Source organism: Juglans microcarpa x Juglans regia, chromosome 1D (assembly GCF_004785595.1).
Source record: "Juglans microcarpa x Juglans regia isolate MS1-56 chromosome 1D, Jm3101_v1.0, whole genome shotgun sequence".
In the NCBI taxonomy this organism is placed as follows: domain Eukaryota; kingdom Viridiplantae; phylum Streptophyta; class Magnoliopsida; order Fagales; family Juglandaceae; genus Juglans; species Juglans microcarpa x Juglans regia.
Window position 1 is genome coordinate 13736686 of NC_054594.1, and position 71066 is coordinate 13807751.

Consider the following 71066-nt stretch of genomic DNA (forward strand, 5'->3'; position numbering starts at 1 on the left):
AGAGCTCATATGATAATGATCACTCGATGCAAATCTTGTGAAATGTTCTGATAAGACAAGTTCTGATTAAGATCAACATGAAAAAGAAAGTCAAAGAAGTTTTTAGAAAATGTTAAAGTCTCTGTTATAAGTCTTTTGAAAATGGTCAAGTGCATAAGTCAAGTACATGTCCATGCACGCATTTCATGATATACCTTTCATATGCTTGTGTTAACTATTGTATGTTGTGTGATTACTTGTTGAGATTTATCGAAATCTCATTGTGGTAGTTTCCACTACTATTTTCCAACTGATATGGTAGAAGTGGTTACAGGTACCTCAGATTCCCAAGAATCATGAATCTAGATGGTTCCGTGGCAGAGGACGAGTATTTTGTACAGGCTCGTTCTGAATTTTTGAAGTTCGATTGGTACATGGATCAGTTGTCCGCTTGTCTTAAGCAAACCTTGAAGCCCTTATTTGACACAAGGGCAGCAGCCAAGGAATTAGAGTTGTCACCACCAGGACCTCAGAAATCCCATAGAGTCTTTTGGTGTCTGACTCATGATGGGACTTTAGCAATGAAGGGAGAGGGAACATAGTTATTTTGTGAAGAAGAAAAGAAAAGAAAAAGAGAACTTATGGTTTAGATCTCAACTTTTTCTAGGAACAATATTTTGAGGAGGTCCCGTGTTTTGCGAGATTAAACTTTACTCTATGTTTTTGGGATGTCATATCTTATGATACATGTTTATGGTTATGGACAATGTGGGGATATTTTGTTAGTACGATACCATGGGCTTTGCAATTGCTTGTCGCGTTGCTTAGAATATTCCAACTTTTACTATTTTTTCGCTGCTTTATTATTGCATATTGCTAGTGTACTTAGGTGCATAGCATATTACCTGTCATGTATGAGGAGTGTGTAGCTTTGTGTTACATGTCCCGACGTTTCAGTCACCTTCCAATCCCAAGCGGATGCTGAGAGCGCCACAGAGCATGGTATCAGAGCAATTACTTCTCTGGGTAAAACCACACTTTTTCCTAGGGATGCATGGTACCATTAACTAGGTTTGAGATCTGTAGTGGTAGACTTGGATCTTATAGCTATAGGCTTGAATCTAGAGGAAGGAGAAGATACGCCTGTAAGATTGCTAGTTCAAGAGAAGAAAGGGTATCCTTCTCTAAGGAAGGGAATGACCCACGCTAGTTTTGTGCATTTTCAGGAGAAGGAAATAATGGTTCGAAATTGACGTGAGAATACATCTCTGAGAGGTGGGGATCAAGAGACTGGAAATCCTCCACTGGAGGGGGGACATGCTATAGCAGAAGCTATTTGCCAGATGATTGAAGTAGTGCGTAATCAGATGGAACAATGATAGAAAGTTAGACAAGTACTGCCCAGAGTAGAACCCGGATGTACTTACAAGAAGTTCATGGTGCATAGATATCCAAATTTCGTTAGAACGGAAGGACCCATGAGGGCTAACAAATGGCTTATGGACCTAGAAAGGACTTTTAAGGTTAGGGGATGCACCGAAGAGCAAAAGGTCCAGTACGCGGGTCACATGCTACAAGAAGAAGCTGGAATCTGGTGGGATACTAAACGACAACTTTTGGCTCGCGAATTGGGAAATTTGGTAGCACTCACCTGGGATCGGTTTAAGATCGAGTTCGATAATCGTTTCTTTCCAGAAAAGGCTAAGAAGCAAAAAGTTTTGGAATTTGCAAGTTTGACGCAAGGGAATATGATGGTCGATCAGTATGCTGCTCGTTTTATGGAAATGGGGAGGTTTGCACCTCATTTGATTAGTACCGAGAGAATGCAAGCTAGAAAGTTCCAGGACGGCTTGCAACCTCGTATCCGAAACCAAGTGGCATGTCTACGAATAGAAGATTTCTAATAATTAGTCAATGTAGCTTCGATAGCAGAGACAGAACAATGAAGACTAATTACACAAACACAAGCGGATAGGAAAAGAGGATTTCCTTACTCGCCAGGAGGTAGTACAGGGAAACGAAAGGCCCCAATAACTCTGAGCAAAGGAAAGGGCGTGGTAGCTGGGAATGCAGCACCTGTCAAGCCACCACCTTGTCGCCGATGCGGAAAAAGGCACAATGGAGAGTGTCGTAAGGCTTCAGGAGCATGTTTCAGATGTGGTCAAACCGGCTATATGATCCAGGATTGTCCATAGATTACCCCTGGAGGAGCGTCAACGCCAAGCGCTAAACCCAAGACTGTGGCAAAAACCAAGGTTTATGCCATTACACTAGGAGAGGTAGACCTAGAAGCTGACGAAATGGCAGATGCGGGAGTAATTATTGGTAATATTTCCAATCCTTGCCTTAAGTCATAGATAGCTTGTAATTGGGAATCTTGAATAACTATAGTTACCTCTTTAGGTAAAGTTAGATTGAAACAGTACGTGGTGTGTGCTTTGTTCAGTTCTGGAGCATCAAGGTCTTTTATTTATGGTAGATGTGTGTGACAGTGTGAGCTCAAGGCTGAGCCGATATCTCGTAAGGTTTTAGTAGCTATTCCAGATGGGAAAGCAATTAGTTGCACAAGTATAGTTAAGAATTGCCCGTTGGAGATCGCGGACTTAGTTTTGACCGCAGATTTGATTGTCTTTCATTCGATGGAATTCAACCTAACCTAGGAATGGACTGGTTGTCGAGGCATTATGCCAAGATAGACTATTGAAGGCAGGAAGTGGTATTCGATCTACCTGCTCAAGAAAGGATCTGCTATATGGGTGAGATTGTTCGGTTTGATCCATCTGTGGTAATAGCTGAACAAATCAAGAAGAGTCTGATGAATGGGGACATCGTTTATCTAGTAATGATGACAGATGTAATGGAAGAACCTAAGCAAATGCAAGGAATTCTTGTGATTGAGGATTTTCCTAGGGTGTTTGTCGATAAACTATCTGGATTACCCCCGAATCGAGAGACAGAATTTGCAATTGAGCTTGAACCGGCCACAGCCCTAGTGCATAAGGCACCCTATCAAATGGCCCCAGTAGAGTTGAAAGAGCTTAAGGTGGAAATCGAAGACCTTCTAGCGAAGGATTTTATTTGACCTAGCTTATCGCCGTGGGGAGCATCAGTCTTGTTTGTCAAAAAGAAGGATGAGACTCTTAGGATGTGCATCGATTATAGGGATTTGAATAAGGTGTTTGTCAAGAATAAATACCCCTTGCCAAGGATAGACGATCTATTAGATCAATTGCAAGGAGTTGCAGTTTTCTCAAAGATTGATCTACGATCCGGATATCACCAACTAAGAATAAGGGAGCAAGACGTATCTAAGACTGCTTTTCGAACACGCTATGGACACTTCGAGTTCCTAGTTAAGCCTTTCGGATTAACGAATGCCCCTGCAGTATTTATGGAACCGATAAATAGGATTTTCAAGCAATACTTATACAATTTTGTAGTAGTGTTCATAGATGACATATTGATCTATTCTCATGATGAGGAAGAGCATAAGAAGCACTTGAGGATTGTACTGGAAACGCTGCGAGAACATCAGCTTTATGCCAAACTTAGTAAGTGTGATTTTTGGCTCCAAGAAGTGAAATTTTTAAGACATGTCATTTCCAGTAAAGGAGTGGCAGTGGACCCTACGAGATCAACGTTGTAACAGAATGGCAAAGGCCAACTAACGCCCATGAAGTACGTAGTTTCCTCTGCTTAGCAGTTACTACCGAAGATTTGTGGAAGGGTTTTCTAGACTTTCTAGCCCTTTGACAGCATTAACAAGGAAGAATGCTAAAAATGTCTGGACGGAGCAATGTGAGAAGAGTTTTCTGGAGTTGAAGAAGAGGTTAACTTCAGCCCCAGTATTGGCATTACCAAAACCTCACAAGCCCTACGTAGTCTACAGTGACACCTCTAAGATGGGTTTAGGATGCGTTCTAATGCAAGAAGGAAGAGTCGTCGCTTATACTTCACGACAGCTTAAGGATCATGAGTAGAAATATCCCACCCACGACCTGGAGTTGGTAGAGGTAGTTCTTGCACTAAAGATTTGGAGGCACTACTTGTATGGGGAGAAATGTGAAGTGTACATAGACCACAAAAGTCTCAAGTACTTGTTTAGTAAAAAAAAAAAAAAATTGAATATGAGGCAACGAAGATGGTTGGAAACCATTAGTGATTATCAGTGTGAGATCAAATATCATCCCAGCAAGGCTAACGTTGTAGTTGATGCACTTAGCCGCAAAGCTCAAGTAGACTAGCCATTTGTCTTAGCAAGATTAAGGAAATTGATGATTGGAGATCCACCGAGGGATGCTATCCACCGAGGGGAAAAGATAATCTCAAAGTCATTCGAGTCGGGGACAGGAGACCAACAAGCCCTAATAGGGAATTCCCGAGTGGAAGCTTCATCGGCAAGAACTTCCCAACCCAAGCCAGAAAGAAAGAAAAATTTGTTCCCCCACTCTTTGGCATGAGAATACTTACGCTCCAATTTGACCAAGTAGAATCTAAAACTACAAACGTTCCCCGCCAAACACCTAGACCCATGTAAAGACAAAAACTCACGGGTTGTTAGGTCAGGGTACTCATTGCCCACGTTCTCCAGTACCCTTCCCAGCAAAATGCAGCAGGCCATCAAAATCCTCTAGGCGTTAGGCACCAATTGAGCGGAGGTGAGCCCCAAGACGTCTAACACGTTGCGAACCGGTCGCACAAAGGGCAATCGAAGCCCCATAGTAAACATTGCAAAGTTAAGGGCGACAGAAACGACCATACCTTTTGCATTGACATCTCTTTGATTCGAAGTGGGCACCGTCAACACCACATAATCAGGAATGTTGAAGGTGTCTCAAGCATTTTCCAGGTCACGAGAAGAGATAGTCGATGACCAACGAGAGCCCACGAATATAGACGTCGGAGTAGCAACAGTGATTCGAGGAGGAGAGTCGCGGGGTGGTGAAGAGCCACGAGCCGAAACCATAGCCTTGGCTTTGGAAGAAGAGGAAGCCATGGAGGAATGAAGAAAATCGTGAGAGAAAAATAGGGCAAGAACTCATAAAGATAGGCGAGAAACGTGAAGGAAGCATAAGTTCAAAAGAAGAGGGAAAACGAGCATTAAATAAGAGTTGAAGTGAAATGAAGGTTGACGTGTCCGAGGAATGGAAACAAAACGACGCACTGACATGCGTCAAAAAGTGAAACAACACTTAGATTCAAGTCCCATCACATCGTGCGTATTGAGACTTCACGAGGTAACTGGAGAGGACATCCCGACTGGTTAGCCCCGAAGGTGGGCCTAGGCCCTTACTTAATCCTAAAGCCTGCCTCATTACCTAAAAGCCCAGCTCAATACCAAGAGAATCCAACCCATAGCCAATACCGACTAGATAACTATCCAACGGTGGCAAGGGATAGAAAAGACTATCATTCAAATTTACTAAGAGATGAACCCTTATCTCCAAATTTGAATTCGAATAATGGATAACTATTATTAGATAAAAGAACAAAGATAACTCATGGAATTTTATATAAGGGGAGAACCCAGGTATATAAGAAGATTGAACTCATTGGTATTATTAAAATTATCTTCAGTCACTGACTTAGGCATCGGAGGTGTTCCCTCGAACCCCCAAGCCGTCTACTCTTTGGTTGCAGGTGATCGTGAAGTGGTGGTGGTGAAACACTACCTATGGTTTCATTTATCAAAACTGTAGACCTTGATGCAAATGTAGTTTGAGAGGAGTTTCCCGAGGAAGAATGACTGATCCCACCTGAGCCTTAAAGGCAAAGTCATGTCTTCATTGGTTATTGTTTGTATCTATTAAGCTGTACATTTTAGTCAGGTGACAAACTGTGTTCGGTTTATTGTACTTGGACGTAAGTAGGGGTGTAAGACTATCAGTCTGGATTAAAAAAAAAAAAATTGGCCATACCTAATGGTTTAGTCCAGACTAGATCGGACCGATAGTCTTATTGGTCGATCTCGGGGTGTAGTTTTTTTGGATTTTAAAAAATTATATACAATGAAATGAAATTATTTAATATTCCTTAATCGTGTATAAAATGTTAAAGAGATCACTTAATTTTAATTTTAATTTTACTAATTTAATTATTTTTTTGTGTTAATTTTTTGTCCAAAAAAAAAAAGAGAAAAAAATGGAAAAATGGTCATGGACCAACCGGACCAATAGCTAGCAGTCTGGTTTAGCAAAAATGATGGATAAATAGCTGGTGGTCGAGTTGTTGCCAAGTAGCTGGCATCCCTGATACCACGAATCCTCGCCAGGCTCTTTACTATGGAATGAGCCACCATATTTACGGTATGGCTCTCTCACTCTCTTACAAGATTGGTTAGCATGCGGTAGGTTTAATAAGACAAGTGGACATTAAGGATTTTAAGTTCATGTGATTACATTTTAACGTTTACAATAGCAAGGCGTTCAAGACATGGGTCACGAATTGGGGTTGGTCGCACAGGTTTTATATAGTATGAGGTCAAGACATGGGTCACGAATTGGGGTTGGTCGCACAGGTTTTATATAGTATGAGGTCAACTGAGCATATCTCTTGGGTCCAAATAATTGTTACGGGTTTAAGTTATAGTTGAGTTAATTCATGAATATATATACGGTTTCGTTGCATATGATTTACGTTTTAATGGAGAGATAAATTAACTTGGAGGCAGATTATGAGTTTGTAAGTGCTATAAGATCAATTTGCGGAGTTAATGTGGTTTTACGGCATATGCGGTGGATTAGAGTGTTACAGGCATGTAGGTGTGATTCAGTTAGAAATATGATTTTAGAGTTTAATGAAATTAGGATGAACCGTTGAACAAAAAAAACTATGAGCATTTAACTTTTTGGTGAAATGATATTTTAAGAATATATATTATGATGAGGTTTTAATGATGAGTTTAAATACTTCATGAAATGATGACTAACACTACAAGAAATAAGTCTTATTCTAGTGATTTCATATTTAACGTAAGAGTCGGGCTACACTGCCGCCCAGAGTAGCCCGCTCGGTTTGACCGCATAGTATATTTTAAGTTTTTATTTTTTCTTCATTTTTCTTTTCACATTTTTTTAATATTTTTTAAAAATAAAAAAAATACACTAATACACTTAAAATCACTTCCATAATCACTAAGTAAAAAAAAATATATAAAAAAAATTCCGAGCGGTACACTTGAGCGGTAAGATGGAGGCGGCAGAGTAGGCTTTTTCTTAACGTAATAGAAATCGTTACTAATAGTACTTTATTGCAGCACAAGCAAAACCACCGTAGCAAATTTGGTTTTTATTTCGTTGTGAACAATTTCTAGTCACAAAAAGTGATTTATACTGTAGCAGTGTTTTCTTTCCAGTGACAGAGGCAAAATGCCACAAATTTGAATTTTTGCGGTGACTTTCTATTACTACAACAGAACCCGCTGGTAAGGGAAGGAAAATAACAACGAATTTTGTGGTGATAGAATTGTCGTCGAAACTCATTATGGCAATTTTTAAGCTTTTACCGCAAAACTTGACGGTCACTACCATATTTCAAACTTCCGCCCTTCTATTTCTTTCTCCGTCATCCTGATAGTCAGTGTTTTTAGGGCTGTACAAGAAACCAAAGAACCGACTGGGACCGACTCAGACCGGCTGACCGAGCTCGGAACCGGCAGAGAACCGGTCGGCGAGCGGTGGAATTTTATCAAAATCGACATCGGCTGGTTAGGTATCAGTTTGAACCAGAAGAAAACTGCTGAACCAGCCGACGTCTTAAACCTATTTTTTTTTATATATATATATAATCCATTCTAAAATGACGCCGTTTCACTTAAATAAGTGAAATGGCGTCGTTTTTCTTATGCAGTTAATAAAAAAAAAAAAAAAAAATAGAGAGAGAGAGAACGACTCCCCCCCAGTGTTTGCAGCGGCGCAGCCCTCCTCTAAATCTCCACTCTCCAGCGGTAGTGGCATTAGCGACAGCGGCCTAGCTTCCACTCCAGTCTCCACTCTCCAGCGTTCGCAGCCCTTCTCCAGTCTCCACTCTCCAACGGCAGAGACAGCAGCATCGACATTGCAGCGGTAGCGGCCTAGCCTCCACGACGTCCACGTCCCTCTGGCAAACGGCGCATCCCACGCCCACAGAGTTCTATAATCCGAATTTTTTTTTTGTCTATTTTCAATCCGAAATTTTTTTTGTCTATTTTCTTGATTCTTTTTTTTTTGTCTATGCTGATCTAGTTCTGTAATTCTAGTAATTTAGCTCCTTGGATGTTGCTGGATTCTTAGATGATTATGCTTTTCTAATTTCAGAATTGCTGTATATTTTGAATTTGGTAGTGGGATTGAATTATTGAACTGCAAGACACGCCGTCAAGACCTGATTTCCAACAAACCGACAAACCAATCATGAACCAGCCGGCAACCGAGAAGGCCAGTTTTATCCCTTACATAGCCGATTTTCTTGCCAAAATAGCAGTTTTCGGTCGGTTTCGATTTTTGGACAAAACCGAACCGAGGGGTCAGTTTTTCACCCCTTTTGTCTCCCGTTCATGTCTCTCTCAGTCTCTGTCCCTCACGCTGTGCAGTACTACCACCCCTTCTGTTATGTTTTTTATACAATTACCCGTCAACTTCAGAAGTTTACAATCAACACCACTCCATTCTAGTCTTTGAATAGAACGTCATTGGCTATACTCATCAACGGTTCGTGCCTTCTTCCTCCCAGCACCCAGTGAAGTGCAGATTGTATAAAGGGAAATGAAAGGAACAAGAACAAGAAGAAAGAATAGAAAGAACAGAATGAACAGCAAGAACCAAGAATCTATTTCAATTCCTGGAAGAGATTTTCGAGCAATCTCCAAGCTCCTTACAATTCAGACTCAGTACATTCTTAGATGCCCCTCTGCATATGCAAACCTTCCTTCTATAGAACCAATTCATGATCTAACTAACTAATAGATTCAAACTTGACTAACTAACTTCTGTTACAACAAAGAAAGGAAATGATGTCGCCCTATTAACTAGAACGCACTGTTTAACCAAAGCCGTATTCTTTAACATGAATTCAAAACGCATCGTTCCATTAATTCCTTAAACGCCCCGTTTCGATCTGGTAGTTAATTTCGTTGCTCGCACACTTTGATCCTTATACATCTGCTTCTCATTTCTTCCACACTCATTTCTTCAACCAGAATCACACTTCACATTCTCCCCCTCTTAAAGGACTTGACCACAAGGCCTTCAACCAGAATCACACTTTACAGCACAGTTCCCACAAGGTGTGGGTAAAGTTGTCTCAACCTCCACAAGCTTTCCCAAGAAGAATCCTCCATTGCAGCCCTCACCCAACTCACAAGCACTTCTGTCACAGCATGAGTACCCTTCTTTGAAACTCGTTTGTCCAAAATCCTTTGAGGCTCAGGTTGTATCTGACCACTCAAATCAGTGGGAGGTAATGTTGGCAAATGTACAATAGTTTGGCCAATTTTCCTTTTTAAACAAGAAATATGGAAAACTGGATGTATTTTAGATGAACTAGGCAAGTTAAGCTTATAAGCAGCAGATCCCAACTTCTTCACAATCTGGAAGGGCCCATAAAATCTTGGAGCTAGCTTCATGTTATGCCTCATTGCCACTGACTTCTGTCTATAAGGCTGGAGTCTTAAGAAGACCCAATCACCCTCTTCAAAAGATCTTTCACTTCTATTTTTATCAGCATAGAATTTCATCCTATGTTGTGCCTTCTTCATATTATCTCTCAATAAACTCCACAATTCTTCCCTTGATTTAAGCTGCCTATCAACAACATCATTAGCAAAAGTACCTGATACATAAGCCATCAGTTTCGGGGGAGCATACCCATAAAGAGCTTCAAATGGGGACATTTTGATGGAAGAATGCATAGTAGTGTTGTAACACCATTCAACAAATGGTAACCATGAGGTCCATTCCTTTGGCTTTTGACTGCAATAACACCTTAAGTACCCTTCCAAGCATTTATTCAAGGCTTCTGTTGGACCATCTGACTGAGGATGGTAAGAAGAATTGAAATCCAAAGAAACTCCTTGCATATGAAATAATTGTTTCTAAAATGAATTAGTGAAAACTGCATCTCGATCAGAGACAATTGATCTTGGTAACCCATGCAATTTGAAGACCCCAGAAAAGAAAACTTGAGCAACTTTAACAACTGTATAAGGATGTGAAAGGGGAAAGAAATGGGCAGATTTGGTTAATCTATCCACCACAGAGAAAACCACAGAGAAGCCATTAGAATTGGGCAAGCCATCAATGAAGTCCATGGAAATATCCAACCATGGAAATTGAGGTATAGAAAGTGGTTGTAAAAGACCAGGATACTGCACAGTTTCATACTTGCTAACTTGACAAACCTCACACTCTTTCACCAATCTTTTTACATCATTCCTCATGCCTTCCCACCAAAAATCTCTCATTGCCCTTTGTAGAGTCTAATGATACCCCACATGACCTGCCTGTGGGTTATTATGGATGAACTGCAGAATCTTGGAATGGAATGAAGAAGAAGGAATGACCACCAACTTCCCTTTCCTCAGCAACAAACCTTGCTGAATAGAAAAATGTTTAGGTGCCTCCTCACCTTGCTGCAACTTAGTCACAATTTCAGAAAATTTAGAACATGAGGAATAACTTCCTTTCAACTCTTCAATCCACAAGGGAGTTGGGAAAGAAATCATTGCAAACACTGCTTGTTCTTCCTCATTTCTTCTAGAGAGAGCATCAGCCACCAAGTTCTCTTTGCGTTTCTTGTAATCAACTGAAAAGTCATAACCAATCAGTTTAGACACCCACTTGTGTTGTGATTCAGTGCCAATCTTTTGCTCCACCAAAAATTTCAATGCCTATTGATCAGTTTTGATTTTAAAGGAATGGCCCAATAAGTAAGGTCTCCATTTCTGTACAGCAGACACTAGAGCTAAAAGCTCTTTCTCATAGGTAGACAAAAGTAGTGCTTTTCCCTTTAAGGCTTTGCTATAAAAGGCAATGGGCTGCGAATTTGCATCAAAACTGCCCTAAGGCCCACACCAGAAGCATCACACTCAATGGTGAATACTTTGGTGAAATCTGGTAACCTCAACATAGGAGGATTGCTCACAGCTGTCTTCAACAACTCGAAGGCAGCAGCAGCTTTATCATTCCAACAAAAGGAATTTTTCTTCAATAAATCTGTTAAAGGTGCTGCTAAGGATCCATAACTTCGTCTGAATTTGCTATAATAACCTGTTAATCCTAAAAACCCTCTTAAAGACTTCAAGGTTTTAGGAACATGCCATTGAACCATGGCTGCTGTCTTGGCAGCATCAGTTTGTACCCCTTTCCCAGAAATAATGTGGCCCAAGTACTCTATTTCATGCACACCAAACTTATGTAGACATCTTTGCATAGAGTGTATGCTGCCTCAGAATGCCCAACACAGTTTTTACATGCAACAAATGATCAATAACATTTCTGCTATACACCAAAATGTCATCGAAAAAGACCAAAACAAACCTTCTCAAAAAAGATTTGAAAATGTGATTCATCAATCCTTGAAAGGTGGCAGGAGCATTGGTAAGCCCAAATGGTATTACCAAGAACTCATAATGGCCTTCATGAGTTCTAAATGCTGTCTTTTGAATATCCCCCTCCCTTACTCGAATATGATGATATCTAGCCCTTAAATCCAACTTGGAAAAAATCTAAGCTCCAAATAATCCATCAAGAAGTTCATCAATGACAGGTATGGGGAATTTATCTTTGATGGTTTCTTGGTTAAGGGCTCTATAGTCTATACACATACGCCAAGTCTCATCAGCTTTCTTAACCAATAATACTGGTGAAGAAAATGGACTTTGGCTTGGTCTTATTACACCAGTTTGCAACAATTTATGGACAATTTTCTCTATCTCAGATTTCTGATAATGAGGATACCTGTAAGGTCGAACTGAAATAGGAGAAACTCCATCCTTTAGGTTGATTGGGTGATCAAAATCTCTTCTTGGTGGCAATCCAACAGGTTTAGCAAAAACATCCTCAAATTCTTTAAGCAACTCAGCCATTGGTCCTTCAGAACAAACTTCAGTCTTCTGTTGCTCCCTAGGCACTAACTGCAACAACTATGCTTGCTGGCTTATAAAATCTGATTCAATAGACATAGTTCCTGACATCATGTGAACACTGGCAGAATTCAACCCTTGAAACTTAATCATCTTACCACCCCACTCAAAACTCATTGACATATCAATAAAGTTCCAAGTAATGGAGCCTAAGGTTTTCAACCACTGAACTCCAAGAACTATATCACATCTCCCCAAGGTTAACACATGAAAAGGGATAGAAAATTTTGAACCTTGAATCTTGATTAATTCTTCACCCCTTCCCTGGCTCAAAATTTTATCACCATTGGCCACCCTCACTTGCAAACTGTAGTCTTTCCTGACATTCAACTTAGCTTCTTTACTGCCTCATGTAGACTGCTTCTTCGAGGTCACCGTGTAAGAAGGCATTTTGAATGTTTAGTTGATGGAAAGGCCATTTAGAAATAACGGCTAGGGAGAGAAGAAGGCGGATCGTAACTGGTTTCACTACAAGATTGAAGGTGTCGAAGTAGTCCAAGCCCAGTTGCTGATGAAATCCCTTGGCAACAAGGCGGGCCTTCGACGCTCAAGAGACCCATCAGCTCGTCTCTTGGTTTTGAGAACCCATTTCGAGCCAAGAATGTTGAACTGAGGTGATGGTGGAACTAAATCCCAAGTGTGGTTAGCAAGAAGGGCTTGAAATTCATGTTGCATGGCAAGATGCCATGCTGGGTATTTGGAACCTTCAGAAACCGATGTGGGTTCTTCTGGGATGGTAAGTTCTTCTCGGGGTAGAGGAGAAGGTGAGGTATGAGAGTAAGATGCCGAGGGTTTCGGGCAAGGCCAGGACATGGTACCATCAGTACGAATCAAAGGACAGTGAATATGAGAATTACATCGGGTGACCATTTGATGAGTAGTAGTGGAAGGAGGCTGATCAGAGAGAGATATGGTGGAAGGCACATCAGAGTCCAGTATAGGAGAGGAAGAAGAGGACGAATGGAGAGATTGGGAATGCGATGAAGCCCTAGAAAAAGTTGGAGTTGAAGGGATGGGCTGGGTATTTGGGTTGGGTGGAGATTGTGTAGTGGGCTCAGAAGGTGACGCCGTAATATGCGGAAGAAAGAAAGACCCGTGAGTTGGAGATGTGGGAGGCAAAACAGGAGGAGTAGGACCCGACCCAGACACAAACGGAAAATTAGACTCATGAAACATGACATCACGTGAGGTGTATGTACGACCTATAGGAATGTGGAGGCAGAGATATCCTTTATGGTCTGGGCTGTAGCCCATGAAGACACAGGGAAGAGATCTGAGGGCCAATTTATTTTTGTTATAAGGCCGGAGATTGGGCAAGCAGGTGCACCCAAAGACTTTAAGAAATCCATAATCTGGAACATGACCCATGAGAATTTCATAAGGAGATTTATTTTTGAGTAGAGGTCTAGGCATGCGATTAATAAGGTAGACAGCCGTTTGAAAAGCCTTAGCCCAATAGTGATGAGGCATGGATGCATGAGCTAGAAGAGCAAGGCCCGTCTCGACAATATGTCGATGACGGCGCTCAACACTTCCATTTTGGGGATGAGAATATGGACAAGTGATACGATATTGGATACCATGAGTTTGAAAAATTGAACGTAAGGGGCGAAATTCTCCACCCCAATCAGATTGGATTGATTTTATTGTGGTGGAAAAGAAATTTTGAACAAAGCGTAAGAATGCAAGAACTAAGGCCGAAACATTAGATTTAGTTTGCATGGGAAAAAATCAAATATACTTGAAAAAATCATCTATAATAGAGAGATGGTAACGACATCCATTGGTGGAAAGTAAAGGGGCTGGACCCCATACATCAAGAAAAAGTAAACTAAAAGGCTTATTGGACTGGGTCATAGAGTTGGGATGTGGAAGCACATGGGCCTTAGCCAGAGGACATGCTGAACACGCAAAGAAACTAGTACCCAATGTAGGAAGACGAAAATGGTGCAGAGTGAATACAGTGGTGCGAGAGGAGGGATGACCCAATCGAAGATGCCAAAGAGAAGGTGTAGTCTGAGTACTAACACAAGCTTGAGGAGATGAGGAAGACGATGATGGATTGTTGGCTGGGTGAAGGACATAGAGGCTATTCTCAACGGTTCCCTGAAGTAGCACTACCCTGGAACGAGAATCCTTTACAAAAAAAGAATGGTAGTGAAATTCAAAGAAAACATCATTATCTTCACAGAATTGACGAACTAAAAGTAAATTGCGCGAAATTAAAGGAACATGAAGTAAATTATGTAAGAGAAATTTGCTAGAGTTGGAGTTGAGAATAGCGGAACCATGATGCTGAATCGGGAGCGAACTGCCATCTCCAATGCTTACTTGATCAAATCCCTGATAAGACGTGGAGTCGAGGTTGAGATTTGTATAATCAGGGGTGAAATGATGGGAGGCTCCGGTATCAGGAAACCAAGCTGTGTTTGGAGACATGGGTGGAGGAATGGATGTAAAATTAGCAGCAAATGATGGTGGTGGTGGGGTTTGATAAGAATGGTCATAGCGGTAGTAACAGGTGGCAGCTGTGTGACCAAATTTATGGTAGACTTGACAATGTGGTCGAGAATCTGAGTTTTGGAAAAAGTAGCTTTGTTGAGGAGAAGAACCTCAACCACCTCCTCGACGACCATAGCCACAGCCTCGACGACCTCCTCGGAAAGGAGAGTTATGCCCACGAGTAGCAGAACTAGAAGTGTTAGGAGGTCGAATTTGAGTGTTATTGGCAGTAATGGTCGTCCTAGAGAGCAGAGAGCTGGTCTGATGAGAAAGACGAGACTCATGATTTAGAAGGAAACTATATATTTGATGAGGGGTAAGAGGATCAGGTCTGGTAGTAAGGGAAGTAACGAGTGACTCATAATCGGACCCTAAACCCTCAAGTAAGTAAATGGTAAATTCCTAGTCAGTGAGAGTATGACCAGCGGCACCAAGAGTGGCAGCGAGAGATTTTGTTTTGTTGTAGTATTCAGAAATAGATTCAGAGCCCTTTTTTAGGGTAGCTAGTTGGAAATGAGTGTGCATTATATGGGCAGAGGATTGGGCAGTAAAGAGGTTCTGCAAGGTTTGCCATACCTGTTGGGCAGTTTTGCACTCAAGAACTTGGAGGAGACGTAGGTCTAGCAGGCTCTGATTACCATATTGAAGTATTGAAAAGGAAGACACACACAAGGTGTTTGTGAAAAGGCCATAGGCAGAACAAGAGAACAATAGCACGATGAAATGATTCCTTTTCTCATAGAATTGATTCAGACAACATTTCCTTATAAAGGCATCATTGTATAACAAACTAAGGATAGTGGCCATTTACAATGAGACACGTATTGGGTATTTTGTTACAAGAGTATTCTGGAAGAATCATTCAGTGCACTCCTCTGGAATATTTTCTACTGAGGTGGATTTCTTGCTATGCTCAGACTCTGATGTTGCTGAGTTGGATGATGAGTCAGCTTTAGCCTTAATAATATGTGATATAAATCAATTTTATGGGCTTAATGTTGCAAGAAAAAATGGCTAAGGTTATATTATGTTATGAGTTAACATTTAAAAATTTACAAGTATTACGGCCATAAGGTTGATTATAAAAGAAAACGACGATCAAGGATTTGACATTGTGTCACCAGTTGGATACTTGACTAATTCCAAGGTCAAGTGGGAATTATTTAAGTACCTATTATGGGTCTAAGGTCAAGGATAGCCTCATTAAGTAGAGTTCTAAGCCTTTTTATTAATGGTGCACTTAACAATTAGGAAATTGGCGTGGCACTGACGTGAATGAGATTTGATTGAAGGGAGGTGATTTTGCACAAGCTCGAGGGTAAATGACTATGTTCATACCCTTCTTACTATTTTATTGTAAACAAAAGTGTCATTTTTGCAAGCTATGGACTGTTTTATAGACTGTTCATCGATAGCCTCTTTTTAAGTACCCTCTTATTTTTATATTTGATGTATAAAATGAAATAGATTGCATATTTCTGACTATTATAGTATCTCCATATATTAAATGAATAAATCAATGATAAAGAAATGTAAGACTAAATGAAAATGGACTGAATTGCATGTCTGTCTATTCGAAGAAAATTGTATATAAAGTGCCATGCTAGCAAAGATGGTACCATGGATGTTAAGGGGTGTATTGGAACAACAAAAAAAAAAAAAAAACAAAGACCGGCGATGCACCTAGTGATGCCTATTCTCGAGGCTAGGTTTTTATCCACTAGCTATGGAAGAACATGACCTCAAGGATCGCTAACCTAACACATGAGAGTTAATAGTATATACTGACCAAGAGGTTAAAAGTGGAAAGCCCATTATAGCCTAAATGAGATTGATGTTACTGAATGTGATTGCACAACTGAATTGTATGATTGAGGAGGCCTTCAAAAATCAAGGGGATGCTTCCATACGTTTAACGAACTCATCTACGTATCATCTTTATTATTATTTTTTTCCTAATCCTTTTTTATATTTATTTCTCAAATTCACACTTTTATTAATAAAAACATGCAAATGTCAAAATATTATTAGAATATTTTATCTTAATAAAAAGAAAAATACTCATATTAACAATTGTGCAAGATATGATAAAAGGATAAAAACATCACAAAAAATAGAATGAACGAGTTTTTCTCATTTATTTTATTTTTAATTTTTTATTGAGCGATTGATATCATTTTGTCAACTGAGAGATATTACGTTCATATTAATATATGAAAAATATTTGAAAATATTACGAATTTAATGGTAGGTATAAAAATTATTTCAAATGAATAAAGAAAGAAAACATCAAAAAGATTTAAATGATTCATAGAAAGAATGGTTAAATTGACATGTATGCTGCACTGTAAAAATCGTTAATTAAAATAGAAAAAATGAGTTTTAGTTAGATATTTCATATGAAAATTTAGATAAGCCATTGGTAATTAATGCTCAAAGGAGGACAGAGCGTTACATGCCATGCCGCCAAAAGATCGTCAATGGAATCAATGGAAGTTGCCAGTTGTAAAAGTTTGAAATTGCAGGTATAAATGTTACTAGTTGAGTAACCGAGGTGGCATTTTTGGAAACTAGCAAAAACTAGGTTACTAAATTTGCAACTAAACCCCATATACAATGATATTTATCTTAAAATAAAAATGTTAAATACTCATAATATTTTTATTGATTAGATCATAAACATCTTTGCATTTTCGTTAGAACAAAAATCAAAGACTGACCACCACCATATAAGTTTCATAAATACATAAACAAGGATAGGAACAAAGGATAAGCAAATAATACAAGTAGAAATGGCAATATTTGAATGCTCTAATACAGCATATGTACCTGTGACAAATGCCAAAATCATTGGTACCATGGAGGAAAGAAGAAATCGAAAGGCCATTTTAAGAAAACGTGTGCGCATAATGAACATTTCTTTAGAAGGTGGGATAAGCGGAATAAATAAGTGGAGAAAGACAGCCGAACTAGATAGCATCAATGATAGGGTATCTGTAATGATGAATGTTTTGAACGCAACACTTTTCCTCAAAACTGCCATGCCTGAAAGTGCATGATCATCTCCACCAACGAAGCCCCCGGGCATGGTAATGCCAGCAGCAAAAGTCACGGCTGTAATGAGTACAGCAACTACCAAATGGGCTTGAGCCGCTTTACCATCATCCTCATCCTTCTGTTTCTCCCACTTCTTCATCCTCTCCACATCCTCCTCCTGCTCCGTCTTCCTCTTCTCAATTTCATCATACCCGACTTCTACTAATCGTCCATAACTATGATTTTCTGCTTTAAAAAGGCTCTGCTCCTTCTGTAAAATATTTATTGGACTGAATCGTGAGTATTCTTTATTTTTCTATAGATTGAAAGAAAGTGAGAAAAGAAAACAAATCCAAAGAATATTTGTTTGAGAAGGCAAGGTGGCTCGATATAAAATAATGACTAAAATCAGAATATTATATAAAGACAATTAACTTCATATCTAAATGCATCTTGCAAAAAAACATTTAGAAGTTATAAAATGAATAGAAAAATATTACCGTTCCCAAGATGCATCAATATAAAGAAGATATATCAAATCAAATATGTTTTGAAACGAAACAGGTTATGTATGCCAGAATTATAGGAACATGTTCTTGAAATTTGTTAGCTAGGTTTATAATTATTATTTGTGTCATAACATATAGTACCTAGTTCTTATAATATTGATAAAATGATAAAGTTTACATCAAAGGAAAGGTTGTGGTTTCTTTGTCACATCATCTTCAAGTTAAAGTCATAACCTAAAAGGATTCGGCTTGGATGGAACTGGACCGGGTCCAGTTTCTATTGGAATTGGACCCACGCCCTATAACACCCGAAACAAGTACCACACTATACGAAAGTACAATTGAATACTACAAACCCTTAATGTCTACCTCTTCTTCACAGTGATTTAGAGACTTTTTGGGCTAAACGAAAGGAAAAAATACAGTTGTGGTCGGTCACAAATATATAACAAATCCTTTAAGAGATATGGAAGCTAAAAGCTTGCTTTGAAGAACTCAATAGCTATTAAGATTCTTGAATTTTCTATATAGGAGAAATTGAAAAGGAAAAGGTCGGTTAATTGATAGTTTTAAAAAAAATGAGTAGTTTTTTTTTTTTTCAAGAAAGTTTCATTAATATTTATTACAAATGACAGTATTTATCTTCCTTCTACAAAGCATTGAAGGAAAAAAAAAAAAAGACTACGTTTCGTTTTTTTTATCAAAATAATTTTTTACAGAAAAAAAATTACAGAACGGCATTTTGTTAAGTTTATATATTCTTCTAAGGTTGTAAGAGTGAAATCTAAGCCCTGGGTTGGAAAGCGAAGCTAAGCTAGCCGAGTTTCAGTGGCAAATTAACACAAAATGAATATATATACCATCTCAAGAGTCAAAAGACCAAAACAATCTATTAAAAAAAAATTCAAATATTTTTTTCATTAGATTTGTTATTATTCCCTTCCTTTTAGAAATGATTTGATTATATTTAAATAATATTTATGTGATACATAAAATCAATTCAATTTTAAATCAGTTTAAAATTTAAAACAAAAAAAAAAAAAACATTCCGATTTGATTAATAAACTGATTAATTGGTTTCGGTATTCCTTAGCATATCTTATTGAAAAGATAATAGAGTACGTTACCTCATCAAGTTGGAAGCTTTTACTTTTATAGATTTGATGAGCATTCCCGTTCTTTTTGTTGAATACCATTTTGTCAACTCTTGGAGAAGTCAGGAGAGCCTCGTGGTACAAATTAGAATAATTGCAATAGTGATGGAGAGGTGTATTCCCGTCGTTGTCCTTCTGATTCAAAAGATTCCGGAGAGACGAATTATCTTGGATCATTAGCGCTGCACCTGGCCACGAGTTGTACTCGGCGAGATGCACGGCGAGATGGAGTGCATTGCGGCCTTTATTGTCAACCACTTCGCAACAATCCGGACACATTGATATAATCTCTTCTGTTACTTCTTCTTGGTTAAGATGAGCTGCAATGTGAAGAGCTGTCCTACCCTCTGCGTCTTTCATATATGCTACCTCTCTACCATATTGCAGCAATAGTTTTGTTGGCTCATTGCAACCCAAGTATGCAGCCATGTGAAGCGGAGTCCAACCTTTTAGGTCTGCTTGTTTACATAGATCGCCTCCGTATTTTTCCAAAATGTTTTTGGTCATTCCTAAAAGAAGTTAAACGTGCTAAATTAATGTAATAATGTCCTGTCATATTTGATACCACCACATAAATATTTTTTTAACCAAATCATATTCTACAATGCGGAAAAGATAAAATAACAATACCTTCATCATTCGAAAATGTTGCAGCATGCAAAGCCGTTCTACCCAAGGGGCCATCATAAGCTGGTGATATGAATTTGTCTAAAATTTCTGACACCAAATCTGGAAAGCCTCTCTCGGCAGCCAAGTAAAGTGGGGTCTCACCAGCTTCATTAGCACCAAACGGAAATTCTGGATCTACCTCAATTAGTAACTGTTTTACCACGTCAATGTGATTGTGACGTACAGCCTCATGTAAGGCCGTGTCTCTCTCTTTGTTCAGCTTCCCAATCATCTCCTTAATAGCTTCAACGACTCGGCCACTTTCGAGATCTGGATGTTGGGATTTTTTATGTTCAATTAGCACTTTGACGATGGAAGCATGCCCATACCTTGCCGCCAAATGTAACGGAGTATCATCATCTGCGTTGGCTTTCAATAAAAGTGACGGACACTTGCCCAGTACATCTTTCACAAATTTTGCCGCTGAGGCTGGATCAGTTCCTCCAGCGGCAGGAAACTCTTCTTCAACGAGGATACTTGAAATGCAAATATGTAGGATTGTATTTTGATTAAATGTTAAAAACCCATCAAGTGGATTGGAGTTATCATGTTCCAATACTTCCTGCAGGTTGCCTTTCGCCGCCGCTTTATAGATTTTAGGATCCATTGCAGTGATGAACTTTGTATGCTGCACCGTCGTGATTATTAACGATAAAAATGTCCAAGGTTGCATCCCACTCCATCATGATTTGTTGATATTAATAATATATTTTATATGATTTATTTTTTAAAAACATTTATAGTTAATTAAGAGCATCCACATTAGTCTATACTTATGTATATGCAAAGTCATATTTGCATAATATGAACCTAAAATTCTCTATATTGGCTTATGCATATCTAAATATTTAACTAACTATAAACAGTACTTATCTAAATTTAGATAATTATTATTCACTCTACAAAACATATTTTAATCATTATTTCTCTCTCCTCTCACTCTCTCCTACAATTATTTCATTTTCTCCCTCCTTCAACAATACAACAAACCTTCACATGCACATTTATTTTATTATTATAATATATTATATATATTATATATATTTTTCATTTTATTATATTTTTAATATAATATTTAAAAAAATTATATTTTTTATTATTGCATTTGTATTATTAATGTCAAATGTATGTAGTGGATGCTAATAGCAAAATATATATAAAAAAAATTGATTTTAGCAAAAAATTAATAATAATAAAATAATAATATTTTATTATTATTTTGTCTCAAATATACATAAGTCAACGTTAGAATTTTGCTTGAATGACAAACATTCAAGTGGTTATGCAAAAGAAGTGATTTTGTATATACATATCCATATACCAATACTAATGCTCTTATAATAAAGCAATATCTCATATCCAAAACTAAAAAATAAACACTCAACAAGCAAATTACTTATAATTAAGACGTACAAATTCATCAGTACGTAGCACAACTACGAACGAGACATTTCACCATTCATGAACTATTTTTAGAGAGCAGAAATGAAAACGAACCTTACTAATTCCAGGTTAGCAAGTAATGACCGGAACCAGCTCCTTTAATTTCCCTGAAATAAGCTTACTTCTCGATCGACCTCATGACCTGAATCCCAATGAAGCACAATTTAATCAGCAAACTTTACAATAATATTGAGAAAGAAAAGAAAAGAAGGGTCTTGGGTTTGTCGTCTTCGAAGGGGAAAAGAAAAGAGGCAGTGTTAAAGGGTAGGTAGTGGAGCTACAAGCTTGGAGATGGCATACCATTCGAAGGAAGAAGACCTTATCCTTGAAACTGGAGTGATGGAGGTGAGATATTTATATACAAGCCTGAAGATCTTATCCTTGAAACTGGAGGGATGAAGGTGAGATATTTTTGTACAGGTCTTGGTCATTAGGCGTCATGAAGGTTAAATTGAGTAATGGTAGGCTGCCAGCGTGCCGGCAAAACTAATTTTGGCAGCCGGCTTGCTGGCAAAACTATTATTTTTTTTTTTTTTGGCTGCCGGCGTGCCGGCAAAACTATTATGTTTTAAATTTTATTTTTGGCTGCCTGCACGCCGGCAAAACTAAAATTTTTCTTTTTTTTCATATTTTTTAACATTTTTTAAAATATTTGAAAGGTCAAAATGAAGAGGCAAAATAATAGGACGTACTAGCATTAATCTTTTAAATTTCAAATTGTCAGTTTGTACTAGATGGAAAGGGAAAGAAAAAAAAGACGAACCAACATTTTTTGAGAAAGAATAAAACCCAGACATATGATGGAAATCTTGGGAGATAGGGCTTTATATGCAAATTTTCGAATTCATAAACAAAAATAGAGGCTATGTTTACCCGGGTTGTGCATATGTACAGTGTATGAACCTTACTATTCTTCACTGTGCTGTAATAAGAAAATGGTATGGAAATGGAAGAATGGTTGCTGTGATGAGTAACAGAATACACACAAGAAGTTTGATGAAATGAGAAGGAGAGTAACAGAAAGAAAGAAGATGAAAATAACTACGTCTTGGAATATTCGAGGTCATAATTCCTTCCAAAGAAAATACAAACTGTTTCTGCAATAATTTTCGAGATCCCCAACAACAACCCCTCTTCCCTCTCATATATCAAAAGTTGATCTAATATGGCACGGACCAATTCTAGCTAACATTATCTAAGCCCATGGGCCACTAAACCACTTTTATTTATCGGCCTGACCCACTTAATCGGATTCATAACAAATTCCCCCTTTAAAAAACATTGTCCTCAAGGTTCATTTTCACTAAACAAACAACTTATATCAAGTGAGGTTGTATATTCTGTGGCACCAATTATAAGTTTGGAAGCTCGGTAGAATTGTGAACACATGTTTGACATGTTAGCTTCGCCTTTCACTAGCATTCTTACACTTCCATAATCGCAAGGCATAACCTGGTGAGTGAGAGGATCAACCAAAATATTTTGAGGCTTCAAATCCCCATGGCCAATAAAGTAGTCACTAATATCAGCATCTCTAGGTCCACTTCCTGTACCACCATTAGCGAAGGCTGAACCAGGAGTACGATTGAATATCAAATCAGGATCAAGCCCATTGAAAAACGTCAACTCTGTTCAGGAACCAAACCAGACCTCACTCTAACATCAAAGTTAGGATTTCTTCCAGCCATTCTCTGCCTCATGAAAGCATCAACATAATCCATTAAATCAAGTCTTGGGTTGGGACTTCTACGTGTCATTAGAGCATACAGAAAGTCCATTATATCAGGTGCTTGATGATAATGATATCCTGAAATAGGTACAGAGACATCTTCTGGTGCCAAGTCTTGCATCTCACTGAGTTCTTGAATAAAGCCTCTGTCACAGAAAGGGCAAACAACTTCTCCCACTTCCAGCCTGAATCGCACCCAGCATTGGTAGCACCAGTGTGTGTATGCAGTACTTGACATCTCTTCTTTTGAATAAATGGTAACAAAAAAAACCTTAAGTTTCAGGCCTCGGTGCCACTGGAGGGTAGCTTCAAATTTGATAATGTTTTTGTCTCCCATATAAGCCTCAAATATACGATTCGAGTGGTGGGGGCTTATGAAATCACCTTCAATGGCATGCCCTAGTAAAACTAGAACGAAGCAAGAATTTGCCACCTTAATGGTGTTCAGGTCCATTATTTCAAACTTCGCCCTTTTCTGAAAGACTTTTCACGTGTGTTGGATCGCAAAATTCATAGTGAACTTCAGTAAACAGATCTTGTAGGTATCTACCAATTCCATCATCAAGTCAACCAAATCAGCGAAGGGACTATCAAGGACCCTTCCAGCAATTGAAGGATCCTCAGCTCCATACATTAGGCCAATACCAGCACCCATCGAGTGGCCCCAAAAGCCTATCAAAGAGACAATTCCATCTTCCCGTAGATATTCAACCACAGCCCTAAGATCATCCTTTTCATTCCACCCAAGGGTGACATGCTCTCCTCCAGAGAGTCCAGATCCAGAGAAATCAAGAGTGAAAACAGTAATGTTTGAAGGCAGCAAAATTATTGCAGCTTCACTCACATCAGCCCCGCACTCACTGTTCCCATGGCAGTAAATCACACAGGGCAGAGGCTTTCCTTCAGGACTAACGATAGGCACATAATGACTACATTGAAGAACATCCCCCTCACAGTACCACAGATTTTGAGACCAACTCATTTTAATTGATAAATTGATTGTAACAACTGCAATTCTTTCCCTTCCTCTATCAAAAGGCCTAAAAACAATTTTAAGGGCCAAGACATCAAGCCACTGGGAAGCAAAAGATGTACGAATTACAATTAAATTCTCATGCTTCTTTTGCATCAACTGAAAAAAGATGTATTGCTTCCCTAAAACTTTCAGCCTTACCATAAACCATTAGAAGGGTATTGTAACTGGCAATAATAGGTTCAATTCCCATCTTCTTAAGAAACTTTATAGAACCTCCATACCTCCCATTACTAGCACAAGCAGTAATCAAAGGAGTATAAGCATAAACCTCAATATCAATCTTGAAATTTCTACTAAACCTCCATATAAACACATCAAACCCACGAGTGCTAAGAAAACCATCTTTAACACCCATTTTATCGAACACCTTTTCTGCATATTCCAAATACCCATTAGAAGCAAGATCTACTAAAAGAGGGTTACCTTAAACTTTGAGAACCTTGAGGTTAGAGAGGTTGGTGAGCTCCCTTAGAATTGATGCCGTTAGCTTGTTGTTGCTTAGCCGTAGAAATCTTAGTGGCTTCCACTTGATAAAGATTTTAGGATTTCTCCTTCAAATCCATTTTCAGACAAATCCTTGCTTACACCGTTTTTTAAATTACCCAATGCCTTTGGGATTTTACCTATAAGAAGAACCGTGCTCTGCACAAGAGGAGCTCTGAGAAAACGTCGGAGATTGAGCGGGACCATGAACGCATGTTGGATGCGGAAGACGAGCCAGTGATGACTAAGGTCCCTATGCATCACACCCTTAACGTGACAGATATGCACGAAATTAACAATTGCCCTACAAATCAAAATAGTAGCCCTTTCCGTATAATGGCCCTTCGCAACAATTCTGTCAAACAATTCACCGCCAGCGCCTAGCTCCATAACAACGAGCACTTCGCCTCCCAGTGAAATATCGAGATTCATCTTCAAATGATCTTCGTCATCAGCAAGTCTGAGGTTCTTACTTCCTGGGCTCTCATAGATTGGAACAAGCAAGGTGGAGCCACTACCACCGAGCTTCAGTTGGGCAGAGGGAGTGAAATTAGAGATGGGAATTTCTTTAGAGGCGTTTCCTCTTACCAGGAAAATGCTCCAGCTACGGCCTTGTAGAGAGTCCCGATAAATTGAAGGGTAACACATGGGGAAGGAAATGAAGAGCTTGGAAATTATGTGTTTGTTTCTCGAGAAAGTGTAGGTGAAGATGTGAATATGAGTGTTCCTATTTAACATAGGACCGAAACTTGGATGAGGAGAAGAAGGGCAGAGGCAATGGAAATCAATACCACCTGGGTCAGACTCCCACCTGGTGCTGAGACTCTTCTGAACATTGGATCTCCTTTGCCGTACATGATGTGATTTTTATTTAGCGCGGCCATTAAATGCGAAGTGAGGAGAAAATAATTTTGGAATTCTCAGAATAGAGGAAAGAGAAATTTCTTTAGGAGCGTAGAAGATTTAGGTATCATTTGGATTCGAAAATGAGTTGAGATGAGTTGAAATAAGTTGTAAATAATAATAAAATGAGTTGTAAATAATAATAAGATTTATGAGTTAAAATTGATGAATAATAATAAATAATAGTGAGATGAGTTGAAATGAGTTGAGATGACTTACGAATATAAACTGGGCTTAAGAGTTAGTTCTTATTATTTAATATCAATTTCACTATTATAACTATAAAATCTAAAAAAATTTATAAAATATTAATTCATTTACTCAACTCAAATATCTATATTCCTTCGTAGGGATAACAAAGAAATTCTCATTAACATAAATTAAAAACTTTATAAAAACTCGAAAATATCCTTAACTTAACATATCAAAATAATCGAAAATAATTAATTTACTAACTATGACTCTCAAATAAGTACTTGTACTCTCGAAAACTTATTCCTCTACGAACATCAAACATCTCTAACGCTGTCTACTCTTGCTCCTCAGCAGAACCATCAAGATCATCTAAAAAATATTTGGAGATAAATGGTGAGTTATCAACAATTCAGTAAACAGAGAACATATACTAGTGTGTAAACATGAACATTTACAGAGTTCATAATGTAGAACAAAACACTTTATTTTCATAATACAGAGTCAGAACATGCTATCAAAAATATCAGAGCGAAAATTAAAAAAATATTCTTATTTAAAATTCATTTGACATAGCATAACTGAACATTTTCATTTTATCTTATCATATCAGAACAGAGACCATGTTTAACCCCCATAGTAGGGTTATGCAAACTTTGGCAGCCAACCGAGCAGAAACAGAATGTGAATCTTCCCCTTATTATTCTCGGAGTCCCGAGTGTACATGCAGGAAAGACCACGAAGAAAACCACTTTAGTTTCCAAAGTTGGTGCACAGAAAACAAAAAAGTTGGTACCAACCTGAACAGAAGCCACAGTTTTACACCTGTGGTAAGGTCAGAATGGACCAAAAACAGAAACAGAATGTCATGCCAAAAGTTTTCAAAAATTACATCATATTATATCAGAGTACAGAACATCTTCAGAACAAAACATAATCAGATTACAAAAACATAATTTATGCACAAAATTTCATATTCACTCTTTTTTGCACAGTTCAAAAACAAAAATGTCAAAATAGTTTATATCTACATCAATCATGCTAAAAAATATTTTATTTTTATACAAAATTTCATGAGCAATGCAAAACAAATAACTGAGGTTGTTCCAAATTTCTTTCATAACAAAACTTGCATATTTTTTCAAAATTTACCTCATTCCATTTTATTTTTAAGTAAAGTCTAGCATAACAACCCCGCTTACCTAGAATTTTTAACTTTCTAAATTTCTTCACAATAATGTTGAATAAAAATTACTCGTTACCTATAAAATTGCCATATAATTTCCATAAATATCCAAAATTTACACATTTTTTCAATACTTAAACCTAAAACACTATGTAACCTCTTTTCCTAAAAAATTTTAAAATTTTTCGAAACTCTAAAATATCATAAATTCTCAAATACTTTAACATTCACTTAAAAATTTCTGACTATTTAAATGTTATCTTATTTATTATCTGAATCTAACTATATAAATTAATACTAAATCATATAATTATAAACCCTAATTATTTTCTATTAAACTACTTTTTAGACTAATTTAAAACAAAATGAGTTGGAGTACACTTAAAAATGACAGAGTAGAGACCCAGGTCCATGAATAGTAAAATCAAGTCTACTCAAACTAGCTAAAGGTTATTTTGGGAATAGATCTAAGTATGTCTGGTTTCTTTCAGAAAAATTTGCATAAAAGACTTCTAAAACTAAAACACGTCCAGACCAAACCATGCGTTCAACAGAGAAGGAGGTGCGCAACGGAGGCACACTGAGAGAAAGAGAGAGAGAGAGAGTGATGAGTGAGAGAACGGAGAGGGAGGGAGAGAGAGAGAGAGAGTTGAGAGAGAGAGCTGAGCGAGAGAGAGAGAGAGAGAGGACAACCGTGAGGGACAAGGCGGATCTAAGGCGGCTTGAGGTTGATGGGAAGGTGACGACCGGCAAATTCTATGGCTAACCTAATTATTTTTCCGTCGCACGGTGGTTATGAACCAAGTTTGTGGCCTTCTCGGTTTTGCTCTGTTTCGGGAGTGGGAAAACAGGGGATAACGGGCTGAGTTCGTGAAAAGGATGGTGGTGCACGGTGGGGCTTGGGCTTTGGTGTTGCTCGTTTACAGTGGAGAGAGGGGCTACGGTGCAACTGGGTGGTCTAGTTCAGCAGAGCCATGGAACGTGACACTGGGTTTCGTTTCGAGCTGTGGCTAGGGGGTTGCATGGCTGCTCCACGGCGGTCCTGTGGTTGACGCTAGGATGAGAGGAACAAAGCATGCGATGCTGGAGAGGTGGTGGCCGGTGTCTGTGAAGCACTGCTGGTCTTGGTTGTCCACAGTGCAGCGGCGTGGGAAAGCTTTAGTGGAGATTTGCGGCAACTCTATTGCTTGGTTGATAAAGTTTACTTATGTATATATATAGAGATGGGAAAACCCTAGGGAGGATCAGAGGGAGAAACTACATGAGAGACGTGCATGGTGTGGAGTACTGCGTGCAGAACTGATCCCTGGTGGCTTGGGCTTTTTGGGCCCAACTGAAAATATTTGGCCCACAAATTCGATATTGTAGCGTACAGATTGGGCCAGTAAAGCAGTTAAAAATCTTTTCCACCAGTCCAAAATTTTTTTTTCATGGATCAAGAATTTAAAACAATACTAATGACCTTACTCACATTCCAAACTAATCTAACTCGTTCAGTACTTTGTTGGGCCAAGAATCAAATAAAAAATATCTCATATCATTCATAAGATAATAATTGAATTTAACCCAATTATCAAACTCAATAAAAATTCATATTCCATCAATATAAATCTTTCACCCTACCTTAATCTAAAAAAATATTAGTTAAAACTCAAGTGGGCTTTACATCTGAAAAATTCAAATGCGAGTTTCGTGCTGGGCCTGGATGTTACATCCTCTCCCTCGTAAAAAAATTTCATCATCGAAATTTGATGCACCTAAAGCAAAATCTAAAATACTTAATCCATAATGACACATCTCACATGATAAAGATAATCTAATGGTAATAAATATATCACATCTTACATAATGAGATAAAAAAATAGAATAATAGTGTGATGTATAAAAAAATCTGCAGAGAAAAAATGTTGACAACATACTAATTAAAAGATCTTTTAATAATAAAAGGCCGAAACAAAAGTTCCAAACATTTGAAAAAACAATTGAAGAAAAAGTAAGCCCATGGGCAAAATGTTGAAACACCACAAGAAAATATCTTTAATTTAAACATGGAAAAACCCGAGACAAAAAGTTGTACTGTCCCTTCAAAATAACGATAGTAAAACTTATCTCAAGGCTAAAAGTGCCATGAAAATGTTGAAACACCACAAGAAAATATCTTTAATTTAAACATGGAAAAACCCAAGACAAAAAGTTGTACTATCCCTTCAAAATAACGATAGTAAAACTGATCTCAAGGCTAAAAGTGCCATGAAAATAAAAATATAAAAAAAGACCGTTCATATCTATATATATATATATATATAATGGAAAGGAAAATTCTAAACCTAAGCATGATTCGGGCCTCCCCGCAGACGACTCCTTATATAGAAACAAAACGCACCGTTTTAGAGTAAATAAAACGGTGCGATTTGAGTCCACTAATATGTCTGCCTTCTGAAAACAAAATGTACCGTTTTGCATTGTTACTTCGATCTGTCTCCCTCCCAAGAACTCTCTGCTCTCTTTGCCCCTGCAATTTCAAATTCTTCCAATTGCCAAAAGAAAACAAGCCAAAACAAACAAAGGAGAGGAAAAAAAACTACATTTTTATGCTTTTATTTCTTCGTTTACTAATTACAACCAACCCAAAACATAATGCCCCGGTTTTCCCTCGTTTTCATCTAAGTCTCCTCACTTTCTCAGTGACCAAACACTAAAAAGATAAAATGTAAGGCAGAACACAAATACTCACTACAGATTCCACTCCCACAGTCCTTCAAATTAGGGGTTTTAAACTAAAACCCTAGATTAAGCCTCAATGCCGGAATAAGTAGAGTGAAACTGAGCAAGAGAGCACTAGAGAGTGAGTGAGTGTGACGAAATGCCTCTTGTGTGTGGGACACAAAAGGGTAGTGTGGTAAACTAAACAAAAGGCATGTAAAAGTGAAACAATGGGTCTCACAAAAATGGCGGAGTGTAGATTTTGATTTGTGCTCTCTCTCTTTCTTCAAGCTTCTGATTTTAATCAAGTTTTTGTTTTTTTAATACATAATTGATGACGTGGCAAAATGCCACGTCAAGGGTGTTCGCAGGCAGGCACGGCATTATGCCTACCTGTAGCAGTACTCTAATGGAAAACTAATGAATATATTGGTTACAAAAATCGGTTGGGGCATTTGTAATAATGAATACTTTGAAAGCAACACTTTTCCTCAAAACTACTGAGCCTGAATGTGGATGATCACCTCCACCAACGAAGCCGTTGGGCATAGTAACGCCCGTTGCAAAGGTCACAGTTGTAACAAGTACAACTACTAAATGGACTTGAGCCGCTTTATCCTTCTCCTCCATTGATCTTCTTCTCCTTTCTATTGTCACTCACCTTCTCCAACTCCTCCAACAGCTTCTTCTTCTTCTTCAGAATTTTATCATACCCGACTTCTAATACTCATCCATTGCCAGCGATTTATATATCGCTGCACATCCGTTGCATTAGTATGCTCACTTTTGTTTTAACCCATTGATTACCAAAAATCGTCACAAATAGTTACTTTTCCCGGCATTTTTTTTTCACTGCAAATACAAAATAAAACGCCGCAAATTCCCATTCGGTTTGCTTATTAAATCGTTAGGAAAACATATTTACGTCGCAAATATTTGAGAAATTGCCGCGAATGAAGAGCTATTCCAACGGTCTGATTAAATCGCTGGGAAAACTTTTTTGCGGCGGTAACTGTTCATCGCAAATACTATAAAAATTGCCGCAAATAAATATTTCCAACAATATTTTGTTTCATTGCTAAAAGGTTATGGGACCCATAAGGACTTTTTGTGACCAACATTATTCACCGCAATCGTCGTCGCAAATAAAATTTTCTCGACGAATTTACATTCTAACACTAAAAGCCTATTTGCAACATGTATTAATTGTTGCAAAAAATTATTTTTGACGAGAAAGGGTCCTTTTGGGCAACTTAAAGTCGCCATAAATAATCTACTACAAAAATTAAAAAAAAAAAAATACAAGTGAAATAGAAACGTAATAGAAACATCTTAGTAGTACAACACACTAAGCATTTAATTCCTAATTCCCCTCTCAACATTTGAGATACGGATTCAAAACAACAGATAGTTCAATGATGACAACGCCATTCTTACTCCATTTTCCTAAACAATTTTTACAGCTTGGTCTGGCTACTAAGATGTTATATAAAGTAAATAAAGTTGATTATATGAAATAAACGTGTGTACCACTCGTAGGTACCCAGGCATTTGGGGTGCATGAATGCCAGGTAGATGACAAAATATACTGTCTTCTCTTTGAAATAGATCTCATAATATTCATGCCATTCCAATGCATGCATTGGAATCCATGTGAAATGGAGTTCAACAAAACTGTCATAACAAGTTCAATACAACAGTCTATGTTGGAAACACTCCTTACTCCATTTTCCTACATCAATATTTATGCTAAAAGAACCTATACGAGAATATTGCCATGGGAAAACATGATATAGACAACTATTCATCCCTCTTTGGGAATTATTGTACTCAAATTTAATTCAAACTTTGAAATAAAACACCAGTTACCCATTTTCAAGACGACCAGGCCAAAGTAAATACATGAATCTCTATAAAGCTGCTAGATCCTCCTTTCATCTCCATTTGCCTAACATGTATAACAACACGTAAAGTTAGTGTGCATGCCAATAGGCTTTGTAATGAGTGCATTAAATATTAAATGTAGATACTTGCATGCTTCTCTTACCAATAGTACTGCTTCATTTTGTTGAACCTTGAGTTCCCCGGTCCCTATTAACAAATTAACACAATTGCGTCCTAGGAAGGCAAAACATGAAGTTCAAGGCATCGACACCCACCCCATGACATGTCAAAAGCCCAAAAAACCAGCACCCCATGCAGGTCAATAATTCCCATTAGACAAATGTAACCATGCACATAGTATATGTTTATTTGTTCATCAATACATAAATAAACAATCTCATGAATAAAATTAAGATTCGATGTGAATATTAGAGCAAGTGTTCCAACTTTCACCTCAACAAATGAATAATACTAAATGCATGAGGTTTTATATGATGTAACAGGTTATCATTAAAATAAATAAATTCTAATAAGGAATATATATACAGTTTATGCTACATTTTTGTCGTTTGAAATCCAGGGATCAAATGATTATTTAACCTTTTACTGAAATTATGGTAGGGATTGACGTACAATAGATTCATTTCCAGGTTGTGAGTTGTACTATTACTAGGCATATATGTAGATATATATATTTGCAGTCTTTCTCTCATTGATGATCATATATAGTGATATTGGAAAAGTTATAAAATCTTATTGTTATAAGTTTATTTCAAGTACAGTACTACTGTATACTTACAACATTCATGAGTAATTAACAGATCTCTGTTTTTTTTTTTTTTTTTTAAAAACAGTGAACAGATCATAGTTGAGTCATGAGGTTATGTATCATTAATTGGACAATTATATAAAACTGGCAAGCTAAATAATTTTAAAAAGAAAAAGGAAAGAAACATGATTTAAGGAGATACACACACATGACAACATGCAACAACAAAACAAATCTGCAAGCATTTGATCTTTTCATCAACACGTAGGGTGAGAATAATTAAAAAGAAGAGCATGTAGGCTGTTAGTGTATGGTTGTGTGTGTACATATACATATATATAGATATATATGTATGTATGTATGTATTCGGTGTTTTTCTTCTTTCATGGCTTTCAACAGGACATGTAATTATAGACTGAAAACATGTTTTATTCACCTGAAAATTTAAGGAAAATGATAAAAAGGAGAGGAAAAATAACAAGAAAACTGGACCTACATGATTTTCTTGTCTCTATAACGCCCTCTTAGTTAGGGTTGTTTTTTTGTTTTCTTTTGAAAATTATACTGGGCTATCCCCATTCTTTGATCAATAAAGCTGGTTTACTTATAAATAAAAATAACAAGAAAACTGGAAAGGGAGGTGGGGATCAGAGAGGACATTCTAGCTAGGAGAGAAATCCTGAAGATCAAGTTTCAAGTCATCGCGTATAATATATTTCTGAGATTATTAGAATATTGTTCCTAAGACATCAGTGCAGAGATAGGTGTTAAGATATTATTTTTGTTGAGGGTTGCAGTTCAAGTACTTATGTACAGTAGTACTGTTCTACCAGATAATTATAGATAATGATCAACATGCATGCATGGTTGAATATGGGCATGCAGTTACGAGCACCTAGCTAGCCAGCAGATCAGAATAGCCTCAGGACTCAATCAGTTCACAAAGTATACCTTGGAACAACAACTTAAGACATAAGTTATCACCTTATCTATTACGTACTTAGAATACTATAGAAAGTTCATTACAAATCTAAACAACAATTTGTAATCTCATATCACCATCAGATCAATCAGGACATGAATTCTGTTTAATGAACAAATTAAGATATTTTGGTGCCTATTAATTATGCACTTAGAGAGCCTAGCTAGCATATTTAGTGTACAATTTTCGCAATCTCTCTTGAAAATATAGGACCTATCTAGATCTATTAATAAGCCCTCAGGACTCGGCCAGAATTTCACTCGAATGAATCTAGGATTCCATCTTTGCCCTAGCTAGGAAAGAAAAGTTGCGTATACAGGATTGAAGTTTCCAATTTGGCTAACTAGCTGTCACCAATTAGTTCAACTCTATAAACATGTAAAATACTCTAGGGTGATCAATTTCTTCTTTAAGTTGGGTCTTATTTATCAGTATGATTAAATCTTGAGCATGCAGATAATCAGTTAGTGGGCCTGTAAATCATAAGCAGATCATTTCTCGCCAACATTCCCTAGCTAGCTAGCTTCCCCTAGCCAAAGAATAAAAAGATGGCGGTACTGGTGGATACCTTAAGGCCAGTCAATTCTATATTTCCATGGAATTTTTCAAAAGAAGTTTTCAAGCTATTTGAATATATATATATATATATATATGTATATATATATATATATATAGCACTGGAATTGCAAATCTTGCATCTTTACCGCTATAGTTTTAAGTACGTACATGGGATACATATATATCTATATATATATATATATATATATACACGACATATATAGGAGTAAAGTAGTAGTACTAAACGTTTCAATCGTCTCCTTAAACAGAGCATGGAAAAATGAATGCCAATTATTATAGCCACTTTGTTCAGTGTAGTCCTCCTGTTTATATTAATTCCCTTCTGATAATACACTTCTTTCCTTTTCAGAACAAAAGAACGATAATTTCTAGTTTTCATTGAGTCCTAGCTAGCTTGTATAGGGGTCTCCTCTAAATATTAATTATTTGTGCACCATATTAAGCTGTGTCACAGCATGAGACAAGAAGTTTACACGAAATCGGTTAATTATGCAATTATACAACTAAATATGATATTGCAACATAACAAAGTGCATGCATATGTTTCAAAAAGCTTCAAAGCAAATTCTATAATTCATTTTATTTATCCTCTAAATGTAATTCAAATCACAAGCAACTATATACATACTTTATAAACAAAACTTTAGTAGGTGATCACTTTAATTTCTTAAGATGAAACAATAATTGAGTTTTCCAGCAGATTGGTGAGACAATTTGTGACATCAAAGCAAAGCGTATTATTCGGGTTGAAATTTTTAAGGTAAGGTACTCCTTCTCGATCGACCAAATATGAGTTTTGCAATGTGGTAAGAAATGTGTGAGATAAATCCCTAAGATGAAGTTTCATCAGAACAAGAAATATTGGGAGCTTTGATTCTTAAAGAGACACGAACCACTTGGCACAATACATGATATACTATCTGATCAGTAGTACTCTACTGCAAAGGCTCCTGTAGCAGTGCAGACTAATTTGGTCTTACAGCTCGAAGCATGATGCATGCATGGGACCAATAATAGTTACGTCATATGTATATATATGACCAAGACCCATGCACAGTAAAAAGTAAATTAGGTATGGCACAGAAATGGGCTTGTGAAGGAACACCATATAGTTTAAAGTGGCTAGAGGTTAATTATGCCTCAATAATTAGAACTCTCATCTCGATAGCTTAAGGTATTGACATGTATTGTAGCACTTGAAAAATCAGAGGAAATTTTTTTCTGCTTAGCTGTTTAATTAACCAGTACTAGAAAGAACTTGAGCCTCTTGATGTTATGATCTTGATTATACAGTGAGATTGTGGACAGTACTGTGCTAACAGATGCAAGTGAATTTCCTTAACAGTGGTACTAGCTAGTACTGTTGTTCTACCTTGACATCAAAATACAGCTCAAACGAAAAGGAGAAGTAATTGTCGAATGAGAGAGGGTGGTACAGTAAGGAATCCTTATGCTAGAAGAGGACAGTGATTTAAGAAGGGAGCATGCATGCAAGAGGTCGGTGAGGGACTCAACTTTAATTAAATAAATTATAGCAAAAGATCAACCAAAACAAGCAGGCATGAAACCCCGGGCCTCTTCCCAAATAACGTTATATATCATGTACAGCAGATTAATTGCTTTGGATGCAGAGAACTAATATTACAACTTGTACAACCCAGAGTTCCAAGCCCAAAGAGCTCAAGTCCTTGTAATTTATTATTATAAGGTCATATATGATATATACTCGATCTTTGACAATATTGGAAGTTTTTTTTTGTGACTTGCTACCCCAAAACACAATCTAGCCCATTAATTCCAACTAGTGAATGGAAGGAGTAATTAGGTCAAGTTGGAATACAAGTGGGGATTTCCTAACACCATATTTCAAGATTATGCTCTTAGATCAGATTATAATCAAATCATATATGATATAAAGAGATATTTGTGATTTGAATATTATCTAAGTCAAGAGATTTGAATATATATGTACATTGGAATAAATATTAAGAAATCTTATCTTATTTTGGTTTTTATAATGACAAGATATATAATACTCCATCTCATCTCTATATAATTAATTAAATTGAATATAAACCTATGTTTTATATTCAATTTAATTACCATGAATAATAATAAAGATATAATAGTCCTAAATCCATCTCGGCAGGGAAGGCCATGCTAAGGGGTGAATCAGCTCTCTCGACATGTCGAGAAGCTAGTATTAATTTTTTTTTTTTTATCAGTTTTTTCTACAATGTCGGTGTTGCTTTATAGAAGAAAAAGAATAATCGAGGTTAAAGTTAACACAATCTAGTTTTTGACAGCATGCAGCAAAGAAAATCCCTCTCTATATGTCATGTTACGAAAACCTAAAGAACACAAGACACACAAAATTTGTACAAGCATTTTATCAAAAAGTGGGAAGTTAGGAGGAGATACCTGTGGTGCATGCGTGAGAATCACCAAGGAATCGCGAAGTATCTCCACCTCCGATACTCTGCCCGACAAAAAACAGTCGGGGTCTGTATTTGGATGGGAAAAGCAAGAGGGACTCGAAATCGACGAGAAGCGAGTGGAGGAGAGGACAGGGAGGAGGCTACATGGGAAACGCTTTGCCACGAGGAAAAGGGGTGGGGTTGATCTGGAAATAGGGGCTTACAAAATCACCAACTTACGATTTTGAACCCAAAGGGGAGGAGAAGGGCCTAGCTTCCGTAGATTTCCAAATGGGTGGACGATGCTGCTAGGACTGGTTTTCTATGGATGAGGGAAGCCGTGTGGCAACGTAGTGAGGTGGATTCGTTTGCAGGCAGCCGGAAATCGATGGAGAAGAAGAAAATGGAGGGGGTCGGGACTCGGGAGTGTACTGAAGCCAAAATCGAGGGGAAAGTTTTGCTTTTGGTGCGTTTTGCTGCCCCCATACAGATAATCTGCCGTTAAAATTACAATTCAGTCGTTTACTTACGTCGCAACTGTGTTTAATGTATTGCGGTGTTTTTTTATCGTCGCAATATGTCACAAATTCGCTGCAAAAAGACAAAATATAGCACCCCAGCAGAAAACTCACTTCGGTGTCAAAACTATGCGTCGAAACCACTTTTCCAACAGATAATATTTCGCCGCAAAAAGGCTTTTTCCTTGTATAATTTTCCCAAACTTTTAAAATGTCACTACAAGAAAAACGGACTTTTGTGACTAATTTATTACGACTAAAAGATTATTCGCAACTAATTTTAGTTGTAAATAGTCATTTTGCTGAAATTAACTGGTCATAAATAAGTAATTTTCTTGTAGTGTGTTCTTCTGTAAAATATTTATTGGACTGAATTGTGAGTATTCCTTATTTTTCTATAGATTGAAAGAAAGCAAGAAACGAAAACAGATCCAAAGAATATCCGTTTGAGAAAGCAGGGCGTCACGGTATAAAATAAGGCCTAAATTCAAAATATATAAAGATAGTTAACTTCATATTTAAATGTATCTTATAAAACGAATAGAAAACATTATCGTTCCCAAGATGCATATTATTCATTTCCACTCTTTTTGATATATCAAATCAAATGTTTTGAAACAGGTTATATATGCCAGAATTATAGGAACGAGTTCTTGAAAGTTGTTAGCAAGGTTTATAATTATTGTTTGTCATAACGATAGTAGTTCGTATGAAATTGATAAAACGATAAAGTTTACATTAAAGGAAAGGTTGTGGTTTCTTTGTCTCATCATCTTCAAATTGAAGTCAAACCTAAAAGATTTCGTCTTGAATGGAACTGAACCGGGCCTAGTTTCTATTGGAATTGGACCCACTCCCTATAACCCAAAACCTAGGGTTGTAAATGAACCAGTCCGTACGATTACTCGCCCGATACTCGCTCGGCTACACTCAAACCAACCTCAACTCGTAAAAAAAAAAAAAAAGAAAAAAAAACTCTATTGTGAAAGTAGAAACCTGCTCGATTAGTAAATGACACATATTCGATTAAATTCGACTCGACTCGATTTGGTTAAGGCTCGTTAAAGCTTGCTTGCTCGTTCATGCTCGACTCGGCTCGTTAGCTCGACTCGATTAGAGCTTGTCCATAAATCATTGGATATATATAATTTATTTCTATATATTAGTATTCTTATACACACATATATATATTCTTCTATACATATTAAATTTAATAACATAAGCATAGTTATCTTGATAATTAAATAGGTAGTATGTAACCCAATTACTTATGCCTAGTCATTTATACCTATCTATTGAATATAGTTCATAATTATATGTTAGTTACTTAAGTACTTAAGTGATTAATTATAGTATATATTTTATAATGTGTAATAGTTGGTATATAGGACTTGGTAGTTTCATTATATACTACAATGTATAACCATATAAAAAAATGAATTCATAAAGATGTTATAATTTTATAGTTCAATATAAGGTTTATATATTAATTAAAATTTTCATTAAATTTAATATTTTGTCTTGTAATTTTGTATTTTTAATTATTCAATTCATTCAAAAAATAGATATAAGAGTCGATAAATAACTCGACTCGGCTCAAGCTCTTGTTTGATTAGCTCGAACTCGGCTCGACTCAATAAACTCTTAGCTCGAGCTTGAACTCGATCTCGAGTTATTTGAGTCCAGCTTGACTCGATAATCCAAAAACTATATTCGACTCGGATCGATTACAGCCCTACTGAAACCAGTACAACACAATATAAAGCAAAATTCAATGCTACAAACCCTTAATGTCTACCTCCGTTCCGATTAACATTACATTTTATTTCAAGCTCTTATTATGCGAGGGAGCTTCACACTGATTTAGGGACTTAGTTGGCCAAACGAAAGGAAATAATGGTAAATATTGTGCTCGAAGTGAAAAAAGAAAAAAGTTATAGTTGGTCATAAATATATAACAAATCATTTAAAAGCTAAAAGTTTGCTTTGAAGAATTCAATGGCTATTGAGATTCTTGAAGCTGTATCATGTATGGCGTAGAAATTTGACAAAAGAGAGAAAAAAAAGTATATATTTTCTATATGGTAGAAATTGAATAAGAGTAGTTTTTTTTTTTTCCCATGAAAATTTGATTAATATTTATTACAAATGACAAAGTACTATTTATTTTCTTTCTACAAAGATTGAAGGAAACCAAAAAAAAAAAGTCCGTTTTATTTTTTTTATCAAAATAATTTTTTACAGAAATAAAATTACAGAACGACATTTTGTTTAGTTTATATATTCTTCAAAGGTCGTAAGAGTGAAATCTCCGTGGGATAGAAAGCGACGGTAAGCTAGCCGAGTTTCAGTGGAAAACTAACACAAAATGAATAGACCATCTCAAGAGTCAAGAAACTCGTCAAGTTGTCATCAGACCAAAACAATCCATTAAACAAAGTAGTATAGATTTTAGTATTTTAAAATATTTTTTACTAGATTTGTTATTATCCCCTCCAGTTTAGAAATGATTTGATTATATTTAAATTTATTATATTTCAATTATATTAATGTGATACATAAAATCAATTTAATTTTAAATCAGTTTGAAGAAAGATAACAGAGAACACGTTACCTCATGAACAGTTAGAAAGCTTTTACTTGTTAAGTTTTGCGCTTCGTGCGGCAGTTACGATAAAAAGTACGTAAAAAGGAGAAAGCAAGAAAATCATATAGATTTAATGTGGTTCGACAATATACCTACATATATCCACAGAAATGGGAGTTAAATTTTCACTAACTATCAAAAATAAGATTACATCATATATATTTATACTGACCCTTGCTGTAGTATTAGAAAATTTCAATAATACCCATATACCATACCGCGGGTGCGTACGTTAGGAGATAGAAAAATATTTGACCAAGATGTAATCTTGTCAGAACTTGGAAGTATTGAGGCAAAAATAAGTTCCAACATGGAGTAAATAAACAGAGCTCGAATGTTACTCAGTTTTGCATTCAAATGTTATTTTTAAAATATGTCGTATAACTAACTAGTAAATAAACCTTCAGTGCTCAGCTCGTTGCTACGACCAATGTCGCCCAACGACATGATGGTCCTTCTCCCATTCGGTTCTACAAGAACAACCACCGTGGTGGGTCTCACCAAACTGGTCCAGATTAGTATCATAACAATCGACCTCATAGAAAACCAGAATGTCAGTTTTGTGAAGAACTTGGACATACAATCCGCTTGTGTCCAAAATTGCAGTCTATGTCTGCCAATTGTGCCAGTAAATCATCTGGCAAGAGTGCGAAATGGCTTTTTGACCCTGGTGCTTCCCACAACATCACCTCAGACCTCTCTAACTTATCAATTCATTCTGAAGATGATGGTACTGATGTTGTGGTCATTGGAGACGATTCAGGTTTATCTCTCACTCATATTGGTTCTCTTGTGTTAGAAATACTAGATCAAAGTATACAGTGAAAGTGATGTTACCTCGTCGGTAAATCATAGATCTAGTGTGGTTGTTTCACGGATTTTTCGTCGTTGTCATTGTTCATCCGGAATCTCCTGTATCGATGGTAGAGTGTGCTTCGTGGTAATATACCAGAGCAACACCCATATATTCCATAGTCTAGATGCCGGGACTATAGATAACTAATTGTGAGAGAGAGAGCTTGTTGATCCAAGTATATCATCCAAAGAGGGGAAGGGCTATGTATATAGCCCCTCTAGTGTAACCCCTGGTTGGACATTAATGGCCAGCCATCAAGTCTCATGAACCACTTCACAAACCCTAAGAGAAGGTGAAGGGGTGCCCATTTCTTACATCTCCCACTCACACATAGTAGGCAAGACCCCAAGTCTGCATCTCTCAATATGTTCTCAATCTTGGTCATACTGGCAAATAGCCCGTGCGATCATCGAGCACAGCTGTAAAAGAAAAATGGGAGCACTATACTAAATCTCTCCGAGAAAAGACCATCATAGCAACATTCCTAAAAATGTCTCGTTATGCTCCGACTCATTTGGTCACATCAAACTAAGCATCCCTAATCCCTCTCGAGTCCAAAATGACTCAGAGCAATGCTCAATCTCCATAAAACATGATGTACTCAAAGCTATGTCGCAACATCTAAGAAGCAACATAACTTGCCGGCAGTGAGCACAAACCAATATCAATGTGTTACCAAATAGTCTTCCATTTGCCCTCATGTCATTTAGTTTTAGTTCAGTCGCTTTTCCCATTAATGTCTCTTTAGACGGCATCATTGATGGTCATAGATAACATGCCAAAGTAGTAGACACTAAAACATCAACCTCGTGACATAGTCAAAAGTCTCCTAAGGGCATAAATAAATTAAGGTTATCAATTATGACCTATAGGACTCACACAGTGAGAAAGTAGGGATCCATTCACTCACCTCTATTGTTGGTCGCAAAAGCACATGTAGTATGAAATACATGTTACAGTGGAATTCTCTTTTCGAAGAAAGAGCGTATATCTAATCTCAATACACCGTACAAATCTTAGTTTAGTCGTTATCTCAGCGCCTAACCCGAGTTCCTCCATTTGCTCGCTATCTAAAGCGCCAAAGAAGGTCTCGCATCTGGCTAAACCACAGGCTACATGGATTGTGGGTAACCATGCACGGTCCTTAGACCTCATCTTAGCTCCCACTAAGGCGACATATCTTTTGTGTCTTCCAACTTATCCCTCTCTAGATAAATACCGAGTGACACCTTGTCTCATCTTTGCTCGCTACCTCTTTGTAGCGCCAAAGGCGATCTCTCGTGTGAGTGAGCCGATCTAAGTTTGTCAATATACATTTTTCACCATAACTCTTAAACCATGAGGTATAGAGAATACCATGAGGTACAGAGAAATCACATGGTCAACAACAAGTTATTAAACCACAACTCTCAAGTGGTGTTTATTGACCGTTTCTCTCCATGCGCATTCTAATGTGTAGTAACTTTCCAAAACATGCTCCTATCAAGAGACTCTGCATTTACATATAAAAGTCCTTTGCATAACCATGAAGTCAACGATGACTTATCGTGAATCTCATTTAGGTCAAACTCACAATATAAATCTTAGATTCTAGTCAACAAGTCCAACTGCGATTTTTAAGAATCTATAAAGTGACCACAAATGTCATTCAACAAATTTAATTTGCGACTTCAAGGTTTCATATAAATCTTTTGTACTCAACAAAAGCTTGTAAGATAACTATAATTTATTTTTCATTAAGGGTAAAGCGATTAGGGCCTTTGCCCCAAAAACAATCATAATAATCTAGTCATTACTTTTAACGACAATCGCACCACAAACTCACTTAATCAAGTAAGCCATATTTACCCTCTAACAAAATCTTGACCTCTAACTCACATGAGCAAACTATAATGGAAACACCAAATAGTATAGGCAAAATTAGATTCTTTGGTATTGTTCATCTCATTAATTGTCTATGGATTTTGAACAAGAGCTCCTAGAAACTATTTTTCTTGTAAACAGTCTCACAAGACATGAGGCCTGAGCTACTTTTCACAAATCCATGTCCATCATCTCATATCATGGAACACCTCTTATTAGGCGACAAGTAATTATTTAAGACAACCAATTCGCAATATCTCTTAGGATGACATTTTTCTAATATTGTTAACAACGTTCAAAGAATCCCATTTTATTCAATAGGTCGTTTAACAAAACAAAATGACTAGGTACATTGGGTGTTTTTGAATAGATGGCTTGTTTAGGCCGCATGTAAACAGCACCAGCATCATTCATTTGCTTTTTGTACCAAAATAGTACTATCAACAATCATGCACTCAAAGTACTTCATGCCTAAACATTACAAAAACTAACCATCTAATTCTCCTATGAGAATCAGCTATTTAACACCATCAAGAAAAGTTTCAATAAATATGCGATCAACAGCTATCTAAATGCAACTCAATTAGTGCCAAGAGATGGATCTATACTTCTATCAACTCCATTTTTCCTCTATCAATTAGATCAACAACCCCAGGTTGGATCATATAAGTGAAGTGAATCTAAGATTCTATATTGGGATTCCTACTATATAAATTCAATACATTTAGCGGAGCCATATTACAAATATTCTCTTCTAGTCTCTAAATGACGAGAGAATACTGATATAAAGCTACCACGCTATTTATGAGGATCCTTATATTCTACAACTTTTGGGAGTCACTATTACTAATGGTACATCTTAAGTCAAAGGTATACTTCTACTAGTTGTTGAATTACTCCCATGTGAGTTAATCTAAGTTGCTTCAAGATTATAATGCTCAACCTCAAATATAGGAGCAATTAATCTTTATGTTACAAAATAACACGCAACTTCTATTATTACCCACAAGATTCAAAGGCAAAATAGTTGTTTAGTTCTATATGACATTTGATCCCATCAACTTCTATAAAAATTGTAGTGCATGCGTCCCAAGCGCACTTACAATTTTACTCTAGACCTTTTCGAGGTTTCACAATAATGATGGTCTAAGACTATCTGACACTCACAATAATCTTTATTTGTTTCCAACTACTGCTCATGGAGGAGATTAATGCAACGATTAAGTCGTATAAATAATCTCTAGGTTTTCTTCATGGTTATCTCAAAGTTACTAAACTATGCGCATCTAATTACACACACATCTAAGAAATTTGCTGCGTTAATCTAAGTCAGAATAAAAATAATTAATACACGTCACAAGATCAAAAATTCGCTAAGCTTCCTAATCATCTCTTGCCCCTCAGTGCCTAATTATTAATTTCTAATTTAATTTTCGTGCAAATTTATATCGTATAGGAGATTAATTCCAAATCAATCTCAACCATACTTCCACTAAGATAAGTATCTACCTAGTCAATCACATGTAAAAATAATTTCTTCCTAGATCGAGGAAATCAATATGAACCAATCATAAACATGGACTAATCAAAATTCGGGCCACTTAATCCTTCATTTTATCACACTCTAAAAGAAAAATATATAGACTAATTTCTAAAATTAGCCTAAGAAATACAAGTGATAAAATAAGCTCACAATATGACATGTAAACATAATACATGTACAAAACATTCATCATATTTGATCTAAATAATTAGTATTCACCAAAAAAATAATAATCTAGGCAATAAAATGCCTAACAAATGCGATAAAAAATTTCACAATCTCATGGCATGCATATATTCAATAACCATATGCAAAAATATTTCAGAAAAAGTAAATATTTTATGCCACAATTACATGTTGAATTACTAAATAAAATCAGCATGCACACTAACAATTAGCTCTAGCCTAATGGTTGAGCTTATAACCCTTGTGTGTGAGGTCTTGAATCCCATGCCAAGCATTTTGTCAAAAGACAATTTATGTCACTGTTCTTAGACAGTCAATGGGCCGCACCTTCTTGGGTGCCCAACTGCAAAGCAGGCACAGGCCTGCTGGGCTCACTGCCCAAATATCCCAATGACCTTTTCTAAAAAAAAAAAAATTAGCTAGGCTGCATTTTTTAAAAATAAAAAATAAAAAAACAAATAGTTGGGCTTTTTTTTTTCAACAAAACAAGAACAGATATTGACTTTTTTTAAAAAAATTGCCGAAGTGTTTCAATCGAAATAAAACCAATAGATTTGCAGCCCACAACCCATAAATAATTTAAACCAAATTGTTTTCCTTTAATTAAAATAGATGGGTTTTGCTAAAACAAAAAACATGGGCCAGACCAAAAACTTGATTTAAAAGAAATAGGCCCAACTCCCTTTAAATCCAGCCCAAACTCCATCATAAACCATAGAAACTATTCATCTTTTTCCTCACGTTATAGTTGTTCAATGTAACGGAAGAAAAAATAAATTTTCAGCTGCTTGTAACCGCTGCCACTAGTGGCAACAGAAGATCACAGTAGAGCGGCCTCACTCGGTGCAATGTGCAGCACTGATACTTCTGTCGCCTGTGCAGCACCATGGGCTACTACCCACCTGGTGTGCGCAACCCATGGTGCACCGTTGCACCTGCACTGTTGCACTGCACCGCACACCTGCATGCAACATCCATCCGGCGTTGCTTGTGGCACCACATACAAAACAATAGAGGTTTCGTGCTCTGTGCACGGCAGCGCCTGCAGCACCACCATGGTGCGTGTTGCTCTGCGCGTAGATGTGCATGGGCGTCGTAGCACCCAGCTGGTGAGCCCAAGTTGCACTGCACGCTGCACTCTCATGGGTGCGAGATCACTCTTTCGTCGCACCACGGTGCAGGTGCATGCTGCACCGTCAAGGTGCGCTTTACCCACGGTTTTTAACCGCCGCAGCACCCTGGGCAACGAAACACCGTGGGCTATGCTGCACACGATCGGAGCACGCAACCAGGTTCAGCTATGACACTAGCTGCCGCAGCAGCGCAAGCCACCTTGCACTGCTTCATACGACACTCTGGAGCAGTGAAGCTCCTCTGTCATGGCAGTGATGCTGTCTTGTGTGGCTTAACACCGATGTGCACCATCACCTCTCAACCAACCATGGTTACCGAGAGAAAAAAAAAAAAAAAAATCTCATCGTGCAACAAAAATCACTAATTACAACATGGCCGTCAAACACAAATCGGAAACAACCAATTCATGTTATGATACCAATGTTAGAAATACTAGATCAAAGTATACAGTGGAAGCGATGTTATCTCGTCGATAAATAGTAGATCTAGTGTGGTTGTTCTATGGATTCTCTGTCGTCGTCGTTGTTCATCCGAAATCTCTTGTATCGATGGTGGAGTGTGTTACGTAGTAATATTCCAGAGCAACATCCACATGTTCCACAGCCTAGATGCCGGGACTAGAGAGAACTAATTGTGAGAGAGAGAGCTTGTTGATCCAAGTGTATCATCCAAAGAGGGGAGGGGCTATGTGCCCTTCTAGTGTAACCCCTTGGCTGGCCATTAAGGGCCAGCCATCAAGTCTCATGAAGTGGCTCTTAAGTCACTTCATAACCCCTAAGAGAAGGTGAAAGGGTGCCCACTATGGGTGCCCCTTTCTTACATCTTGTTTTACAGCCTGCTGGTCAAAATTTTCAAGTACGTGATACTCTTTGTGTACCAGCTATTCACAAGAATCTTATTTTTGTGCATCATTTTACTAAGACCAATAATGTGCTCATTGAATTTCACCCTGATTATTTTCTTGTGAAAGATCGGATCACGGAGGCGACTATGCTGCAAGGAAGCTTTGAGAATGGCATGTAGCCGCTTTCTACCCTTACCACTCCACGCCAAATTGCAGCCTATAATGGCGAACGCACCACCGGTACTTTGTGGCATCGCTGTTTGGGCCACCCCTCCAAAAGAATTGTTTCCCAAGTTGTTAAATTCAATAAGTCGTCAGTTTCGTCTTCATCTCTTAATCATGTTTGTAGTTCCTGTGACATTAATAAGAGCCAACAACTTCCTTTTGACACAAATAGCATAGTCAGTACCAAACCACTTGAGTATATTTATTCTGATGTGTGGGGTCCACCTCATGTCTCTTCTTACAAAGGTTTTCGGTATTATTTGATTTTTATTGATCATTACACTCACTATTGTTGGTTCTTTCCGATGCACTCAAAATCTGATGTCAGTATCATTTTTCCTCAACTCCATGCACTTCTTGAAAAAAAATTTGGTTTTCCTATTAAAAATCTATACACTAACAATGGTGGTGAATATGTTAAACTCAAATCCTATCTGAGCAAAAATGGCATAAGTCACTTCACCACATCTCCTCACACCCCCCAACACAATGGCTTGTCTGAACGTCGTGTAACGCCCCAATGGAAGGCCCAAACCACATGGCCTATACTCCAAAAGGACTAATCAATGATACAGTTGGAGCCCTATTGGAACCTTATAAAGAGCAAGAATTTCTCCTTCCCAAGCAATGTGGGATCTCATACACCACCTACCATTATCCATATCATATGGGGTATCATAATCTACCCCCCTTAAATTCCCGACGTCCTCGTCGGGGCCTGTCCGTTATAGGTGGCACGGCTCAAGTCCCACATTTCTAGTTGGGAAAGGCTCTGATACCATTTGTAACACCCCAATGGAAGGCCCAAACTACATGGCCTATACTCCAAAAGGACTAGTCAATGATACAGTTGGAGCCCCATTAGAACCTTATAAAGAGCAAGAACTTTTTCTTCCCAAGCAATGCGGGATCCCATACACCACCTGCCCTTATCCATATCATATGGGGTATCACACGTTGTCACCATCAAATTGTGAAAACTGGTATGACCCTCCTAATCTAATCTCCCTCCAAAATTTTGGTGCCTTGCTTTTCAAATAGCTGTGTACCTTATTAATCGACTTCCTACTCCCATCCTCCAAAATAAATCCCCTTTCGCATGTCTCTTTGGTCAAACTCGAAATTATAAAAAATTATGGGTTTTTGGGTGCCTTTGTTTTCCGTGGCTCAAACCTTTTAATCAACATAAATTTGACCCAAAATCCTAACCTTGCATATTTGTTGGCTACTCCACCTCCCAAAGTGCTTGGCTACTCCTCCATCCCAGCCTTGTTGCCTCCCCTCCTTGTCCTGCTAGGACCTCCCCCCATCCAAATAGCTCGTCTAGCCCTGATGTGGCCCACTCTATTGCCAACCCATCACCCACGATCCAGTCCCCTATGGATTCATCTGTTCCTCCCTCTTCCTTGCAGGATGACGCCCATAAGCCGGTCTCTTCCATTGGCCCTTCTTCATCGGGCTTCACGGCTCCTGCTTCAGTTGCTGAGCACACACATCCTATGATGACTCGAGGTATGAACAAAATTTTCGAACCAAAAAAATTGTTTTATGTTACTAGACATACTATGCCAGTTTCTCTTGAGCATAGCAGGGTTCGTGAGGCCCATAAAAGTGCTAATTGGAGGAAAGCTATGAGCAATGAGTTTGATGCCTTGGTAAAACATGGCACCTAGGAATTGGTGCTTCCCATTGCACATATTCAGCCTGTGGGATGCAAATGGGTCTTCCGAATTAAAAGGTAGGCTGATGGCACTATTGATAAATAGAAAGCTCAGCTTGTGGCTAAGGGGTTTTATCAACAGCCTGGTCTTGATTATATCGAGACATTTTCTCCTGTCATTAAACCCACTACTATTCAGACTATCTTGCCACTGGCTATTTCTTATAATTGACCTCTTCGCCAACTTGATGTTAATAATGTCTTTTTACATGGCACACTTAGTGAAGATGTTTACATGCAACAACTAGCAGGTTTTATTGATGCTGATCGCCCACTTATCTTTGCAAATTGAGATAATCGTTATATGGTCTCAAATAGGCCCCAGGTGCCTTGTACCAGGCCCTGAGCCGCAACCTCCTTTCTTTGGGTTTCACTTAGTCTCAAGCAAACCCCTCACTTTTTCTTTATCATCAAGATGCTCACATTGCTTACTGTTTGGCGTATGTGGATGATGATTAATTGTCACAGGTAACAACTCCTTGCTACTGGATTGCATTGTTCGGTCCCTGGGACAACAATTTAGCCTCAAGGACTTGGGTCAATTACACTACTTTCTGGGAGTTGATGTTGTCTTTACCAAGACTGGCCTTTTCTTAAGTCAACATTGCTACATACGTGATATATTATCATGCTATAAAATCGAGGGTGAAAAACCAGTTTAGACTCCCCTCTCTACCACCAGACTTATTCGACTTCATGATGGTTTTGCTGCTATGGATTCCACCCTCTATTGTAGTGTCATCGTGCCCTGCAATATTTGTCTCTCACCAGATTGGACATCTCTTTTCCTGTGAATCGCTTGGCTCAATTCATGCACAAGCCCACTAAAACTCATTGGACCGCAGTAAAATGACTCCTCCTGTACCTTAAAGGAACTCTATACCACAACTTGCATCTTTGGTGGTTACTACTTACTCAGATGTGGATTGGTCCGGTAATGTGGATGATCGGACCTCCACCACTGCTTATGTTGTGTTCTTGGGCACTAATCCCATCTCTTGGAGTACCCGCAAACAGCGGGCTGTTGCTCGTTCCTCTACCGAAGCAGAGTATTGTGCACTGGCAGCCACTGCTTCGGAGCTTGGATGGTTATCTTCTCTGTTTTGTGAGCACCGTTTGTCCCTTCCTCAACCGCCCAGAATACTTTGTGACAATGTTGGGGCCACTCAGTTAATTTTAAATCTTGTCCATCATTCACGCATGAAGCACATTGCAATAGATTTATATTTTATTCGGGATTACGTTGCAAAGGGGTTGTTGCATGTCAGTCACGTATCCTTGCATGATCAGCTTGCTGACTGGATGACCAAAGCTCATCCTCGTTCTCGTTTTGGTTTCTTGCAATCCAAGATCGGCATCACCGACGGTGAGTTGATCTTGCGGGGGTGTGTAAGAGAGATCCCACCAATCAAGCCACCTTCATAGCTAAGAGGAGTGTATCACAATCTACATAATTCCAGCACAGGAGCGTATCATGATCTGCATAAGTTTTGCACATTCACGTCCACATCCTCTGCATGATTCCAGCATCCTCACATCCGCGCCTCCAGTTTGCCATCCTCTGTTTCCTTATTTTTATTTCTTTCCTTGTAAATTACTTTCCTTGTTTATAAGTCAACACATGTATATATCTGTAAAGCACTACAGACTGTATTTTTTTGAAGAGAATCGAAGAAGAACATTATTCACATTAAGTGCAGTTTTTCTTATAAAAGGCTCATGAATCCAGAATCACAGGCCCGCCTAGCAAAAAACGAAGGTCGTGACTCCCAAATGCACTGATACAGGTCTAGCCATAATAAATAGCAATTTAATGATGTATCGGTAAGGAATAGTATGAACGATCTCAAGCTTGATAATCACCGAAATACTCACAAGATATCAATCCCGCCTGGCACGATAGCGAATAAAAGTACTAACAACCCGTAGTCTAACCATGATTGGAGAGGATCAAGCAGCTACGCAAGTCGTACCAATTAAACACTTGATCCATATAAATAGGGGTCAAAGCACACGCCAGATGTAACTTCTAAACAATTTGAGAATTTAAATACTTAATATGTTTTATTCTAACTTATAAGCATTTGTGGTGTCCTATACCATACCAAGTCGCTCTTATTTACTTGATATAGGTCATCAAAGACCATTGCAGGAGTACAAAACATGTCCCCAATAGATACAATTATAAATTTTACAAGCAAGCAATCTATTTAAAAAACTCCATGACCTGGAAACTATAAACAAGGCATTCGTATCTGATGCCTTTAAATCCGGCTTTGGTTGCCAAGGCCTCAAATTCGTGCCGCGTCCTTTCCTTCCCTCCTGGGTGTTGAGCCATCATAAGCGCATCAAGTTGACAGTTGGGCTTCATAAAAGTGCTAACCTTGGGCATCATTGGAAGAAATGCCTCCACAACGATTACCTTCCCATCATTTGGAATAGCTGTATAGTAGCTTTTTAGAAGCTTCAAGCACTGTTCATCACCCCAATCATGAAGTATCTCCTATAAAATTATCCATAGATGGGATCACAGATATCTTCTTGAACAAAGCTGGAATGTTATGTTCATCATGTATTTATAAATTTCAGTTATACTCACTGATTTGCCAGTCTTTCAAGTTGTTTCATAAGCCAACCACTTCAAGTGAAGATGGATGATAAAATCTATATGTTGAAGAATAGGATTTCTCACCTTGAACTCCGTCATGCATTTTTGTGAAAGTTTTATGCTAAACGACAATACGATCTCCAAAAATTTGAAAGAGATGTCAGCAGTGCCCTTAATTTTTAAAATAATGCTATATATAGTCGTAGCAACATGATCAGTGTTTTGTACTGATGGATTGTGCCATTGGCAATAAATTTGCAATGTATTTGGATGGCCAAGTCAATACGTACGGGTCATACAAGATAGAATCCCTGCAAGTTAAATATTTCACTCACCTTCATGAAGATTGCATCTCCTTTAGGAACGCTTTTGAACACATCTCCTCCTACATGTTCGACACCTGCAACTTGAGCTTGTTAATAAGCTTTTATCTACGTGGCTCTTATTTTTCCAAACCATAATGTTATCTAGCATTTGAACTTAAGATCCAGAATTATTATTCTACAATCGGTACAGAGTTATATCTAATGCTAGCGATATTTGATACGACCTGTGTGAATTCGAGAAGTACGATCCAGTGTTGCCAGGTTCGGTTCAAACGGCGGGTTGACTCAATTAGACGTGATTAATAAAAAAGTTAATTAATTGCACCCCAACCCTCAAACTTGCAATTCATTTAACTGCATAGCTGTTTAAGAAGATAGGTAAACAACATTGGAAACTAGGTGGAGATTTATGAATTGAAATCATACCTAGATAAGATGGGGCTTGTTGTACGACATGAGGCAAGTCGAAATTAATGCCCTTGATGTGGGGATACTTAGAAATAATTAAGTTAAGCGCGCCACCTAGACCACCACCAACATCGACCTAATGCTTGAGTGGCTTGAAGCCCTTGTAACACTCAAGGGTCTTCTTAAAAAGCATTGTAGTGTGATTGAGCATAGCTGTGTTAAAAACCTTATTAAACCTGCATAGGCTCCATGCCAAGATACTTGAAGGCACTCGTGCCATGAACCCTATCGAATGGAATTCCTCCCTCAAGAATTGCATCTTTTAGCTGGAACCTATGAATAGATCAGGGTTAAAATATACCATGATCCATCTTATAACCATATTAATTTTATATCAGGGACGTGCGAAAAAAAAAAAAAAAAAAACAAAGGATGCACAATCTTAGTAGCAAGTGGCAGATGGCGAGAATAAGGTGTCATTTGGATATTAATGAGATGAGATGAAATAAAATATTTATGAATAATAATGAAATAGTTTGTAAATACTAGTGAAATTGTTTGAATTGAGATATTTTATGAAATTTTGAAAAAGAAGAAAAAAATTGAATAAAAAAATAAGAAACTTGAATGATTTTTTGGTTTTATTTGAAAGTTTAGAAAACATGTAATGATTAAGTAATTATTAGATGAAAATATTGAAAAGTGAAAATTAAAAACTGTTTATATTTAAATGGTATTTAAATGTTAAGATCAGAGGACATGGATTGAGACAATCTCAATATCTAAACGGGACCTAATTCTTGGAGAAAGAAGAGGGGGGGGGGGGGGGGGGAGACATAGCTAGGGTCCTACCTAGGCCCCCGACAAAGAATGCTTCATGACTTTATGTTAATGTTATGTTTGGCTCAAACAATGTAAAATTAAAAAATAAAGTGAAAGAAAGTCGATAATTTGTATTAGTCACTTAATTAAACGACATTACATTTTAGGCTAGATTTTTATCTTTTATTTTTAATTCGAATTGATGCGATCCAATGCATGGGAACTGGGCACGTGCCTTTTACTAAATACTTGTGCTTTTTATTTATTTTTACTACTATTGTTGTAAGTTTGAAAAAACAAAGTAAATAGAAGGTCAAAGAAGGCCAGATACATGGCGAAAAGAAATTTGGATGTTATGAGAGAGTATAATAATAAACTAAGTTTTGGCATATCCCTAAAGAAACGAATATAAAACCGTAAAAGATGATTTCGAAAAAGATCGTCTTGATCTTGAAATTATGTAAATCTACAATCTACTTTTAATATAGTTTCTATTACAAATAAAGAAAGAAAATCATGACGCGAGAAATGTTCTCTTACAATTTACTTTCATATCCTACCTATGAAAAAAAAAAAAAAATTTACTTTCATTTCCTTCCCTATTGTTTATAATTTTTTTAATGGGGTTCATTTAATTAAGTTAACTACTAACGTTAAAGCATCCCAGCCATTATTTTCCAGAATAGTTGAAGGGCGATGCTCTCTCTCTCTCTCTCTAGAAAGAGAAAGTCCGGTAGAAGTCTCACGTCCTCTCCATTCCATTTCCGGCACCACCCTGTTTATGCTTTTCTCCTAATTTTTTTAACTTTTCGTTTCCGCCATTTTAGCCTATACCCGATTTATCGCATTTCGGCAACCGATTGCCTACACACACCCATCACGAAACTCTCCAACCGCTAATCTACTTGTACGTGCGGAATCGTGGTGAAATCTCAACACTTAATCCGTCCTAGGCGTGGACACCATCCGACGGCTACAAATACCGTACCAATAGCTTATTTACCCTAAGATCTATTAGATCTAACCCACAACATCTCACTATCACCGGTATGTGGACTCCACGAGCCATCACTAGTGGGTGGGAAGAAACTCGGCTAGTTGCAGTCTGGGCCAATCGATGCCAGTAACCTATTATGTTTCCGCATTCTCTAATAAAGATCTTGAAGTTGAGGATGTCAGCCTTTTCTGCGAATATCTCAAGCCAACAAACTGGCTACAGTGCATCACCAACAACCACCACCTTCAATGGTGGCAACATAGTTTGCACAACTGTGCGGTCCATTAAAAAATTGACATCTAAAACAGAGGCATCTTAGCAGGGAATGAGTGAAGATCAAATTTTTGGACCCAAAATTCGATATGTATTTCACTTGTAGAGTATATTTGTTGTAATGAAGTGTTTATTGAAAAATTTCACCCCTTCTCGTGTATTTGGATATACTTGTTAATTAAATGGATGGTTGATTAAAAAATAACAAATTGAAAAATTGAAGACAGCTCAAACTTGAAAGCACTCCATACCTTCTGCAATGGGCCCGTCTTGGCCCCGAAATGTATGACCAGTACTCTAGAGAGGTATGTCCAATAGTAGGCCTTTACGATCTTTTTCCTAGGCAATGAGAATGGGATTCAATCCTTGGATTTTATTAGAGATGCTAAAAATAGGCGGGTAGTTTCACTAGATATATATGTTAATTAAGAAATGCCTTTATTTTTTATTATTAATTATTGGCAATTCAGAAAAGCTCTTGGATAAGGGTGATTCTAGATTTGGGAGCACGTGGCCCACTTCAATTCAGAAGGGGCGATTTTATCTTCTTTGATATTCTTGTATTTCGGAGAAAGTGTTCTTACCGTAAAGAATTTTATATAAAGAAATATCTAGATTAATATAATTTTATATAATACGTTAGATTTATTTTATAATAAAAATAATTTTACATTTAGTTTACAAATTATATTTTACGACATTTTTTGTAACCAAACCATTTCACTTATTTTTAAGTATACATTATGGATCAAGACAAAGCTAACTAAACTATGCATATATAAATAGAAGTAGAAGAAATAAATAAATATAGGAAGGGAAAATAGGTACAGACCAGTTAGCTAAGAAGACCTTGTCTTGAAGGAGGGCCATCACAGGGCGGAAGGAGACCCCGTCTTGGTCAGGAACGAAGTGTTTAGACACAGGTGAAAGGGCGTAGAGCCTCTGAAAAGACCCAGCATCATCAGCACCAGCAAAGCAACTCAGCACAGAATGGCTGGTTAGCATCCTGAGGATGCGGTCCAGCATCTTGGGTGCCTCAGGATTTACAAGGAGTGGGGTTCGAACTGATTGTCCCTTGCGAGACCAGTGCCAAATTATTGAAGTAGGTAATTTGTGCCATAAAAGTAACCGTACATGTAAGATAGGTTTGACAGTAGCATAAGATATAAAATTTTCATATCATATCATATCATATCATATCATATCATATCATCTTATTATTATAATTTTTTTAAATCTTCATATTAAATATAATAAACAATTTAATTTTTTCAAATCTCAATTCAAAATTTTTAATTTTTAAAATAATAATAATATTAAAAAATAATATTTTAAACTTTCATCTAAAATTAAAAATTTTTATCTCACTATCCAAATATACACTCATCTGGGAGTGAGATGAGATTATAATTTTGTGAATAGTAATAAAATAATTTGTAAATTATAGTGAGATGATTTGGATTGAGTAATTTTTGAATTTTAAGAAATGAGAGAGAAAAAATTGAATAAAAAATATTATTAGAATATAGTTTTATAATATTATTTTTATATGGAATTTGAAAAAATTGATTTTTATTTTTATTTTTTGTTTGAAAGTTTGAGAAAGTTGTAATAATTAGTTTGAAAAAGTTGTAATAATTAGTTTGAAAATATTTCTATTTCAATTACATTTGGAAAGGAGATAGGATAAGATGAGACGAGATGAAAATTTTGAGATGAGATCTATTTCTAATATAATGGCTATTGTATGGTTTGATGAACCCTTTTCTTTACACAGTAGTATTTGGTAGTCAATCTCTATGACTTGTTTAATATAAATAAATGGTATAAAATAGGAGGAGATAAAAAAAATTTATATAATTCAATAATGTGTACCCAACGTAAATGTACAGCGCTACATGACCTTCAATGGGAACCCAACTGATCTCATTAAAATTACTGTGCTATGATACCATTGATTCGGACCAAACATAAAGGAAGATTGATATTCTTACTCCCTTGCCGGTATGGCAAGAGGAGCCGTTGACAAAAATCTGCCAAGTTTTTCCGACTAGGACGGTTGTTATTTCATGGGGGAAGCCAATAAACTCAACGATAAAATCTACTAGGGCTTGCCCCTTTACTAGGCCTCTTAATAGGTAGTCTATGTTGAATTCACTGAGCTCGATTGCCCAACCCTCTAGCCATCCAGAGGTATTTGGTTTCTGCAGCATCTTTTTTAGAGGATTCTCAGTCACTACTCTAATCAGATGAGCTTGAAAGTATGGTCGTAGTCGCTTGACAGTCGTTAATAGGGCGAATGCCAGCATCTTCATGCAGGGGTACCTCAACTTGCAGGGTGTGGCTTGTGTAATATACTAGCATTTGGGCAACTTCCTCTTCTTTAACTAGGACCGCTAACACAGCGTGGGGTGACACCACCAAATATACATAGAGGGTGTCTCCCTACTTTGGCTACTTTAGTAGAGGCGCACTGGACAATCATTGCTTCAACTCTTGGAACACTCGATCACATTCGTTGTTCCAAGGGTGCACTTTATGCAAGACCCTAAAGTATGGCAGGCACTTGTCCGTGGATCTGGAGATGAGCCTATTTAAGGCTGCCACCCATTTAACCAACTGCTGGGTCTTGCTTATGTTCCGTGGAGGGTTCCTATTCATGATTGCGTTAATCTTGTTCGTGTTGGCCTCAATTCCTCTTCTCGAGACTAGGAAGCCTAAAAGGTTTCCTGAGTCTATTCCAAAAGCACATTTTGTTGGATTTAACTTCATCTTGTATTGGAGTAGAATTGCAAAAGATTCTCTGAAGTATGTCAGATGTTGGGTATGCTCCTTGCTTTCCACCCATAAGTCATCAACATAGACTTCCATGGTCTGCCCTATTTGTTTCTTGAAAATTCGATTTACGAGCCTTTGATAGGTTGCTCCAGCGTTCTTCAAGCCAACGGGCATGACTTGATAGCAGTATTGCCCCTAATTCGTGATGTATGACGTCTTTTGTTCATGTGCTTGATTCATGCGGATCTGATTATAGCCCTAGTAGGCATCCATAAAGCTTAACATTCGGTGACCCGCAGTTGAGTCGACGATGACATTAATTCGCGGTAATGGGAAACTGTCTTTTGGTACGCTTTGTTTAGGTAGGTGAAATCTATGTACATTCTCCACTTGCCATTGGCTTTTTTGACTAAGACAGCATTGGAAAGCCACTCGGGGTATTGGGCCTCTCTAATGAATCTAGCGGTGATGAGATGGTCCACTTCCTTGGCTATGGCTTCTTATTTCTCCGTGCTGAATGACCATCTCTTCTGGGGAATCGTCTTGTAAGTTGGGTCGACACAAAGCCTATGTTCAATGACTATGATGTTGATAATGGGCATTTCTTCATGGTTCCATGCAAACACATCCTTATGCTGAATTAAGAGTTGTTTTAAGGCCTCCTGATTTCGGAGGGGAGTCTTGTGCAGGCTCGAGTTGTGGCATCTGGCCACCCTACATGTAAGTTCACTAGCTCTAATGGTTCATTAGCCTCGGCCGGACGTAAATTCTCTTCCTATCTTGTCTCGACGTTGCAATCAACTAAAATAGGTGGTGGAGGTGGCCACTCCTTCTGGGCACACTCTTCAGCTATGCAAACATCAGGCCTGCCAACCTTGAGTTATTGGACGTAGCATTCTGTAGTCAAAGCTTCCTCGCCTTGTAATTCCCTCATTCTGGCTTCTGTGGGGAATAGCATCTTGAAGTGATAGGTAGATGTGATAGCCCTCATTGTTCAGGGTCGGCCATCCTAATAAAGCATTATAGGACAGGGGCTTTGAACACAAAAAAGTCGATCATTGTGGCGGCTATTGAGGTTCATTTTGCTGCGGTAACAAGTAAAGTTATGGCACCCACAGGTTGTATTGCGTCACCAGAGAATCCCCTCAGGGGGTGGGTGCAGTTCATAGTCTGATGGGGTCGAAGCCCATCTTGATAAAGGCCTCCCAGAATAGGATGTCTGCTGAGCTTCCATTGTTGACCAAAATTCATCTGTCAATGTAGTTGGTGACCAAGAGTGTCACTACTACTGCATGGTGGTATGGATACAAGACCACCTCGCAATCCTCTTTGCCAAAGGAAAAGGTCGCCATAACTCTACATTGTGGGTCTTTGGAAGGCCTATTTGCCATGTAAACTTCTTCATACCTTGCCCTGCGAGCATGTGATTTCCTACTAGAGGTGGACATGTCGCCTCCTACAAATCCCCCAACTATCATATAGATCTCTCCTAAGGGCGCTTCTTCGAGGTTAGGGTTTTGAAGAGTAGCATTGCGACCATATTCTCTTGTTGGCTATCGCAGTTTTGGACTGCTGCTTTGCTGTGTATTACGTTCTTGCTCCTCCCCCGCCTTTGTTTTACACGTTCGGCGAGCATTCGAACTAACTCGTCGCTCCCTGTTAGCTCATACACCCTGTTCTTCATTATGTAGCAATCTTCTGGCCAGTGGGTGTCTAACTAGTGATATTTGCAAAATCGCTGACCTCTTCTTGCCTGCCCTAAATCCTCCTTTCCTGCAAACTCTTGCTTTGACTGTACATTGAGGTTGTTGTGGATTAATCTGGAGCTACGTTTGTGCGGTAATGCTTGTCTTTCCTGCCTTCTTTCTCGGGAATTGGGAGCTGGTCTCCGCTCTCCCATTCTAATGGAACTTTTGTTCTCTATCTTCATCTCGCATTTTCTTGGTTCTATTAGGACCTACAAGGTATCCTCTGCATTAAAAAAATCGTTGACTCTATCCATGAATTCCCTTAGATTTGATGGAGTCTTCCGCGCCAACTTTGCCATGAATGGGCTCCTGGGCCAAACGCCTCCCAGAAGGGTGGCCAATGTTATCTTTTCTTCCTGGTCGTCAGTAGTTAACCTTTCTTTGTTGAATCAGGTAAGGTATGCCTTTAAAATTTCCTTCTCTTTCTACTTGATGGTCAACAGGTACGCTATTGGTCGTCTCCGCCTTTTACTGGCCATGAATTGCTTGGCTAATTCGTGAAAGCTGTCAATTCACCCTGGTCATAGTGCTCCAAACCAGCCTCATGTCATACTCTTCAACGTCAATGGGAAGGCCCGATAGACTATTTCTTTAGGGAAGCCATGGAGGATCATGTGTGCTTTATTTTCCATGTGGTCAACTGGGTCCCAGGATTCGTCGTACATCTCTACCTACGACACTTTGAATTTTAAGGGGAGTGAAACGGCCATTACCTCCGCTCTATAGGGCAGGTCAGGTGGTTGAGCAGCTGCTCGACAGAGGATGCCCCCCATCTTCTTGGCCATCTCTTTATACTTATCAACGAGGCCGCACAACTCGCCGTGTAATCTCTTTTTCTCTTGTTCCTCTCCGTTCATTCCTCAGGCACTTTGTGCCTCCCCTTCAGGTTGCTCACTCTTGCTTGGCACCACGATTTCGCTAGGTTCGGCATTGTAGCGCTTCAAGTAGTCATTCTCCCATTTGAAGTCCGCTATTGCCGCTGTATTCTCTTAAACTTTTATTCTGTTTCTGCAAGTCATGCTTCCATGTCTATGGGAATTGTTTCTTGGTCTCTGATTGTTTGAGAACGCGTGGTGGTTGGCATGTGGAAATCACATTGATTTTCAGGGATCCAGAAACTCCAGAGATCCCACAGACAACACCACTGTTAGGGACGTGTTCCACCCACCGTTTACCAAGACGTTCAATCTGCAACAACAATTGAGGGCGGCACGATTTGCCCACTACACCTCTGATGCCTAAGTTAGTAATCCGTAAACTGGGTTGACACGAAAGTATTAGATGATAGAGTTACCTAAGATTATCATCTCCTATATGATCTATAGGCGTGAACGTTAGCGATAAGTACAAGATATCAATTCAATCTCCTGTTTCCCTTATCGGTTTAAGTGATTAACATTAATACCAATAGGGAATTATACAAAGATATGGCAAGCTGCCTGTTGTTTCCCTGGGTTAGTTATCCTATCTTGTCGGGTCGAAGGTTATTGGGTTACTCCATATTGCAAACAATCCTCTATGATCTTAATCTAATATTCTTTGGGCCTCCTCCTTGGGCTTGGGCTCACTGGGGAGATAAAGGTCCCTCCAAGTTTTATTCTTGCTAAACTAATTGAGTTATTCTACTCATTATTCCTACACTACATACTTGTTAAGAGAAAAAGATAAAACATTATGCGTGGTATGTGATATAAAGATGATTAATAGAATTTTTTCAATTTTTTTCATGGACATTAATTGAAACTCGTGACTGACATTTACAACACTCCATAAGATTGTCACGTGTATTTTACTAGAGAAATTATTTTTTCACTAATTTGAAGTACTAAAGTTTGGTTTTTTCTAATGTAGAATTTAAATACACAACAAGGGTGTTTTGACTAAGATTAAAATTAAAATACTTGTATTTCAGAAGAACTAGGGATGTAAAAAAAAAATCAACAAATGGTTGAACCAGATTGGACCGGATAGAACCGATGGGTTCAATCTGGTTTGTAATCGATCCAGTGTAATACTAGTTCTTAAGAACTGAAGCCGGTTTTAAACTGGTGAGGTACCCATTTTCATATTTTGAAAACTGATTTAAACCGAACAATACCGGTATATATATATATATATTAATTTTTTATATATATATATATTATATACTAAATTGTTAATTGATATTACATGAAATTCTAATATTATTAATCAAGTCTATTAATCTTAGAACATAATGTTAATATAACATTTGATGTAAGTTAGGCACTACTTATACTAGTATAATCAAACGCTGTTTTAATTTTATTATTCAAGCTTATTAATCTCACTAATAGGTTAGGCATTACTTATATTATACTTGTATAATTGAACACTAATGAATTAATAAGAGTTAACAAAAAATACTAAATTCGAACAATTAGGTTTAGTATTGAAAAAATCATAATACTTAACTTAAATAGTACAACATGTGTAAACGACAAATCAAAAATCAGATCGGATCAAAATCAGCAAAACTAAAAGTTTTGATTTTAATGATGAATCGATCTATATCTATTCTTAATTTTTTAAAATCAGTATATATAATTTTGATTCTTAAATTTGTCTAAAACCAAACACAACGGGACAAAGTATACTCTTAAAAGGCAAATGCTAAGGTGCGCCTTGGTTTTATAAAATTATGCTTCGCCTGTCCTAGCTTTGCCCTGGCTACCATCATTCTTGCAAAGGTTGGAAGGACGAAAAGCTCTTTTATATTTTGCTTAAACATTTAAGAAAATTGTAATGATAAAATAAGATGAAATGAAACAATTTTTATATTCAAATAAGCGTTATTTCTCTCAAATTTGAAATCCCTTCATCATTGCTCTCTATTGTTTAAATTCCATGTTCAAAATCAAGACCAATGGCTTGCTTTACGTCACATCTTGTGTGAGTTGTATCCTTTCTTTAAAATCACTGCAATATTTGTTCCCTCTTTCTTGACATTTTTATCTCTCTTTTTGTACTTTTTTTTCCCTTCCATCCTGGTGGTCTTTTAATACAAGGTGCCTCTGAGGGAATTAAAAGGGTGCATCGATAATGTGCACGCATTTTGTTATTTATTTTTAATATTTAGAAAAAACACACAAATAAAATGCATAATATTCCACATTATCGGTGCACCCTTTCCTTTTTTTTTTTTTTGAAAAACCAATTCCATTCTATTAAACCAAAGGGATACAAGGAGGGAGATCCCCTAACGTTAAAATATGATCATATATGGAAAGAGCATCTTTTGCTAACAAGTGAGCCATAGTATTGACATTTCTCCTAACATGAGAAACCTCCCACTTGGCCTTGTCTCCCTCTTTCTCCCTATTACAACCCTCTTTCTCCCTTTTAAGAGCATTGATGACTTGTAGAGAATCCCCTTCAATAATCACTTGAGATAGACCAAGCTCCATACCAAACTGTACTGTCTTAAGAGCTCCAAATGCCTCTGCTAGTAATGGATCATGGAAGAGATGTTTTTTGGTCCTCATGGTAACAATGATTTGACCAGAATTGTCCCTAACTGCTACTCCCACTCCAATTACTCATTTGGCCTTGTCTGCTGCACTATCCCAATTCATCTTGAGCCAATTTGATGGAGGAGCCTACCAATCCTCAGCTGAGATGCAAGTCTGCACACTGTCCTGGCTAGAACTCTCCTCATTTAGGATCTCCAAGAGACCTCTTGCTTCCTTCACAAAAACATTCAGATGAGCAAAAGAACCTTTAAAAATAAAGATGTTCATTCTCCACCATATCTTCCTCGCAACCACAACAAACTCTTGAATGAGTTGGCAATCCATGGTTTGAAATAAGGCTTCAAGTAGTTGGAGCATGGATATGTATGGGAGGTGGCGTTTTTGTAATCTTTTTGAATACTGACTCCAAACATCTTTAGCTGATTCACACCTCCATATAGCATGAACTGAGTCTTCTTCCTCCTGGTTGCAGATAGGACAGAGGGGATCTTTGACTATTCTCTTCTTAAAGAGATTTGATTGTGTTGGAAGGGCCTTTAGGCAAGATCTCCAAAGGAACACTCTATCTCCAGGCTGCACTTTTAACTGCCATAACTGCTACCAAAATGCTTTGAAGGAAGAACTGCTTGAAGCTTGACTTGAGGTATGTAGACTTCTCTCTAGTTCCTTGTGGTAGGCACTTCCTACTGAAAAATCACCTTCTTTTGTGCCTTGCCAAACGAGTCTATCTCTACTATTGAGTGAGCTTATGGGAGTTTCAAATATGATATCAACTTCTCTGGGATTAAAAATCTGCTGCACCAGGGCACTATCCCATTGCTTAGTAAAAGGGTCAATTAAATTGGACACTGTTGCATTATTCTCCAGCACACTAACATTACTTTGGACCCTACTAGGATTTGGATGGATAATCCATTTATCCTTCCAAATCTGCACTTGACTCCCATTTCCTATTCTCCAATATGAACCTGCCTCAACCAAAGGTCTAGCTGCTAGGAAACTTCTCCAGACATAAGATGGTTTCGATCCTAGTTTTGCTTCTTGAAAGGTGGAACTTGGGTAACACGACACTGTTGCATTATTCTCCAGCACACTAACATTACTTTGGACCCTACTAGGATTTGGATGGATAATCCATTTATCCTTCCAAATCTGCACTTGACTCCCATTTCCTATTCTCCAATATGAACCTGCCTCAACCAAAGGTCTAGCTGCTAGGAAACTTCTCCAGACATAAGATGGTTTCGATCCTAGTTTTGCTTCTTGAAAGGTGGAACTTGGGTAACACTTAGCCTTCATCACTTGAGCAGCCAGAGAATCTGGATGTTGGATCAGCCTCCAACATTGCTTGGCCAACATAGCTTTGTTGAAAGCCTCAAGATCTCTAAATCCCATCCCCCCTTCAGATTTGACTTTTCCCAATTTATCCCATGAAATCCAATGGATTCTGTGTTCATTACTTTGCTACCCCCACCAAAAGCTGCTGATGACACTATTGATTTCTTTAAGCAGGGATTTGGGAAGTTTGAAAATAGACATTGTGTAGGTTGGTAGTGCTTGAAGTACAGCTTTAATGAAGACCACCTTCCCAGCTTGAGACAGCAATTTAACTCTGTGATTACTTATTTTTGATCTGATATTGTCCAAGATACCTTTAAAAGTCTTGCATTTGAACCTTCCAACCACTGAGGGCAAACCCAAATATTTCTCATATGACATGCCATGTCTTACCCCCGCAATGGATAAGATATATTGTTGTGTGACCCTTGCTGTATTCTTACTAAAAATGATGGATGTTTTCTCCAGATTAAGCCTTTGACCCGATGCTAATTCATAAGTTCTCAATAATCCAAAAAGTCTGCCCCATTCAATGGCATTAGCCTTACAAAAAAGGAGGCAATTATCAGCAAAAAATAGGTGGGATATTCTGATCTGGCCTTTTGCAATAGGAACCCTATGGATTAATCCTTTTCCTTCAGCTTTATTGAGAAGGCAGCTAAGGGCCTCAGCACAGATAATAAACAGATAAGGTGAGAAGGGATCACTTTGTCTTATGCCTCTAGTTGGATGAAAGGGTTCTTGAGGGATTCCATTAAGTAGAAGAGCATATGATACTGTCTCAATACATTTCATCACCATTTCAATCCACTGATTAGAAAAGCCCATTCTGCATAGCGCAACTCTGATGAAGTTCCACTCTAGTCTGTCGTATGCCTTGCTCATGTCTAGTTTTAGTGCCATGTAACCTTCTTTGCCTGTCATTTTAGACTTCATCGTATGCAAGGCTTCAAAGGCCACTATCACATTGTCAGAAATGAGTCTATTAGGCACAAAAGCAGACTGAGCATTAGATATGATGAGAGGCAGGACAGACTTAAGTTTGTTAGCTACTACTTTAGAAATGAGCTTGTACATAACATTACGCAGGGATATGGGTCTGAATTATGTAACTTTAGTGGGATTCTTTTTCTTGGGGATTAAGGAAATGAATGTGTTATTAACAGCAGAGATATTACCATTTGAATTCAGCACCTGCAGGATAGCTTCACAGACCTGTTTACCAATGAAGGGCCATTGTTTCTGATAAAAGACAGCAGGGAAGCCATCTGGTCCAGGAGAGCTGAGGCCCTCCATTTGAAAAAGAGCCTCTTCAATCTCTTGTTGAGTGTAGATTCTTGTGAGAGTGGCATTCATTTCTTCTATAACTTGAGGCTCCATAGATTCCAAACATGTTGAGTTGTTTTCTGGTGAGGAGGTGGAAAAAAGTTCTTTATAATAACCTTGGAAAAGAGAGCTAATCTTCTCTTTGGACTGCACTTCCTGCCCATCATCATCCACCAGTTTCTTGATCATGTTGTTTTTTCTTTCTGAGGGAAGCACATTGGTGAAAAAACTTGGTGTTTCTATCACCCTCTCTCAGCCACCTCTGCTTAGCTCTTTGCTACCATCTGAGATTCTCTTCCTCTAAAAGTTTTTTTATAGCCCTCTGGACCTGCTTGATTTGATCATTAAGGTGGCCTTGGTTCTCTTTCTGAAGTTTAGTCAATAGAGCCATATTCTCTGACATCTGTTGTTTAGAATTGCCCCACCTTCGTTTATTCCATTGCAAGAGCTTCTGTTTGCACTGGTTAAGGCCTTCATTAATAGCTTGCAGTTTAATCTCAGACTCCTTATGGCTCAACCATGCTTCCTCCACCAATTTTTGAAAATCCTCCCTTAAAGCCCAGTTTGCTTCAAATCTAAAAGGCTTGTCCTTCCTGTTCCTATAAGCCTGACTCCCCTCAATGGTAATCAACAAAGGGTAGTGGTCTGAGCTCAAGGTTGGGAAGGTAAAAACTTTTGAGTTAGGGAAGGCCTCAGCCTAAGTAGCATTACAAAATGCTCTGTCCAACCTTTCTTTGGTAAAAGCTTCCCCATATCTTCCATTTGTCCAAGTAAATTTGTTGCCTATAGAGCTCATGTCACAAAGTTCACAAGCCTCAACGACATCTCTAAAGGCCTCAATCTGAATACTTGGTCTCAAGGCCCCTCCCCATTTCTCTCCATAGTTGAGTATCTCATTAAAGTCACCAACACACACCCACCCTTTGGTACTTCCAGGTTTAATAGCTTGAAGGAGTTGCCAACTTTCCTTCCTTTTTGTGGTAATTGGATTTCCATAGAACCCAGTTATCAGCCACTCCTTACCCTCCTCAGTGCCCTTCACCATAAGAGAAATGTGGTATTGAGTGTATGTGTGCACTACAGCTTCCATGTCTTCTTTCCAAAGGAAGGCAAGCCCACCACTCCGTCCTTTACAATCAATGACAAAACTATTCTCTAATAATTTCAAACGTTTTTTAAGGCTTTCAATTTTAGCTCTCTTACACTTTGTTTCCATTAGGAAAACAAAATGAGAGGAAACAAAGTTGTCATCTTCCTCAACTTTGATTTTCTTTGTTGAGATCTGACTCTCATTAGTCAACAAGTGCTTTTCTATCTCTCTTGTTACCTGTATGTGAGCCTGAGCTTGCCCCCACACCCAAGGAGCACCTCTCTAGGCATATGTCTCGAGCCCTCCTCTTCTAGCTGGCAGTTTTCTTGGCCTGTTCAAGCACCTTTACTTGGTTGGAAAAAAATTGGTCAAATTCCTAAATCTGGTTCACTAGATCATTCGAGGTTTCAGAACCCTTTTGTGGTTTTTTGTCAAATCTGAGGTCAAATCTAGTTTCTTTTGCAACAGTATTACAAGTACTAAGACCTGGATCCACCACTCCTAGCATGTCACATGTCTCCTCAACTTGGTCTAAAGGTACATTAGCTGTCTTTTTCAGTTTTCTCATACTTCCCTCTTCTAGCTTTGGTTTTGACTTTAGCATATCCCCTAGTACCTGCCCTTTTCCCCTGCTAGCACCTTTTTCTTCGAGAATATCAGTTACCTCAGTAGGCATCTGACACAACTCCCTGAAATCTGCTTTGCCAATAATATCCTCATCCCTGACCTCCCCTCTCTCCCTCTATGAGCATGAATCAGGCTGAGAAGCCTGAGCAGCACTCTCACCATATCTTTTGTACTGCAGTTTGCTCTCCCTTACTATAGGAGCTCTTAACCAAGCCCCATATTGTGCCTGCCCATCACCACCCCTACCATTTGAGCAGGAATTGTACGAGTGTTTGATGATTCCGCATTTGAAATAGAGGGAGGGCAGCCTCTCATACTTGAAATACACCCATGTTTTCTTACCCCCCACTGTGATGAACATACCCCTTAAGAGAGCTTTGGTTATATCAAGCTCCACCCTTATTCTTAGAAACTTGCCCCATCCTATGCCTCTTTCATCTACATAAACTTTGATGGCCCTTCCTAAGCTATTTCCATTCTGGTAACCAACATCTTGATTCATACAGTCAAAAGGCAAGTTGTAAGCTTGGACCCAGAACTCCTCTTTGTTAAACTGAACTTCATTAATGGACATGGAGCCATTGAAAGTCTAAATAAATAAGAGCCATCTATCAAAAGACCACGGCCTACCATTGATCACTCTATCCATATCCTTTTGGCTATTGAACTCAACCAGGAACTTATTTGTTCCAACTTCTGAGAATTGTAGCCAGCTTTCACACTTCGAAACTTTTGACATGGTATTCTTAAAAACTTCCCTATTAATAGTTTTTTCCGCCACGACCATAATTAGCAAACAGAAGTGGTTCAGCTTCTTAGTATTCACTGATGGATAATGTTTTAGTGCCACCTCCTCCTTCTCTTCCTCTGTTAGCCTTTCCCACTGCTTTGACAACTCCTCCTCCATACCTCCTCTCTCAGACCAGCACAAGCTAGCCAAAAGACTCACTCTATTCTAGAGAGAAACCTCACTTCCAAACGAGGACTTTCTCAATAAGCCTGCCTTATCGGTGCACCCTTTCGATGCACTTAGCATTTCCCTTAAAACAACATGGGTCCTTAAATGTCCTTGCATATTTTATAGAGCGGTGCTACAGTCACCGAATTTGTCCCGAATAGGGTCACCGAAAGTGTATTTGAGTTTTCCATTTTTCTTTTCTTTTTTTCATGTATTTTTTTTTAAAAAAAAAAAAACTCATTCGGGACACTATTTGGGTCCCGAATTCGGGGCCCAAAGCATTTCTGTAATTTATATCCAACCTGCCCAACTTTCTAATGAAAACATACCAAAGTTTAATATTGCAAATATGTTTAATATTTACTAGTGGCAAGTGAGATGTTTGTAGTTAAACTTTTTCCGTTTAATTTTAATTTGAATACGAGTCAAGCAAAAACAATTTTTTTTTTTTTTTAGTAAAGGAGGACGATACCTCCAAACTTTATTAAAATAAAACCCTTACCTATAGCAAAGGAATATTGTGGAAAAACAAAACAACTAATAAAAAAAAAAAAAAAAAAAAAAAACCACAAACTGCCAAACCCGACAAAATAAAAGAATAAATATAGCCCTCCACAAATTACCAACGAATATAAGGCGAACACAATCTCTCCAAGTGCAACGAAGTAGTCCAAGCCCGGTTACTGATGAAATCCCTTGGCAACAAGGCGGGCCTTGCGACGCTCAAGAGACCCATCAACTCGTCTCATGGTTTCAAGAACCCATTTTGAGCCAAGAATGTTGAACTGAGGTGATGGTGGAACTAAATCCCAAGTGTGGTTAGTAAGAAGGGCTTGAAATTCATGTTTCATGGCAAGATGCCATGCGGGGTATTTGGAAGCTTCAGAAACCGATGTGGGTTCTTCTGGGATGGTAAGTTCTTCTTGGGGTAGAGGAGAAGGTGAGGTATGAGAGTAAGATGCAGAGGGTTTCGGGCAAGGCCAGGACACGGTACCATCAGTACGAATCAAAGGACAGTGAATATGAGACTTAGATCGGGTGACCATTTGATGAGTAGTAGTGGAAGGAGGCTGATCAGGGAGAGATATGGTGGAAGGCACATCAGAGTCCAGTATAGGAGAGGAAGAAGAGGACTAGTGGAGAGATTGGGAATGCGATGAAGCCCTAGAAAAAGTTGGAGTTGAAGGGACGGGCTGGGTATTTGGGTTGGGTGGAGATTGTGTAGTGGGCTCAGAAGGTGACGCCGTAATATGTGGAAGAAAGAAAGACCCGTGAGTTGGAGATGTGGGAGGCAAAACAGGAGGAGTAGGACCCGACCCAGATGCGAACGAAAAATTAGACTCATGAAACATGACATCACGTGAGGTGTATGTACAACCTGTAGGAATGTGGAGGCAGAGATATCCTTTATGGTCTGGGCTGTAGCCCATGAAGACACAGGGAGGAGATCTGAGGACCAATTTATTTTTGTTATAAGGCCGGAGATTAGGCCAGCAGGTGCACCCAAAGACTTTAAGAAATCCATAATCTGGAACATGACCCATGAGAATTTCATAAGGAGATTTATTTTTGAGTAGAGGTGTAGGCATGCGATTAATAAGGTAGACAGCCGTTTGAAAAGCCTCAGCCCAATAGTGATGAGGCATGGATGCATGACTAGAAGAGGAAGGCCCGTCTCGACAATATGTTGATGACGGCGCTCAACACTTCCATTTTGGGGATGAGAATATGGACAAGTGATACGATGTTGGATACCATGAGTTTGAAAAATTGAACGTAAGGGGCGAAATTCTCCACCCCAATCAGATTGGATTGATTTTATTGTGGTGGAAAAGAAATTTTGAACAAAGCATAAGAATGCAAGAACTAAGGCCGAAACATTAGATTTAGTTTGCATGGGAAAAAGCCAAATATACTTGAAAAAATCATATATAATAGAGAGATAGTAACGACATCCATTGGTGGAAAGTAAAGGGGCCGGACCCCATACATCAAGAAAAAGTAAACTAAAAGGCTTATTGGACTGGGTCATAGAGTTGGGATGTGGAAGCACATGGGCCTTAGCCAGAGGACACGCTGAACACGCAAAGAAACTAGTACCCAATGTAGGAAGACGAAAATGGTGTAGAGTGAATACAGTGGTGCGAGAGGAGGGATGACCCAATCGAAGATGCCAAAGAGAAGGTGTAGTCTGAGTACCAACACAAGCTTGAGGAGATGAGGAAGACGATGATGGATTGTTGGCTGGGTGAAGGACATAGAGGCTATTCTCAACGGTTCCCTGAAGTAGCACTACCCTGGAACGAGAATCCTTTACAAAAAAAGAATGGTAGTGAAATTCAAAGAAAACATCATTATCTTCACAGAATTGACGAACTAAAAGTAAATTGCGCGAAATTAAAGGAACATGAAGTAAATTATGTAAGAGAAATTTGCTAGAGTTGGAGTTGAGAATAACGGAACCATGATGCTGAATCGGGAGCGAACTGCCATCTCCAATGCTTACTTGATCAAATCCCTGATAAGACGTGGAGTCGAGGTTGAGATTTGTATAATCAGGGGTGAAATGATGGGAGGCTCCAGTATCAGGAAACCAAGCTGTGTTTGGAGACATGGGTGGAGGAATGGATGTAAAATTAGCAGCAAATGATGGTGGTGGTGGGGTTTGATAAGAATGGTCATAGCGGTAGTAACAGGTGGCAGCTGTGTGACCAAATTTATGGCAGACTTGACAATGTGGTCGAGAATCTGAGTTTTGGAAAAAGTAGCTTTATTGAGGAGAAGAACCTCAACCACCTCCTCGACGACCATAGCCAAAACTTCGACGACCTCCTCGGAAAGGAGAGTTATGCCCACGAGTAGCAGAACTAGAAGTGTTAGGAGGTCGAATTTGAGTGTTATTGGCAGTAATGGTCGTCCTAGAGAGCAGAGAGCTGGTCTGATGAGAAAGACGAGACTCATGATTTAGAAGGAAACTATATGTTTGATGAGGGGTAAGAGGATCAGGTCTGGTAGTAAGGGAAGTAACGAGTGACTCATAATCGGACCCTAAACCCGCAAGTAAGTAAATGGTAAATTCCTAGTCAGTGAGAGTATGACCAGCGGCACCAAGAGTGGCAGCGAGAGATTTTGTTTTGTTGTAGTATTCAGAAATAGATTCAGAGCCCTTTTTTAGGGTAGCTAGTTGGAAATGAGTGTGCATTATATGGGCAGAGGATTGGGCAGTAAAGAGGTTCTGCAAGGTTTGCCATACCTGTTGGGCAGTTTTGCACTCAAGAACTTGGAGGAGACGTAGGTCTAGCAGGCTCTGATTACCATATTGAAGTATTGAAAAGGAAGACACACACAAGGTGTTTGTGAAAAGGCCATAGGCAGAACAAGAGAACAATAGCACGATGAAATGATTCCTTTTCTCATAGAATTGATTCAGACAACATTTACTTATAAAGGCATCATCGTATAACAAACTAAGGATAGTGGCCATTTACAATGAGACACGTATTGGGTATTCTGTTACAAGAGTATTCTGGAAGAATCATTCAGTGCACTCCTCTGGAATATTTTCTACTGAGGTGGATTTCTTGCTAAGCTCAGACTGTGATGTTGCTGAGTTGGATGATGAGTCAACTTTAGCCTTAATAGTATGTGATATAAATCAATTTTATGGGCTTAATGTTGCAAGAAAAAATGGCTAAGGTTATTTTATGTTATGAGTTAACATTTAAAAATTTACAAGTATTACGGCCATAAGGTTGATTATAAAAGAAAACGACGATCAAGGATTTGACATTGTGTCACCAGTTGGATACTTGACTAATTCCAAGGTCAAGTGGGAATTATTTAAGTACGTATTATGGGTCTAAGGTCAAGGATAGCCACATTAAGTAGAGTTCTAAGCCTTTTTATTAATGGTGCACTTAACAATTAGGAAATTGGCGTGGCACTGACGTGAATGAGATTTGATTGAAGGGAGGTGATTTTGCACAAGCTCGAGGGTAAATGACTATGTTCATACCCTTCTTACTATTTTATTGTAAACAAAAGTGTCATTTTTGCAAGCTATAGACTGTTTTATAGACTGTTCATCGATAGCCTCTTTTTAAGTACCCTTTTATTTTTATATTTGATGTATGAAATGAAATAGATTGCATATTTCTGACTATTATAGTATCTCCATATATTAAATGAATAAATCAATGATAAAGAAATGTAAGACTAAATGAAAATGGACTGAACAGCATGTCTGTCTATTCGAAGAAAATTGTATATAAAGTGCCATGCTAGCAAAGATGGTACCATGGATGTTAAGGGGTGTATTGGAACGCCAAAAAAAAAAAAAAAAAAACAAAGACCGGCGATGCACCTAGTGATGCCTATTCTCGAGGCTAGGTTTTTATCCACTAGCTATGGAAGAACATGACCTCAAGGATTGCTAACCTAACACATGAGAGTTAATAGTATATACTG

General features: G+C 38.1%; 2 protein-coding genes and 1 pseudogene across 2 annotated transcripts; all 3 read right to left on the reverse strand.

Moving 5' to 3' along the window:
* Window positions 1-17501: 17501 nt before the first annotated feature.
* On the reverse strand, window positions 17502-21611 carry LOC121266091 (protein ACCELERATED CELL DEATH 6-like; the record flags this gene model as incomplete). Its single annotated transcript, XM_041169850.1, has 4 exons — window positions 21464-21611; window positions 19929-20615; window positions 19272-19807; window positions 17502-17951 (listed from the first exon to the last, which is right to left on the reverse strand). Coding segments are annotated over exons 2-4 (1632 nt in total), but the record flags the coding sequence as incomplete, so codon positions are not given.
* A 1386-nt stretch (window positions 21612-22997) lies between these two features.
* LOC121250507 lies at window positions 22998-23593 on the reverse strand. The gene has a single exon (XM_041149640.1). It carries the CDS (start codon window positions 23591-23593, stop codon window positions 23033-23035), a length of 561 nt encoding a protein of 186 aa, XP_041005574.1. The 3' UTR covers window positions 22998-23032.
* A 26336-nt stretch (window positions 23594-49929) lies between these two features.
* Window positions 49930-54282, reverse strand: LOC121250485 (annotated as a pseudogene).
* Between the last annotated feature and the right edge of the window lie 16784 nt (window positions 54283-71066).

Coding starts and splice junctions, on each gene's coding strand:
- LOC121250507 (XM_041149640.1), bottom strand. CDS start 23,593: ATGGACCTGAACACCATTAAGGTGGCAAATTCTTGCTTCGTTCTAGTT.